General features: G+C 44.8%; 3 protein-coding genes across 7 annotated transcripts; 2 read left to right on the forward strand and 1 right to left on the reverse strand.

The window, feature by feature from the left end:
- Window positions 1-807: 807 nt before the first annotated feature.
- METAP1D (methionyl aminopeptidase type 1D, mitochondrial) lies at window positions 808-48,518 on the forward strand. Of its 4 annotated transcripts, XM_054070185.1 has the most exons (11): window positions 841-881; window positions 24,631-24,741; window positions 26,723-26,889; window positions 29,511-29,660; window positions 32,895-33,043; window positions 33,715-33,757; window positions 37,546-37,709; window positions 46,186-46,283; window positions 46,674-46,721; window positions 47,572-47,650; window positions 47,775-48,518. In XM_054070185.1, exons 1-11 carry the CDS (start codon window positions 842-844, stop codon window positions 47,851-47,853), a joined length of 1,128 nt encoding a protein of 375 aa, XP_053926160.1. In that variant the 5' UTR covers window position 841; the 3' UTR covers window positions 47,854-48,518. The 4 variants fall into 4 exon arrangements, 3 of the variants coding, with proteins under 3 accessions (XP_053926161.1, XP_053926160.1, XP_053926159.1); XM_054070186.1 differs by lacking the exon at window positions 24,631-24,741 and having other exon boundaries at window positions 808-881; window positions 47,775-48,513; XR_008450436.1 differs by lacking the exon at window positions 841-881 and having other exon boundaries at window positions 20,961-24,741; window positions 47,546-47,650; window positions 47,775-47,843.
- A 2,690-nt stretch (window positions 48,519-51,208) lies between these two features.
- DLX1 (distal-less homeobox 1) lies at window positions 51,209-53,091 on the forward strand. The gene is made up of 3 exons (XM_009555592.2): window positions 51,209-51,721; window positions 52,227-52,426; window positions 52,733-53,091. The coding sequence occupies exons 1-3, from the start codon at window positions 51,409-51,411 to the stop codon at window positions 52,985-52,987; spliced, it is 768 nt and encodes a 255-aa protein (XP_009553887.2). The 5' UTR covers window positions 51,209-51,408; the 3' UTR covers window positions 52,988-53,091.
- Window positions 53,092-59,889: 6,798 nt separating this feature from the next.
- On the reverse strand, window positions 59,890-61,938 carry DLX2 (distal-less homeobox 2). Of its 2 annotated transcripts, none has more exons than XM_054070138.1 (3): window positions 61,474-61,938; window positions 61,136-61,320; window positions 59,890-60,931 (listed from the first exon to the last, which is right to left on the reverse strand). In XM_054070138.1, exons 1-3 carry the CDS (start codon window positions 61,796-61,798, stop codon window positions 60,623-60,625), a joined length of 819 nt encoding a protein of 272 aa, XP_053926113.1. In that variant the 5' UTR covers window positions 61,799-61,938; the 3' UTR covers window positions 59,890-60,622. The 2 variants fall into 2 exon arrangements, with proteins under 2 accessions (XP_053926113.1, XP_053926112.1); XM_054070137.1 differs by having other exon boundaries at window positions 61,136-61,323.
- Window positions 61,939-70,061: the final 8,123 nt, after the last annotated feature.

Here is a 70,061-nt window from a genome sequence, read left to right on the forward strand (position 1 = left end):
CAACCCCTCCGCCATGGGAGGGACACATCCCCCCAGACCAGGCTGCCCAAGGCCCCATCCAACCTGGCCTTGAATACCTCCAGGGATGGGGCAGCCACAGCTCCCCTGGGCAGCCTGTGCCAGTGCCTCACCACTCTCCATGAGAGCTCCAGCCCTCAGGGTACAGCATGATCACAACTGTTCTGAGACTCGAGTCGCAATTTGGGAAGCGCTGTCTCTCTGCCATGTCTCTCTGGTGTAAAGCTGACAAGAATGTGTCATAGAATCACGGAATCATAGAATCTCTAGGTTGGAAAAGACCTTTGAGATCACTAAGTCCAACTCTACCTGTCCACTACTAAACCATATCTCTAAGCATTTCATCGTCTTTTAAACACCTCCAGGGATAGTGACTCGACCACCTGCCTTGCAGATGGTTTAACCCTTTTGATGAAGAAATTCTTCCTAACGTCCAATCTCAACCTCCCCTGGTGCAACTTGAGGCCATTCCTTGTCACTCTAGCACTTGTTACTTGGCAGAAGAGACCAGCACCGAACTCCCTACGGTTGTAGACAGTCTCCTCCATGATGCTTCTCTCCAGGCTTCACAGCTCCAGCTCCCTCAGTTCCTCACAACCCTTGTTTTCCAGCTCCATCGCCCTCCCCCGGACGCGCTGCAGGACCTCAATGTCGCCGCAGCGAGGGCCCCGAACCGAAGGCAGTATGAGCCGCCCGCACCCCTCACACCTCTCCCTCCCAAGCGCCCTGCTCCGCACTGCCCTCATCTCGAACCCCCCCAGGCCCTCGCGGAGCCGCCGCCACGTGACCTCTTCGCCACGTGACCCCGCCCCACGTGGGCAAGATGGCGGCGCCCAGGGCTGCCGGCGTGCTGCGGGGCGGGGGTGAGTGAGCGCCCGGGGGAGGGAGCGAGGTGGGGGGGCGCCGCGGAGCCGAGGCTCGCTTTGATATACAGGAGCAAAATACACCGGGGAGGGGGCGGAGAGGGGCGGTTCCGCCCGCCGGAGTGCCCGGGAGAGGGGGGCCCGCCGGCACGGGCGGCCCCCGCGTGGGTAACGCGTGTCCAAGAACTGAGGAGGCGTTACCGCCGCAGAAATGGAGTATCTGCGATTTCACCCGAAGTCAAGTTTCGTCTGAGTCATTGTGTTCTTTGAAAGTTAGAGCGAATGTCCCTCTCCAGCAGCGTTTCTGCACACACTGTTCGTTCTTCGGAGATGAGAACGTCCCGTGTGCAGCGCGGTCTGTGCTGAGCAGGTGTCTCTCCTATCACTCCCTCTGTTTACAGCCTTTCCCTGTCTCAAAGGCAACGTCAGGCAGAGCTGGAACCAGCTGCAAATCAGCAAGAGCTTTGACTGTTGCGAAGTTCATAATAACATTACAATTAGACCTTGGAAAGTAATAGAATATGCACAAAGATTTCTGAGAAAATTCATAGATATGCCTGTAAGTGGGGAATACATCCTGTCCCAGCTCTTGTCTCGCTGTGTGAGATTGTTGGATTCGCGCCCTCACGTTGCCCAGGCCTGATAAAGGATGCTCGCTTTCTAAAACTCCAGAAGAGTCTTAGAGAGTTTATTTGAGGGCATTTTTGGTTTCTCTCACTGCACGCCTGCAGACCACTGTCAGCATCCACAGCGGTAGGGGTGTTAGGGAGTCCCATGGCATGGGTTGGCGCAGGCATGTCCTGCGCTGGTTTTGCTGTGGTCATTTCAGTGTTTGACAGCAAGTACATGTGTTTCCTCTACCAACCCATTCTGTCACAGAACTTTTCAGGAGCTGGCACTCCAGGGTGCGCAATCGGGTCCCTCTTGCTCTAAGGTCTTCCTAAAAGCACCACCTCTACCTCATCACCTGTCACAGGTGAATCACTCCCATGTGTTTTATTGTCTTGTTGATGCATAAAAACAGTTGTACAAGATGCTGTCCTTTGCTGCAAAACCTATTAATGTTATTTGCGTCAGGTTATTTACCTCTTATTCCTTCCCCTCAGTGTTTCACTGTCTCACGTTAAATAGGATTGGAAGCTCTTGGGGCACACCATTCTGGGAGTCTTTACAGCACCCGCTGGAACATCTTGAATGTGTGAACAGAAGAAAACACCTCACAATGATCTTTATGAAAGACTTGTATGATTAAATTTTTTTTAAGACTGCTAAGTACTCCGTGTAGTAATGGGGGGTAGACTGATCCGGCATTGATTTTAACTTAAACATTGAAGTGAATGCTGTGTGCTTTCAGCTAAAGCATAACATTGCAGTGCTGTACAGCTGGCATAATAAGATTTCAATCCCTTTTCTTGTGTTATTGATCCTGATCTTCAGCAGTACTCTTGTTTTTCATTCTATCCAACATTCTTGAAAAACACCGGAAAATGTAAAGGCCTTTTCTTCAGAGTTAATTCTGAATTTTGCAGTACAGAAATGCCACATTTTTTTTATATTATGAAGGCTCATATCCATAAGGAAATTTGAGTTTGACTGAACTCTTTGAATCTGAGCATCAGTTGAACTCTGGGAAGAGCTGCAACATTTGGTCTTCAGAGTGTCTTATTTGTTTTATTCCTGCCAGCTATCAAAACCTTCACTCTTTCATATGCGTGGGATCGTGTGGAAGGGAATCACAGCATTTAGTATATAATACCATGCAAACAATAGCGGGTTTTGTTTGACTCTCAAATGAATTGAAATTTAGTGTGCAGCCTCATACTGCTCTTCATTATTTAATTCATCAGTTCCGTGCCTGCCACCTTTTTGCTCTGGACATTGTTTTGGTCGTGTGTCCATGCCCTACTGCTGCCTCCAGCCCCCTTCACAGCCAGGAACCTGATGTCTGTCATCCAGCTAAGAGAGCCAAACCATGTAAATTTGTTAAGCCTTTATACCCTCCAGGCATCAAATGTTGTTCAGCTTCCCTGGTGGATATGCATTCCCAGAAGTTGCAAAAGCAGAACTGTCATAGTTCAGACAAGACTGATTAAACTAAATCCAATTTTCTCTGAATTGGACAGTTCAGTATAATTTAATTTGCAAATGCTGGAAGACAGAAGTAATTTAAATTAGATTTCTGTTCACCTGAGGGAACCTATTCTACCTAAATAGAATGAAAATCACTTTTTATAGCTTCTTTTGTGATATTTTTTTCATATTTCTGATGTTATGTTTTTATAAACGATGAAAGGAAAATTTTGTTTATTATGAAACCTTTTCTAGCTAAGTGCGTTTGAACAGCAGAGATCTTGGAAGTTTGTGTACTGGTTAAATATGTCCTCCAGCTATTAGAAGGACTTCAGCTAGCCTAAAAAATCTTTATTATAATTGAAAAAAGAAAATAAGTTGGATGAAACATTGTAGGAAGTTAAAAAGACAGCTTGTGCGTTTTCAGTAGGCATATTGGGAAATCATTTCAGTAGTCTCTCCTTGCTAGTGTCAGAATTGCAGCACTGTCAGCCGAAGGTGAAGGGACAGAACTTTCTAAGAGCAAGTGGCTTGCACTAAGCTTTGTGAAATTCTGCATGCTCAAACACTGCATTTCAGAGTGGCCTTGCAGTGGGCTGAGCTGCATTTTGGCTGCCACCCTTACTTGAAGAGTATTTGAAAAGGATTTTGCAGGTGATGCACTGAAGTATGCATTGCATCTACCATTTTGTACAATAAAACATCCAGAACACAGACATATCAAATCAGTGTGTCATGTCACAGTTTGTACTTACAAATAGTACAGATTATGTGGTGATTCATTGTCTTGTAAATGTAGATTGTGACAGTTTCAGCTATTACAGTAATTGCACCTGTAATACTTCATTGGTAATAAAATAAAGTAGAAGACATGAAAGAACTGCATGTCTACAAATAAAACTTAGATGGTTTAAGGCATCGTAGTCTCTTACTGATTTATGCATTTAGGTGAGTAAATTACTGTGGAGTAGAAGCCCCTCATTTCTTGTAATGAAGTTTCAGGACTTTAAGCCACAGGAAAATAAGAGTTGAAAGGACTTCCCTTGTAAACTGAGATATTTACTGTGTTAAATACCAATGCAACTGATTTCTGATCTTGCTTCCCTAATTCTAACTATGAATGAGTATTCTGTAATAATCTATCTGGCATACTACTGTCCAGAGTTTTAAAGTTAAGTCACTGTAAAATGATACTGTGCGATACATCTCTTAGATGTGTAGTCTGTGTTCCCAGACTGTCTGTTTGCTTGTACGGCACCTTGTTAAGTCCCTTGCAGAGCTGGGAATTCATATGCAGGCTTCTAAACAGGTTCTGATAAACCAGGAAACTGCTCTCAGGTAAAAGCTATCGCTATTTCGAATACCACTGTATATGAGATGTTGTGAGATATTTTTCTTCTGCATATGCAGAGCCTCTTAGAAGTTATTGTTTTCAGAATTTTTCTGCGAATGTTACTCTTTTCCCCTTCATTAGTAAAATGGAGAGGAGAAGCACAAATGTATTTTTAAACCTTTTAAAAAAAAATGTCAGGGGCATAGCTGGAGTTCCATTCTGTTGCAAACAGAAAAACCTCATACTTCCAAGTTTGCCTGTAAGTGCCGAGTCTCATTAGAAATCAGATTTTTCTCTTTATGTTTCTTTTTTTGCTGGTTGTTTTGGTTTGATTTTTTGGATTTTTTTTTAATATTGCAGAGCATTCTTATTTGGACCATAGAGATCACAAGTTTGGTTCCTAGGTCTTGTCAGTAATGTGTGATTGAGTATTATCTATACTTTATAGTATGTCCTGGCAAAATGGCTTATTTCAAAGGAAAAACAAACTGTTGTCCTGCAGGGTATTTATATGAAAATCATCAAACTATTCTGAAGCATTACAGAAGCTCAAAATATCAGTTTGGACCCTGCAGAGAGTGGACAAATAGTAGAAGATATAGCAAGTGACTGAGGCGATATGAAGTGATTTGGTTTACATCTTAAGATAAAATGCATATGTATAATTTTACATAGAGTTTTGCTTTGTGAACAGACATGGATTTACCATTTAGGATGGTAAAACTGGTACACTCTTTTGAGTTACCGTTTTACATTGAACTCTGCATGTTAGTTAGAAGGGTGCTATGGAGTCTCCAGCTGATAGGAGGTTAAATAAACAAATTAAGTGCCTAAATCAATAAATAAAGTTGCCTGCTGTATATCTCTTCAAATCTCTGTTTCCACGGTGTTTTGATTTCCAGGAACACGGTCAAGGTCAAAATGGTTCCCTTGCTGAACAATATCTATACAAAACCATTGCGGTTTCTACCACCTGCAAGGGGAGAGGACTACCTTCACTCTTGCGGCAGTTTCTCTGGTATCCTATTGCCATTGCCAACCCACTTCTTCTGTAGGCAGGAACCTGGGCTTGTCAGCATGTCACCTTCTCACCCACACAGCCCACACAGGAACTGAAGTTGGCATAAAACGTGACCATACTTTAGAAACTGAGTAATTTTGCGTTAGAAGATGGAGCAGTAATGACTGTCTAATACAAAACTCTTGTCTCTTGAGTTATCCATGAAAGCTTTACTGAATCTTTTACTAAGCAATATTTCTGATGCACACGGTCCATATCATTTGTTACTCTGCAGCCCTTAATAATGCTTATGATCTCATGAATTGCAAATTTTCAATATTTTTAAGAGGAAGCGAAAGAAGAATTCAAAATAAGGTAATTTTCTTTTTTTTTTTCTGAAATCGAAGCATGCATACCAGATTTTTTAACTGCCGTATGCTACCAAATCAATCTGTTTCCATCTTTTTGATGATACTTTTTGAAATAGGAGTTACATTTCTTTTTTAAAAAAAAAATATAGCTTGCCCTTTGGTAGATGTATTTAACCATAAACTTTAATTTACATGAAATTTTTCTCATGCTGAGAATTAATCATAAAAATCTTAGCACTATTAATATTCAAATGCTAAAAGTATCTCTTCACCCACATCTTCATCACTGCTATAAAGAAACTGAAAAATTTACAACTTAGAATAATTAATCCTCACTTGTGGTAACTTTTGATACTTTTAAGCTAATGCTATTTAAAAAAAAGTAACCTTAGCATATACAGAGAACAGTTTTGGAGAGACTTGTTTACACATTTCCTGGTATCTCAGAATGATAATGAACTATGTGTCCTGTAATTCTGATTTATTTTTTTTTTGGCTAATGAGAAAAAGTGATTGAAAACTTTCACAAGAGTTTTCAATATCAAATGACGCTTGGCTGCACTGTGCAATATGTGAGCTGGGCAATTAGCTAGAAGAAAATATTAATTCACATTTTCCATTAGTTTGTAGACAGACTTATGTCTCCAGAATTTAACATTAGCATTATCAGCTGTAGATGATGCCGGTGGAAGTTCAAACCGTTTGATTGTAGTACACTTTTAACATTTTTCAATTGATCCTAAGGTAGTTTCATCCCTGTCTTGAAAATAATCGGGCAGACAAGGAATTATTTCCATTTCAACAGTGCAGCAATGAGTAACTCTGGAGGAGACATGCACTTTCACGGTTTGAGGCACAAGAGAAAAAATATTCCCCTTTCAATAAAGTGTTTAATTGTTTTCTTCTTTCAGTTGAGAGGTAATGTATTGCTGGCAGCACACAGCCCCTTTGTTCTGACAAGATCTATCACTTCTGGCTGTGGGTGGATTTGAAGGGTGTGGTTTCTCAGGGACCTGAGGTTTCCCAATCAGCATTAGCTAAAATTGCCTTTAAACAAAGGAAAATCTTTTGCAGATATCCAGCTGCGGCATGAGTTGGATCAGCTTGTTGATCAGTAAGATCAACAGCCACCATGAAAGGCAGCCACCGTGGTAGAGGCTGTGTTCAGTTTGGCAGCTCCGCAATCCAGTTTGATGCAGGAAGGAGAGCAGCTTATAAACACACAACAACCCTATGCAGTGGTACAGACTAGGAGAAGTCTGGCTAGAAAGCTGCCTAGAGGAGAAGGACCTGGGAGTGTTGGTTGACAGCCGACTGAACGTGAGCCAGCAGTGTGCCCAGGTGGCCAAGAAGGCCAATAGCATCTTGGCTTGTATCAGAAACAGCGTGACCAGCAGGTCCAGGGAGGTTATTCTCCCTCTATGCTTGGCACTGGTGAGACCGCACCTTGAGTACTGTGTTCAGTTCTGGGCCCTCACCTCAAGAAGGATGTTGAAGCTCTGGAGCATGTCCAGAGAAGAGCAACAAAGCTGGTGAGGGGGCTGGAGAACAAGTCTTATGAGGAGCGGCTGAGGGACCTGGGGTTGTTTAGCCTGGAGAAGAGGAGGCTGAGGGGAGACCTTATTGCTCTCTACAACTACCTGAAAGGAGGTTGTGGAAAGGAGGGGTCTGGCCTCTTCTCCCAAGTGACAGGGGTCAGTACAAGGGGGAATGGCCTCAAACTCCGCCAGGGGAGGTTCAGGCTAGATATCAGGAAAAAATTTTTCACAGAAAGGGTCATTGGGCACTGGCAGAGGTTGCCCAGGGAGGGGGTGGAGTCACCTTCCCTGGAGGTGTTTAAGGGACGGGTGGACGAGGTCCTGAGGGGCTGGTTTAGGGAGTGTTAGGAATGGTTGGACTCGATGATCCAGTGAGTCCTTTCCAACCTAATGATTCTATGATTCTAAAGCAGCAGTGTTTCCATGTGCAGTTGCATTTAAGGGATCTCTGTAAGCGATGTTAGGCATCTTTAGTTGGCGGATAGCTGCTAAAGCTCCAACCTGCTGCCACATCAACAGCTCTGCTGACCCATGTCTAGTCATGTAGCCATTCATTTCCATACAGAAGAAGTAATTTCTTCTTTATGGGAAGATGCCGATTGGTGTGGTACTGGTCAGCAAATCAATGAAATAAAAGATACCACTTTCCAATCTTTAGGGATTGAATTAAAGAAAAGAATGATACAGGCTCTTAAAATCTATATCAGAAGATGACCCTGCCAAGCCTATGTACAGGATCAAACTGCAAGTAAATTCTCTGATTTGTTGGTTCTTGCATGTCCCGTTACTTTAAAATGTCAGGAGTAGTGGTAGAGTGTATCACAGGTCTCTGGTGGTCTCTAGGCTTGTTTATTGTAGTATGTAGCATTTGAAGAGAAAGAATGAGTGACTGAATCACCCCTAAAGAATTTCTGGACCTCAAATTATGAATTATATTTTAGAGCAGATAGCTCCTCTAACCAAGAGCACAGTATCAGTTGCCGTATGAGCATGGAGTATAACATTTTTGCCTCCGAGAGCTCGCAGCACAGGTAGCTACAGCAGACAAAAGGAACTGAAATCATAAGCACTAGCTGATGGATGGAGAAACTGTATCACTGAGGCAGTAATTTGTGGAGGGTCTCGTGGCAGTGCAGCATTGACAGAATGAAATGAGGCCTAGAGGCTGCTCCTACGCTACCAGGCTAACACACAGTTTAACAGTGGGCATAGGTGTAGTGGCTTCCTACATTTAGATAACATGACATACAATGTTATTGTGAAGTTTGGACCCTGTGTGTTGTGGGTGTTCTCCAGTGCTGGAGGGGAAACTGAACCCATCTGGTCTGACATGCTGCACCTCATATCTTGTGTGGTTTTCTCTGTCGTTAGGGGGAGAGTGTGAGGTTGTGGTCTGTTACAAACTATAGGATTTCAAAGTGGTGCTTGTTCGCATGTGCAGTCTGTTAAAGGCCTTCTCTGTGCTAACAGTACCTGTAGGACCCCTAGTTACAGTGATCTTCTTGGCTTGGAATTGTATAATTTTCCCTCTTTTATTCATTCCTTCTTCCATCTCCCCCAATGCCAAACAAGCACATTCCTATAGCACTTGGAAATGCACCTCTGTCAAGACAGACAACGCTGCTTCTTCTTCTCTTTGACAGTTTGACATAATGATGTGCCAACCCTGGATAGCTTGCAGTGTTTCTAGACACCACATCCAGCTGCTGTCAATCTAGCAACATTTATTAGCATTAAAATTTAATTTGGAAATGTTTTGAAGTAATGAAGTAGGAGGGGGAGCAGGTTATAGGGCAGTTGCTCTTTTTTATATTTTGGCATTGTGCCTGATCAAGCTGTGTGTATTTGTCGCAGTGATTTCTTTCCTGGATATTTTTATTTAAAATCAGTGTTTGTTAAAATATACTTGTGTGCCTGATGTAACTTTTGTATTACATACGTGAAAAAACAAGAGAAAGTATGAATGGAGAAGTCCTTATGATGTACGCTCTCTGCCTTACAGTTATTGCATCCTGTAGAAAGAGGCTATTCGTCTAGAGCAGTGTTTTAATTTCATTTTTCAGTTTTTAGTTACACATTTCTGGAGTCTTCCTGACCACTACTGTTACCTGATGGCGCCTATATTTCATCAAGTTTAGACAAGCAGTCTACCTGGACTTAGGCCCAGAGGAGCTGCTGTGACTGATGAACATGATCCCCTCTGTGTGGGAATCCAAAACTTGTAGTACTACAATTCCCAAGGGAATTGAAAGAAAACTGTTCAAGCCTTGCCTTGCCTCCTACTTTTATTATTTTTCTTTGTTTGTTTTACGTAGTATTGACTTGTACCGATGAGAGGTGTACCTCACTGCGAGTAAAATCTGGTTTTCTTTTGTTGGTAATTAGGAAAAAAGATTCTTTTTAGACTTAGACTGAAACAGAAGCAGGGAAGAGCAAGAGCACAGGCGGCAAAAGAAGTTACTCTGACATCTCTTGGTTGCTGCTTACCGATAAAGTGACGAGTTGTTAAACAAAATAAGAAAAAATGTTGTACCACTAGTGTTATCATGTTGGGGGTTTTTGTACTACAGTATCGTTTTTATGCTTCCAGATTTTAGTGGATACAGTTGCATATTTTAATTTTGTTCTTGTATGCTTCTCTTTAATCTGTTTACTTATGTTAGAATAGCTGCATTATATAAACATTGTATATCATTTTATCTACAGAATACTCTCATGGTGATTTTTTTTATTTGGAAAATGTTTTTAGAATTTTATGATGACTGCAGAGTGAGTGTGAGTGTTCAATCTAATTAAATTTAATTACATTTCCTATATGTTTTATTTTTAGTTTGCTCTTATATGCTTTATTTTCGTCAGGAGTTGTAGATTTTACTTTGACATATTTTTTTTAAAAAACATGGACTTGGCAGTCAGGCATGAACCCACTTTAAAATAAATGAAATCATTATCTTAAAATTCTTCTAAATGTGGGAAATGTGGTTACCACTTAATGATCAGGAGTTGTTCCTTCATGTTGCTTAGGGTTTTGTGATCTTGTTAGGTTTTTTTTTCTATTGTGAGTGTAAAAAAAGTAAGATGGGGAAGAGTAATTAGAAGCTGCTTCTTTCCTCCTATTCTAGCTTTTATGTCCAGCTGGACTGGACCGGCAGGCAGAACATGTTAATTACTTTTTTAGCTACATACAGCTTTGCCATTGTTCATTTATTTTTTACTGCTTGTTTACCTCAGTAATGTGTTATACCGCTACTTGTAGAGAGAGACTTTTTTTCCCTGATATCTTAAGAAAAAGTGTGGAAAAAATTGCCATCAACTATTTTTTGCTTTTCTGTTATTTTAAGAGTTTATCTGACTAACCTGCTTTTTCTGAACACAAGCTGTTTACCCTGGAAGTAACTACAATGGCTGGAGAACATATAAACCGCTGTGTTTGCAATGTGAAGACTAATCAAATAAAGATTCTCAAATTTAATTATTTAAATCTAACAAACATCTGAAATGAAGATATCATTACTGAAAATTTATAATTCTTAATCTCTGTGTAAGGGAATAAAAGGTCTGCTGCATCACAGTACAGCTATTGTATTACAGTTCACGTCTTCCCAGCTTCTTCTCTGCTCCAGGTTTGACACTTCTGAGGTTTAAAAAAAAAAAAAAAAAAAAAAAAGCCATAAAAAAAATTCATATCAGATCTTTTTAAACGTCAAAAAATGTGAATTTTTGGTATCATCACATTAAGATTTTTTTTCCAGTCACCAGCAAGGGAGCAAGTTACTATTCTTGCTAGACAGAGTTCACTCTGAACTTTTGATAGAGAACACCTGAGAAGTGAAGCTGAAGTTGTTTTCTTGTATTGTGGCCACACTCCAAGGCCACAGCCTTCAGTTTTCTGTTGTCAGGATTGTAGGAGTCTCCTGCCCCGGAGACTGTGCAGCAGTTTGCAGAATAAATAGCTGGGAGAGGCAGAGGGTTTTACCAGCGCAAAGGCTTCCTCAGCTCACTCTTTGGTGGTGAATCAGTGTGAAAACCTATCTTGTGAGTGTTTTGTGGACATCTTGCTTCCTGAGGTCGGTGGTCCTGGTGAGAGCTAGCAGTTCTTGGGAGCTCACCTGCTTCAGAAAAGCAAGGCTCTCCGGCTAGTCTGCTGCCGTTCTTGCGATAAGACAAGTTCTCCTGCAGCCACGTGGCTGAAGAGAAGGCATGATCTCAACACAGAGCGGGGCTCAGATCCCTTGTGGGACTAGGAGCCAGGAATTAGGGATTTTGAGGCTGGTGGTGTGCATGGTCTTGCATAAGCCACTGAACTTTCTGTGTCTTTCTACACCTACAATGCAGATATTTATCTACCTTGCAGGTGCCTTGGTTGAAATTAATGAGTTGTTTGTAAAGCACTTCGAAGATGAAAAGCACTATAAAAATGCTAAGTATTATTATGTATGAGCTCTTGAATGCATAATGGCTGTTTGCCTGCCAGTATTTAAAGCAATTTGTTACACACTAAATATGAAAGGCACTGTATGAAATCAAGTTCTAGCTTTCATTTAAGAAAAGTCACTACTATGTTGTGTTCAGCAGTTCAGATCACATCATTGGTCTTTTTGTGTTATCTAGAGTGAAAACAGACTCTAGAGTATTTTTTAAGAGGAACCATTTCTTAACTTTCAAAATCAGGCTATTAAATAGTAAGGGTTTCTTCTCAATCTGTCATTTCTTACCCTCTCTATATGTCTTGGGTTTTGTTTGCCAGATTCCCAGATCTTCTAACTTCTCCTGTTTTGCCAAATGCTTCTTCTGTCTATTCCTATGTTTCTGTCTGAACTGCGGTAACTTTTCTTTGCCTGACCTTTCCATTAGTCTGCACAATTGTCACCAAAGCTCCTGTTCTTTGCGCTGCTTCTGCCTAGCAGCCCTTGCCCTTGCCATGTTGCACAAGTTTCATCAGCCCTTTGTCTACCCATCCCTCATTTTGGTCATTCCTGCACCCAGGCTTCTCCTGCACTATATAAATAGTGGATAATAAAGTACTTCGACCCTGATCTTCGTTTACTGAAGAGTATCACGTTAGAGATGTGAAAGAAACAAATGCCTGTCTTAAAAAGATTCACAATTGCTTAAGTGTAGTCCCTTCACTTTATGAGGTGTGACACATAACCATAGTAGTGCATGTTTTAATTGTAGGAGTAAAATATGAGAGAGTAAGCATGAAAAATCATCTATCACAGATTAAGATCTGGTAGTTGATTGGATGCAATTCAGGCAGGAAAATATATATGGGGCTATGTTTATTATGATAGCAAGTATCAGAATTCTCTATTTTGTCTTAGTAATTGCATTATCTTGCTATATTTTTTAAAGAATTTAGGAAGAAATCATTTAAGGTAGTATTTATAAGCTAAACTGTTCATTGGCAAGGGGCTTTAACCATATGATTACTGGCTCTTCCCTGGAGGTCGTTACTACAGATGTTCCTGCATAGGGGAAGCCTGAATTATTAATTTTTTATTTTACTTCCTTTAAGTTAGTTCGTATTTAAAATGTTATTTGTTTGGAAAACAGTCTGGAAATGTTTTATGACATGGAAACAAAATATAGAAAGTTTGTTTGTTTATCTTGTTAAATGACCAATTCCCTGGGGAGCTCTCCTTTCAGAGGCATCGTCCTTTCCAAATCTGTAGATATCTTTCCCTTCTTAATTTCTGAACAAAGAGGAAAGTGTTGGAAACCAAGTGTTCAACAAACTGCCTTGCTGCATGGAAGCCTTAGAAAAGAGGAATAAAGGGCTCTTCAGAGCTCCTCAGAGGGCTTTTGGCAGGCGTACTCTGTAGTGTGCAGCCTGAGAAAACTTTCGTTAGTGTTCTTGACAGTCACACTGTTCTCTTTCGAGTTTAGATGATAAATAACCAGCCACTCTAACTAGCTGTATAAAGTCCCTAACTTTCATGTTTCAAGACTGTTTACTTTCAGTTATTTATGGTTAAAATACCTGTTTAAAACTGTTTCAATTTAAGATCAAACTTATTTTGAACCATAAAGGACTACTGCAGTAATGAACAGCATCTAAATTTATACATTAATACTGATGGCATATCAAGTGTTCTCTAAAGGGATGTGTGCAGTTCTCAGATTATCTATTTCATGTTTAGTTTAATATAAACCTATTAGGTCCTGCCCTACATGTTTTTAAAATTATGAAGGTCAACAGACATGGTATAACATTGAAAGAAAATGGCAAAGAAATTGTTTGTTTCTCACATAAATTCCAGCTGTTCAGTCTCAGATTTTCTGATAGACACAGATGAAGATGGAGTTGGAAAAAAGAAACGGTGAGCTTCTAACCTCCTTCCACGAGTCATAAAAATGAGGTGGTTTATGTAATAGATGGTGTGGTCACTGCAGATCTGCTTCGATGTTGCTTGGATGCATAGCTTTTGAATGTGCTTGTAAACTTGTCTAGAGTTGTTGAGTTGAGGTCCTTCTCTGCTGGACAAAGTGGATAGTCATCTTGCAAAGATGTCCTGGTTTGACACTGGAATGAGTTGTTTCCCACAGTGGTTTGTGCAGGTCTGGGAATCGATTCACACTCTTGCATTGTGGATGAAATGGGAGACAGTGATGAGTCTTAATTTCATTGATATGTGCTTTTTTAACTAATCCTGGTGTGGTGACGAGACGGATCTCACTTCTCAAACCAACAACTATTGCTGGTTGTTCTGCACTGACGATTATAACATACTTGAAAGAAATGAATGTTTTTTAAAGAAATAAATAAAATGGTGGGACTTGCTGTGTTTAAAAAGATTTGTTCATGCTCTGGCAGACTCTACTAATTCAGCAGAAGATCAGCTCAGGAGAATAGTTCTCTCCTGGGAATGCTTAAATTAGTTCCTCTAAAAGATCAAGCTGTACCAGCAAGAATTACTTTGCTGGTATGGTTTTGTCCCAGTGGTTTTATGAGTGGTATTGTCACATTGTCAGCCGGTTTGGGTTGTAGAGTACTCTCCTTAGCTAATACATGTCTGGTGGCAAAACTTTTAATTGCAGTGCAATCCAAAGACTGCGGGAAAAGTGGCTGTTTCCAACACGTGCTTGATAAACACAGTCCAGCTTTTGGTCATTTGGAGTCTATTTTGTCCAGGTAACCCTCTTGTAAAAACTGTTTCACAAAAACAGGTATGGATTAAGGTAGCTGGTAGACAAACTTTGGCAGCGACCTACCTGGATGTTGCAGAGGGGTTGGTGGGAGGTTGCCAGCTGGAAGTTCACCCAGCTAGAAATAATCTGCTGGAGTGGCTGGGGTAAAGGCACCAATTCTCTCGTGTCCCCTCTGGTGTGACAAGTGGTGATGATGGACGGCCAACCACTGCACTGTGAGCAGGCATGGCAGAGGCACAGGCACATTGCTTCTGCTGACTGTGCCATGGCAGCATCAGCAGCCAAGTCGGAGTCAACTTTGCTGTAGCCGTGTGCACAGTGAATGTGAATCAGAAGCTCTGACATTTATAGAGTCATGGCCAGGGTCTTCAAATTCACAGGTACGTCAGTTTACAGTAGGCCATGCGGGTGGAGTTAAGTGGACTTCACAATTTCCATTATTAAAATAGGCAACAGGATTCTTAGTGCATAATTGACTGAATTTGCTCATTTGGGAATGACATTAGGGTCAAAAGGAGTTGATACGCCCTCTGGCATATGTCTCAGCTACAATTTTGTAACATACACCTTCTGTTATCACATCTTTCATATATTTTAGTGGCAAAGCTGCTCAGTTAGAATTTATCCAGGTGATGGACCAAAGTCTTCAAGAGACAGACCAAAGATATGAAGTCAAATGCAGAAAGTGCCTGATTCTGTGGCTGGCCTTCTGCAGAAAGTTGTGGGAGCACCACCAATACTCACTCCAGAGCTGAAGGGTTTATACTTTCTCTGTCCAGCTCTACTTTGTAATCCTCAGAATAATTTACAGTGCATCATGAATCACATCTGTATAGACCTTTAATGAACAACTTCACTGATCTGACTTTTTAAGTAGAAAAGTAGTGCCTTTGCAGCTGAAATCACCAGAAAAATAGAGACATCTATGCAGATACACAGGGTTAGTAAAGCATTGTCAAGATGGGTCTGCACTATCAGATTTACCAGGGGCTGCCAGGATCACTGGGCTTTCTTAATAGCATCAATGTGTGCTTCTTGACAGATGCATGGCTTTACTACTAGCCCATTTTTATTTGTTTTTTCAGTCTTCCCCATGAGGAATGCAAGATGTGCCTGTGTCTCGCATGACACACAAGCAGCTGTGCAGCCTTCTCTTCCAGTCATGTTAAATTTTACTTAGAAGTAAAAGTGCCCTGTTTTTGTGTCAAGTTCAATGGGAAGCCTTTGCAAAAATTGTTCTTTTTATGCAATTAATATCTTTACAGATTTTGTCTCTTGTGTCAGTTCTGCCTCTGGAGCTTTATCTATCTAACCAAAGTTCCAGCTGTGTTCTGGCTGAAACTTATCCTCACTTGAAAGCAACTGGCTCCTGTCAGAGCAACTGGGAGATCCAGCTGAGGCTTAGGTTGCCCCTGCGCTGGTCTGTCTCTCCAGTGAGCAATACTGTTGCAAATCTGTAGTTTAAACTTGCCACAACAACAAGAAAAAAAGAGCTGAGGTGGATGTTTGACGTCATGTAAGACAATCTAAAAATTCTGAGTTCAGTTTGCAAATTAGTAATTGTTTAAGTGAGATGAAGAATTTATCCCCATGAAGAATTTAATGGATTGCTGCCCAGCCTTGCAGACAAAGCAGCCAAGTCTGCTCTGAAGAAATGCCTGTCGTATTTGGCTGGCAAGTGAGGTCATCTCCGTGTTGTGGAAAGCAAAACATTTATTGCTTCTTACAGATTTTCTCTCTGTGCAGAGAAAAGCTGAAATGAAGTCTTGTGAGGTCTGAATAGTTGGAAACCTCCTACTTTACTGTATGTCAATTAGATTAATTTAAAAGCTGAAGCTCAGTTCATACTGTCCTTCATTTACATCTGTGGATTGGAAAAGGGGGCATAGTGAAGGCTGTCCGAAAAAGCCGGTGGCCAGTGCTCAAGCCATGTTACTGGTTTTCATATCTCAAAATCAGAAATTTAGATTGTAGCAAGTGAGTGGCCAGTATAGATTCTGGAAAAGAGGTGTTGCGTGCTGTATCACTGACACCTATTTAGCAAATAACAGCTACTTCCAAGAGAAGCCAAAGCCAAAATGTTAAGGTTTAAAATTTGTTACTAGAAAATAAATGGAAACATCAATGGCTGTGCTGATATCAGTGCCTGTAAATAACGATGGATGCAAAGAGTGGTCGCTGGTAAAGCTACTGTCCAGCAGCAGTAAGGGAGGAGGTAAGGAGTCCTGCTGCCCGCCTGTCCGTGGCCTTGCAGCTCGTGCATCCTTTCTCTGCGAAGGCTGGACCTTCCCTGTGTTGTCCAGCAGGACCTGCCCTGTGGTATGAACAGTGAGGGGTTCCTCAGGCAAGCTCTGCCAGCCCTGTTGCACTGTGTTATCTCTGCCTTTACAGAGATTTTGTACCGCAGCACTACTTCCATGTTTGAGGGAATCCTGGTCACCTTCTTTTTTTCAGTCCAAGTTTTACATTCATTGAATAAATGAGTCTGAATACTTGGCACCTCAACTTCCGGTTACTTTCTGCCTGTTTTGTACTTATGTTCTTTCCCTTTGGTGTTTATCAGAGCAGCTTCCCTTTCCACAGAAGCACTGTTATTTATAAATTACCATTTTATTTGCGATATGCTGTATATTAAATGGGCTGTAGATGATGGTTATGTGGCTTGAGAATAGAGCCCTTAATTTTAATGTGTTTTATAAATAATTGGCCTGATCCAGTGTCCTTTGACTTCAGTGGGAGTTATCCAACAAGCGTATTTACGCAGGAGCAGCCCAGCTGCCAGCGCGGCGTCAGCAGGCAGCACGCCTTTGCATTCAGCACAGTTGCATGTCCGTCTGCCAAGAACGAATTTTGCCGATTCAAATTTGCTCAGTTTGTCAACACACAGCTCCCATTGAACTTTGTGGGACAAGAATCATTCTTGGCACGGGGCCGCGGGCAGCCCGAGGAGCAGTGTCCGCTGCCGGCCCCGGCTGTGGTGGGAGCTGTGCAGCAGCCACAGCAGCAGCGCCCAGCCTTGGCTCCCCGCTTTGCCAGGCTCCAGCTCCTGCAGCATGGGATTGCTGTTGTTTGACTGATGGGAAGAGTCAGTGATAAAAAGAGATTTCCTAGGTTAGTTTTCAAGGCTTTTTCTTTGGTTTTTTTCGTGGCTGTCTGGATGATTAATGTGAATAGGAAAATACTGTTGACCCATTTAAATCATGTTAGACGACATCCATGGCTCATCTGCATAATGAAATACACACTGAACATTACAGCCTAAGTATAAGAGCCAATGAACTACAAAAATACTATTTTACTCATTTAGATTATGAAGTAAAATATAGGACATTAGTACTAATCATAGTATTAAATTTTAAGCCATGCAAATTGTAATTGTCAGTGAAAAAGAACTATAAGTTGAAAAGGCTATTAGCATTTCAGCTTTAACTGTTAATTTGAGTAATTTTTTTTTTGTTAGTGTGCAGCTTGGAAAAGTCTATATGCAAAATGTTTAACAGTAAGTACGGGAGTGTTTGGTTTATATCATTACTTAATTTCAGTCATTAAAGAAATGTTAGAAATATTGATTTGTAGCATTAAAATGCGTTAACATTTTATATTATGAAGAGTAAACTGTAATCTTTACTTGGATAAAATCAAATCTAAAAGTAATCAAGACATGAAATAAATTTTAAGCGTTTATTTAAGTACCAAAGCATAAACTGAAGCCTTTAAAAATATGGATTTTGTCAAATAGGAACATAATTTTCAGCATTTTAAACTAAATACAAATTTTAAAGTACTGAATTTAGGCTGTCAGGTTTCTATGGTTACCTGCCTTTCCAGCAGTTTGGTGAGATGTGTAAATAGGCCTATGAGTCACTTGTAATTATTTGGGTTTTGTTTGTTATAGTTGTAATTCTGTGTTCAGTTTGAACCTAATATAGTTCACACCACATGCTTTGGTTTATGTATATTTTAGTGCATGTGATTGGCAGTGATTGAGAATTTCTTACGGAGTGCTTGTTTTTTTTGTCATAAGTGATGTATGTTGGTACTTCTGAAAATGTAAACAACTTCTTCCTGTATCACTGTTTGATAAACAGGGACTTTAATAATAAGAAAGAGGTCTTTGTAAAAGTTAAGCAAGGAGATAAGCAAAAGGTATTTAAAAAAACCCACAATATTACACCGGCTCCCAAACATTGTACCATACTCTTCCAAATTTGATCCATAATCCTGTCATTATAATTTGTTCAGTGACCCAAATGTCACATATTTATGAATAAGCTTCCAAGTTACGCATTAATAGCGCATGCTAATGACTGACAGGTTTAAAAAGAAATGTTATAATAAGGATGCTACAAGTTATCCGCAGCAAGCCCTTGACTGCAGCATCTTCCTTGTGCAGATCATCTTCCTGAAAAAAAAGTAAGACCTTGTTTCCACCACCACCACAATATCTTAGTAGAAACAGCTGTAGTCTCTAACACTTATCTGCTCATATATTTTGGAGTCTGGGTTATAGGACATAACTCTTCAGTCTTGCAGTATTCACTCTAGCAGGACATGTATGTGTTTTCTCAGTAAAGACTCACTGTCCTAATTTAACTTGTGTTTTCATCTGAAAACAGGACAATATAAGTAATTAACATTTAATACAAGGCAAGAAGCACTGCTAGCTGTAATTTTTACCAAGTGAGTAGTAATGTAATCTTACTTTATTAAAGTATTCATCCCCAAATTGCTAGCAGTGTACACTTTTTTTTTCAATTTTGAGATAAGACTGGCTTACCGTTTGGGAATCACCTTGTATCCTTAGAGATTTGGCTGCAGGTGTATTGAAAGTCATTATTGCAACGGGTCTTATATTTTGTGGGGGGAAAAAGACTCCTTACTGCCCATGCTCTTCCTGTGTCTCAAGCTACAACGTTCAGGAGCACTCTTAAATTTTCTATGCAGAGATTACTCTTATTTCAGCAGCCTAGCTCACCCACTGATAGGGTTTCTGTGGGAAATGTTTTTTTGTGGTGATTCAGGCATATTTTTTCCATTTCAGGTGGAAATTTAAAAGGTTAAAGTAGGATTTATTTTTAACATTTAATACTGTATCAGGCGTGTATATAGGACATAACCATGCCAGTTGAAAAACAGTTTGTTTCACAGAGCACCTGAAATAAAGATTTTATCCCAGTAGGATTCAATGAATGTTAAAGCTGTGGGTGGGTGCATATTAACAACAAGATTCGGTATTGTGTGCGTGTGTAAGGACTATTTGAATAGCTTATTATTTCGATCTGAAACAACTGCTTTTTTCTAAACCAAGTAACTTGTTCCAACAGTTGTTACTTCCCTACGAAACCAAAATAGTGAATACAATAACCAGTCTTTCAAGCAAAAGTAATTCTTCTCTGATCTTTTAAAAAAATTAGAAGTAGATAGTGATTGAAAGTGTATTTAAATATGCAAGCCTGTGGAGATATGTTTCTCATTCTATTTTATTCACTTTATGATAAATTAATTTACTCAATACAGGAATGCAGTAACGTAAGAGGAGTGTTTCTCTTGCTAGTTGTAGAAGTTGAAACTTGCCAGATGCTGTGATCTGGAGCCTAAATTCCCCTGATATTAACTGTGTGTGAAACTCTTAATATTGCTTTGTCCAGTACCTACTTTATTTCATTTTGCTGTGGTACTGCTTTAGGCAACACTTTCTTTTTATTTTCTACCTGTGTTAGTTTTTCGGAGAGAGAAAATGTAGTAGGAATAACAGTAGGATGGAAGGTTCTATTAGAGAACTACAGTGCGAGAACTACAGTGCGCTGTTCCCAAAGTTAAACCTGTATAGCTCAGTTCCGTTTTCTGTAATAGACAATTAATTCCCTTTGTTTGTGAATGAATATAATTCAGATATTGTTAAGTTGTATGCTATATTTTTTAAATCCTAGGATAAAATGTGAAAGAGAATTTTACTCAGTTTGTGAATTTATTTCTTATACTGGCTTGGTATGCATCTGTGTGTTTATGTGTATATGACTGCTCGATTGGTCAAAGGGGTTTTTAAGTATATAAAATTAATTTTTCCTTCTTTTCTTGTTTGTTAAAGTTGCGCTGTCGGTTGCTGCTGATAAAAGGTGGCACCGAGCCAGCTTCCTGCAGGAGCTATGGGGAGGGTCATGGCTTGTCATGACCTGGGCACCATTACTTGAATGTTGTTATTATTGGGATGAAGTACCCTTAGGCTGTCATCCTTCCTGTAAATAGAAGAGGTTCTGATTCTCTGTGGTTGCCCAGTTTACCAACTTGTAGAACAGCTATTTTGTTGGCCCTAAGTTTGACTGAATAATGAATTAAAAGAACAGCACTATACCAGAAGGCACTGATTCATTGTTTTACTGTGCTAGTCTAGACTAAGTCATAATAAGTAAAGCTGAACAAGAACATGTTTTTATATAGTTTATAGATTTACACACGCTTATAAACGTCATTTTTATTAGCATATAGCAAACAAATTCCTGCATTTTCCACTCTCCATTTTGCCCAAGTAAGGGTAAAATTTTAATTAGCAGGGAGCATAACTGGTCCTGAGAGCCAGACTGGACTTTTCTTCAGTGTTGTTGAGGAGTCGCAGTGGTCAGCAGAGGGGCTGACTCCGCTCCTTTGGAGTCGGTTGGCATTTGGTCATTGCCTTGCTGTATTGGCTCATATGAGAGTAACAATAACAGCAATTGTGTTAATGCCTTTATTAACAAAACAACTTCTGTTGCTAATTTCCAGTTAGTTTCAATAATTAAATAAAACAATGCCAATTAGAATACGCTGTTTGCAAGATACTGGTCTGTGTTTGGGTTTATCCAGGTACAGTCATCGGCATGCTGTTGTTGAGGTTTTCACCAATGTGTTGCTGCTGTAACTGAAGTCACATCTATCTTGACGAATATTTCATTTCCCCAATCATGCTATTAAAATCAGAGTGTTTTTACCCTTTCATTCCTATTTTCTCTTTTCCAGTACCATCATGACAGCTGTGGCTACGTCCTGTTTACAAATTGCTCATAGTTGCATTTTCAGTAGTCCTCGTGGGTTTTGCTTTCCCCTAATATGGGCAATTAGGAGGAAATATTTCTCACGAGCATGGATATGCTCTTCTTGTAATGACAGAGTCCTGCAATGCAGGAAACAGAGCTGCATGGTGTCCATGTCCATGATTTCCTGATGTGGGAAAAAAGTGTGGAAAGCATCTGGAGAGGAGAACCCCTTTACCAGCTTGTTTCCTGTAAGCGAAATTGGAAGACCTTGTCTGTGCAAATAGATTTCAAAATAGAGTCTGCCCTTTGACTGTCTCCATAATTACACAGCTCTCTCTGTATTTTATTTGGCTGCCAGAGCAGTTAACCCCTGGAAGTAAGGGGCTGATGATGGCGTGACCAGCACGGGTATGCAGACATGACCATCTGAATACACTCTTGTTTGAAGAAGTCTGTTGTTAAGACCTCGTTACAATATACTTTTACCAAATTCAAAAATTATTATGTGTTGGGTTTTGTTGATTAAGATATGTTACATCCTTAACCTACAGGAAATGCAGAGGTATTAGTTGCAAAAAAAGGAAAAGAAAGAAACAGAAAAAAAGTTTTTTTGTGGCTTTGATGTAATCAACATCTGTCAACAGAATGAATTTGCTTTTGTTTAATTTCAAGGGCTCTTGTCCCTCTACTTTGCCCAATCAGTTTCAACTTCTGCCTCAGGCATTTCCCTATGTTGTTCTTTTTTTTTCCCTTTTTTTTGAGCAAATGCACAGGTTATTGCCTGTGAAATGTGAGCTGTTCTTCTGCTACACAGGTTACACAGAGTTGGAGAGAACCTTTAATCTTTCCCATCTTATTTTTGAAGCTGTAATGCTTAAAGGGATTACAAAGTCGGTGTTTTATTAGGCAGAATTGCAATTACAAGTACATGTCTTTTAAACCACAGCCATGACTTTGGATTGAAAAATGGGAACATTTGTTAAATAATAAATAACATAGTGAAAAGCTATGTATTCTTACCTGGTCACATTGGTTGGATTCCACATATTATTATTCATAATGATTTTTAGTACCTCACATTAAACTTTATTCCTCTGAAGTTTCAGCAAAATGAATATTTGCTTTAAGAAGCAAACTTGTGATATAATATTAAAATTACCTGACAAGACAAATTACAGATCTCTAGTGTTTTACCCCTAATGCATATATACTGAGAAAATTTTCATGGTCGTTCTCTTTTCAAGTAAAAAAAAATTAAATTAGGTGTTTTAATATTAGTTCTCTGAACAATGCTTTTGTCTTTAATTGTTCATATATATTAAGTAAAATTTACTTTATCAAGAGCAAGTTGATTTTATTTCCTACATCAGTTGGTTGTTAATTCTTGTAACCCTAAATAATTTTAGTACTGTGCTTCTGTTTATACTATGACTAAATTACTTTAAAGTATATTAATTTTATTTCTTGGCTCTTTTTAAGGTATACTCTTGTATTTATTGTGTCAGAGAACTGTCATGAATTTTTTGCTTTGGTAGCGTTTGCTAATTGCTTGGAAATTAGAAAACTTTCTTAAATGAATACCAAAAGAAAAGGTTGCTGACAATTACATTTGATGAATCATGTGGCTGAGCATTTTTTTTACATGGCCACCCCACGCTTCATTCATTGAAAACATAGCTGATAAATTGTTGTAACTGTTAAACAAGGAGCATTAGGAAATGGCTTATGTGAGAGTTCATTTGCAGTATCTCCCTTTAAAAATACTTCTTGACCAGAGGAAAATCACGTCTAAATGACTAAAATCAACTTAATTAAGGGTCATTAATAGAGATACACATGAAAAACTCTCTGCTCTGTTAGTGAAATGGGAGCATTCCATTATATGGTGTAGCATGCATGAACAGATAACAATTAAAATAGACCTAGAGTAAAAGGCTAATAAATATAGGGCACATTGTGCTGCAAAGTCAGTCACTTAAAATGCTCCCACCCATCATCATACTTGAATTCTGTTTTCAGCCGCTTTGGCTGAGTCTTTTAAAAGAAAAAGAAAATGTAACTTCCACACAAGATAAATTCATCTGGTAATTCACAAAAGCTCACAGTGCATATTTATGTTATTATTACAAATGAAGGTCTGGAAGCTGTGCTGAGGAATCCAGCGGCTCTGGCAGGACATGCGTACATACGGATTGCACAGTGTGATTCACTGTCGAGTCAGAGGAGCAGCTGACTGTAATTTTCTGTGCTCAGCACATCGTATCTGCTGATGTGATTTGAGTAACGCTGGTAATAATTCTCCTTATGGCAGCTGATAGTCAATATTCTGTTACTCGTGGCGAGTGACGTAGCCTTACTGTTGGGAGAGAAGCAGCGTGTAAAGGGTCAGCTTTGCATCCTGGCTGTGCTGCTGTGCTACCAGCTGCCCGGCTTCAAACTCTGGGCTCGCTCCGATGGCTGCAGTTTCCACCGGGAGCTGCACAAATCCCACACTTATGAACTATGTTATAGTAATGAATATATGCAGAAAGCTTAACAAAAAGCATGTGCTTGAGTGCCAGTGTTGCAGCAGTCAATAAGGCACTGAGAAAAGCTTTGATAGGTGTAAGAGATGGGAAGGAGGGAATATCAGAGCCAGACTTGTTCCTGTCTCCAGTGATTGATGATGTCGCTATATCAAATTAGCAGTGAATATAGGAGCTTAAAAAATAAAAGGAGCTGTAGCAACATTAGGAAGGCCTTCTTAAGCAAGGAAGTGTGTGGATGCAGTCCAGATTTTCATTATAAAACAGTAAACTCATATTTTAATGTAACTTTATTTTATTTTATTTTTACTTTGTAGGAGAATGTTTTCTGTTGTGATTTTTTAGATTTCAAATAAAGGTTTAGTTATCCTGTGTTTATAATTCTTGCGATGTATTTTAGGACGCATATTATAGTATGGTGATATTTATTTGGTTGTCGTATTTCACCTGTTCAAGAAGTAGATATTTTCGTATGTGTCTGGTTTATAATGAGTAGTTAGTAGAATAACAACAGACTACGGTACCTTATTATCCTGTTATCTTGTGACAACACTTACAGTGTGTCTTTGGGAGAGCAGAGGTAAAAATTTTATTCAAAATAAAAAGATGTCCTTTCTGAATGTGGGATAGTCAATAGGTGTGCACCCATGAAGGTAAACTGGTTTAATGTATTTAAGGGCATATATTTGGGACATTTGGAGTTTTTTTGCTCAATAATTGACAAGCACACTTGCACCTTTCCTTCGCCAGTTGACTTTTACACAGTAGACTTGGTACCTGGGCAGCGTGCCGTGCATCAAAGAGCATTTGAAATACACGTTCATGTATTGCCGTCCACATGGACTTCAGCTGAGCGCATGAGTGAGTGTTGGTTTTCAATATATTTATAATACCTTCAGCTGCACTTAGAGCAAGATACTTCCACCACACTCTGTGAGAGCTACCTTAACTTATACTGGCAGGCTGATTGCTACTTCTGATGGCCCAATTGTTGCTGCCTGGGCAGATTTTGTGCTACCAGAAATGTGTGCAAACTAGACAGGGAGTTTGTAGGATGGGCTCTTTGGACACACTTACAGGTTATGCAGGTTAGGTGGCCCAGATTTTTTTTTTTAACTGGGCAATGATTTTTTCTTGTGAAGGAAACCCTAGGGAAGCAGTAGATTATGAGGTTGTTGATTAAGTGATAATTAAAACATCACCAAACCAATCCACTCTCTGTTAATTTGGCAACTCCACTTCTGTGGAGTCACCTGAAAGAGGCAACTTCCATTGGGGTTATATTGAGAGCTAATTTGAGCCTCAGTCTGCAACTCTGCCTCATTACTTATAAACAATTTCAAAAACAATAAAAAATTGCTTGCATTGAGTAAGTCTCTACAACTTTTCAGGTGTTATACAAATTCAGATACAGGTCACTAAACATAGCACTGATCAGTGTGCAAAGAGACAGTCAAGAACACTTCTAAAGCAAACCCCCTGCAACCGTTTCATTCATTCAGGGGCTTGAGGCTCAAAAAACAGTGTGTAACTTGAATCTCCTGTATATTGTGGAATGCTGTAAAAGGGCTGTCTATTGTGTGCATGTGGAAGGATAATTTCTGCATCTGGACGTACTAAATGAATCTGAAGGAAGGTACAATACAAAAATACAAGTATAGAAGAAACTCTTCTTTTAAAAAAAAAAATTACCTAGTTACAAAATATGCAGTAGATTAAGTCCTTAATTCTGTGATATAAAAATGTTTAGTTCTGTTTAAATGAAAATCTTTTTAATAAAAAGTAGTTATTTATAGGGATTATTTGCCACAAAAGACTGCTCTTGTGTTTGTGTACATATGACATTTTTCAGAAGCAGATTCACTATTGTGTGAAAGTTATGTTTCAAAAAATCCCTCTGTTGAGATTGTAGAATGTTTGAATCATGGAAGTATAGACCACATGTAGTTGCACTTTAATTAGGCAGTGTCAATGATCCTTTTGAATTTAGTACGTTTCCTGATTTTGATGCTAGCATTGTCTTTTATCATGCATTTTTTTGGGTCTGTTGTCTCTGAAAACCTTTGGACGTCCATGCCCTTTTTTGCCCTTTTTTCTTAAGGGAGGCAAAATGTGTTGTTGCCCAACAACTGAGTTTGAGCAATGAGTACTCTGATGAACCGTTGTCCCAAATTCCCATGTGAATTGAATGGAAATCTGATTAGAATATTCCAAGTGAATTACAGATTTTAATCCCCTCAGTTGCCTTTGGCGAAGATTAAAAATAGCTCTTGAAGTTTGTTCTGTTGCCTTGCCAGGCAGGACAAATTGAACCCCTTTCCTTGTGTCTTGGTACAAATGATGAGAGTAACATTAACTTGATTATGCTCAAATCTGTGACCAGTTCAGCAAAAATGCAGGTGAAAATATTGCCTGAAATAAAAATCAAATCATTTTTCTCTCCTCTTTTCTTGGTGTTGTCCCTTTTTTACCGTTTCCCATTGCCTTGAACAGTGGAGCTTCTAGCCGTGTAAATTGCTACAAGCAGGGACCAGTTGGAGCGTCGCTCCTGCTGTAAGCCTTGAAGAATTTACCCATGCCACTTTTTAATGCATCAAAGAAAAATAGACCTGGTATTTTATAAAGCTTCGATATATTGTTTGGGGAGGTTTTTTGTTCTCGTTGCTTCTCAGTGTTAATGCTCTTTGTTTAATGGTGCAAGATTTGAACAATTTGAACTACCCTTGCCTACTGCATGAGTTCTTTTTGTTGTACACAATGCCCTTCTTTTTCCATACTTTGCATTTTGTGATGTGGTAGTAGAAAAAAAAACATTAACCATTTTTAACTTGTCTGTTAACAGGTCTTGTGACTGGCTACCATGTAATCTTTTCTTGGTGCAATCCTATCCACCTGCACAGGCAGTCAAGCAATCAACAGCGAAGATCCTTATTTTTTCAGGGACAAAGAAATGCTGCTTATAGTATAGTTTGGCCAGCCATGGTTTCTCCAGCACACCCAGTTCCTAAGGTACTGCGATTTCTATTATCTAATCTGTTCTTCAGTCAATATAGAGTTTGACTGCAGGTATGATCAAGTGTATTCATTGTCCAACAGCTGGGGTTTGGATGACTGTCCTGCAGCTTGCTCTGGTGTTTAAAATAGGAGCACTGGTGAGGGCATTTTTCAGCTACCTACCATGTTAAAAACTGTCAGTATGAAGTTATTAGGGAGTTTAAACCTGGGGCTTGTTCAGTTCTAATTATATAAACATGGAATATTGTAATCATCTGTCAGCACTTAACACTTCTAGGTCCAGATTCTTGTTTTGGACAATTACAGACAGTCCTACTAGAAGTCAGTAGGAATCATTTGTGATCATCTGAGTAATTTTCTGTATAAGTCTTAAGCTTTCTAATTATAACAATATTTATATTTTACTGAAAGATATGTTAATTGGTTATGTCCGATTCAGGAAAAAAGCCTGCAACACCTGCTGTTAGCTGCCCTGTAACTCCACTGCACATTCTAAACTCGTCTTTATTGTTCCTGAGTAGCTTTTGCCTTGCAACATATACCTTTGGTTTTATTTACTTTAGAGCCAAAAGGACTTTTTCATGCAATTTTAACACGTGTTCCATTTCTGTTTTCCTTTTTTCCCCCCTTTCTCTTTCCCGTTTTCCTTTTGTTTTATTTTATCTTTTTTTTTCTTTTTTTTTTTTTTCTGTTTAATTACAGCCTACATATTAACAGTTTATCATTTTCCCTTTACCCAAAAGAAAACCAAGGTACCCTTTCTAAACAGTGCTTTTCAGGATACGTATAAGTACATTTTGCATTATTTTTTTTTGCCTTTGATTATATGAATCAATAATATATTGATTATAGATTATAATTTTAAAAAATTATAGATTCCTTATGCAAAACATAGAGTATTTCCGTGGGTCAGAAATACTAAAAAGCTGGTAGGCAGGAAAGCAGATCAAGATGCTGGATGTAGGGTTCTTACACATAAGAGGCTGTGGAAGCTCTGTGCAGGGAGAACATAGGGTTACATGCTTTATGTATTTTCAAAGGTGTGAAAACTGTAGAATTTGGAAACTTTTTTCGGTATTTAGATGCTTCTTTTAGGATAAAAAGGAAGAAACGTATTGTCATACTGAAAAGTTGTCTTCACAGGTCTCAGAGTTCTCGAGCTGTCTAAAAATCAGTCTGATTTTTCAACTCTGAAAACTTGAGGGCAAAGTTATTACTTTATACAGAATATTTAAAAAATCCCATTGAAATAGCACTAGTCTTTTTTCAAGATGTTGTTGTGAAAACATGCATAGACTTGTATGTTCGCTGCTTTGGGCTTCCGCCTTAACAGATCTTACAGGTCAGCAGGGTCAGGTCTCAGCACTTACTAGATAAGTGCCCTCCAAGGGGAAAGCAGGGGTGCTGCAGTGTATGGAGTTGCTAATATAGCAGAAGTAATTTCTTTTCTTCTAAATTAAGTCTCAAAGTACTGTAATAGAATGTTATTAGGGTTGATATGCCATTAATTTGAACAAAATGTAAATCTGAAATTCTGTTGACTTGAATCTGCTCAAGGTAGTTTCACTTTTTTATCAGACTAGAAATGAAATACCTGTAGGAGTAACAATAGTTTTCTTATTTAAAGCCCCACTGGAGTCAATCGGTTGTGCTGCTCTTCTTTACTCCTCGCTGTGATGTTGTATGGTCTTGTTGTGTACAACCCAAGTGCCAACTTTGGTTTTTTGCCTGCTGGTTGCTTCTGTATTTTTTGAAGTTAGTGCAAAACTTGCCCTGTGGCTGCCATGGCAAAGAATCAACCTTGCTGTAGTGGGGGAACGCTTCCTTTCCCAGTGAAAAAGCCCATGGCCCTCCAAGAGAAAGTGCATTTCTATCTATGTGCAAGATGTTACCAGTATTAGTAGTTTGTTATGCTCATGCACTTGTCAATAAATTATTGTGATTTTAAAAAAATCAGAAGTGAAATTTTACCTCTATTTGAGGGCTAAGGACTTTCTGTGGGAAAAAAAAGAAAGTTTAATACACTTTCCTTGACACAGCAAATTGAGATGCCCTTGCATAGTATTGTAGGTAGGCAGCACATGAACCGGATTAATAAGTAAAAATTCTAAGTTAAAAAAAATTAAATTCTACAGTTCTTAGTCAAAAATCAATCTCATGGAAATTAACAGAGTTTTGTCTGAGCAAGAAACTAAGGATTTGATCAGTTTTATATTTGTGCCTAATTCAATATGTTTGTCTCATCAGTTCCAGTGTTTAGATGCCTTTTGTAGAAAACGTGCCTTTTTGCAAAACAAAATAAAGAGGTTTTAAGTCTCTTTCTTACTGTTTTAAAACTTGTGACTGTCTGTGCTAGAAGTCGGTTGCAGTATCTGGGGTTTCAGCACTGGAAGGTTAACAGACTGTATAAGTCAGTAGGAACAGGCAATGTTAAGTTCAAAAGGGCAGTGGAAGAAATACTGAGGCAGCCTTGAGGGTTTGCCCTGATGGCTTAGGAAGGTCGATACTACGACAGAAAGGGCAAGCTGCCATGAAGCAGGAGGCAGTATCTGAGAAAATGATCCCATTGTCATGCTCAGTTTTCTGATCTTCATTTTCAATCCTTTTTCTCCAAGCACATAAAGAAGCCAGACTATGTGACGACAGGCATTGTACCAGACTGGGGAGACGACATAGAAATTAAGAATGAAGATCAGATTCAAGGACTTCGTCAAGCTTGTCAGTTGGCCCGTCATGTCCTGCTTCTGACTGGAAAGGCCTTAAAGGTAACAATTACAGAAATCCTATAACAGCTTGGAAGAATTTATGCTTTCACTTATTTGGGGTTTTTTTTGACTTTTTTTGTTTGTTTTTTTTTAACTTTCCCTTAATGTGCATCCAAGTTTAAGTTAGATTCTGAAAAAAAGAAGGATTTACTAACGTTTATTCAGTCCATGATACACCTGTTAAATTATTTCTGTATTTTGAACCTGTGTGAGTTGCTGCCTCTGGCGTAACCTGTCTCGTGTCTGTAATCTCCCTCTGTTCAGACTGTGCCAAATCACATGAGTTTCTCATAAGGCCCACACTACATTTTTTTCCTTTCATTTCATGGCCCATCTTCATAGTATGTCCTGCTTTCTGGCTCTGCATGTGTGCAAGTCTGAAGGACTGGGCTGCCTCCTCCATTCCTGTCCATCATTCAGCCCCGCATTGTCCCGTGGGGTCTGGCTCAACACAAGTCATAGAGCTACTGGTGGAAAAAACAGCTGCCAAATTCCACACAATTTTCCAGAGTGCATTGATAATGAAGCCTCATGGTTTCCAGTGATGTTTCTACAGTATGCTTTTGGGATACCTCCCAAGTATGAGTGCACAGGGAGGAGCCTGATACAAGGTTTTGCAGATGAAGGAGTGCTTTTTTAGCCTTGGATTGGTATTTCATGTAATAGCACACTGGATAGTGTAAAATGGGTTGAGTGGCTGTGAGATGCAGAGATGGATGGAGACTGTAGGTCAATGACATTGACTTAGAAGGGGAAAAAATTATCAGTTTACCATGCATTTTTCTTTCAGCTATCATCACACTTTCCCAGATGTTTAATTCTGGAGGTGGCGTGGCCGATAACAGAACTGCCTGAAGCTTTAATCTGACATACGCTTGTGCATGTTTAACTTCTTTATGTGCAATTATTTTCTAGTACAATAAAACTTACTCATATAAATTTGAGGGCATATACATGTTTAAAACTTACTCATATAAATTTGAGGGCATATACATGTTTCTAAAGAATCAGAATGCAATGTGGGTTATGAATGAGGGCAGTTTTTCATTAATATTCTTTGGTTGCTGTCATGTATAAAATACATATGTATGCAGCACGGTGTAGCTTATGATGCAGTTCACAGTACGCACCGAATCATACATAATAGCAAACTGCTACATACACGTAATGAACATTTTTGACCAATAAGTGTATGAGGTAAGAATTACGTGACCAGGAGCTGTGGACTTGGGAGGGAGGCAGCCCTTACAGTTGCAGTGCCAAGAACGCTGTCCAGGTCAGTCACAGGCAAGGAGTGAGCTCCATTTTGCACCAGTAAGTGTTTAGTTAAGACTCCCCTAACTGGGAGGATGCTCCAAACTCCTCCCTCATTGATAGGGAGCATCTTCTGGTTTCTAGCCTGGTGCTGCTGTGTGTAGCCAGTTTATACCTATTTGCTCTTGTGCCAACACCGCTTTTTAATTTAAACAGCTTCCTGCCTTTTCTTGAGTCTGTCCCCTTCATTCAGTAATAGAGCTATTACAGCTTTCAGTGCACCAGACTAAACAAACCAAGCTCTTTTAGGCTGTTCTGGTAAAGTAAACTCTGCATTCCTATTTTCTCTGAAGAGGCCCATCCCTCCACCTGTTCCTGTTGTCTTGCTGCGCCTGCCTTGCTTGCAGCCCTCCGAACCAGCTCTCGCCTGTGCTTTACATAATGGCAGTAACATCCCAAATAAGGGATGAGGTTCACAGTAGGTCCCTCTTGAACATTGCTGACAGCAAAATCTCCATGAAAAGTAAATCAGGTACTGTTAAAAATAGAACTTTTCACAGCGTATAAGCCTCCCGTGCAGCACAGATCTGTCTGCTTAGTGTCCAAAAGCCACGTCAAATTCCTTGAGAAAAGCAGTGGCAGACAGCACCCCATCTGTAGGCTGAAGATGATAGATGGATGAGTATAGGCAGGAGCAACAAACCTGCATTTATCCAGAACCAGTGGCTGCAGTATCCGGTACAGACAGCACGCCAGGACTGCAGCTACCATCCCAGCACAGAGGCTGGAACAGCTACTGCACAGTAGGGGGGTTGCACAGTAACCCCAAATCCTGGTCTTGAGTGGATTCATCACTCTTCATCTGCTCAGCCACGTTTTCATGCTGAACAATGTGCAAGCTGAGAAAATAGTCCTGGTTTTCTCCTCAGCAGAGTACACAAGCGCACTGTGTTGTATTCACCGTGCGTGATATTTCAATATATGAATATTTCAATATATGGACAAGTATGCCTCCTGCACAACAGCCTACCTATATTCCACGTGTTACTAAAAAGTCCTCCAAAATCACAGCCGCTGTAGCATGTGTATACGAAGTATCATTCTCAGAGGCTCAAAACTCATTCAAATCAAAATCAATTTGCACAGGAAGCCTCAAAGGCACTTCTTCTCAATGAGGGAGGTTTCCCTACCAAATTTCAACTCTAACCATTCCAGAGACAAAGTCAATCCAAAGGAGAAGTGAGGAGAATATTATTTTAAGCATGTGTGTTTTCCACTTCATGGATACTCAGAAAATGGCTGAATGGTTTATAAGAGGATTTTTTTTTAATATGTAGAATTGTGAGAAAAAGATGAATCTAGAAAATGGCAAGCATAAAAATTAAGATTTCTAAAAATGATGGGTAAGCATTTTCAGATTCACTGTGATCACCCAGGCTATGGCAACTCTAAGTAAAATATGAAACCAAATATTTAAGTTATTAAACTAAAGAATATTTGGAAAACAATTTCATAAAATACACAAGTACATCATGGTACATACTGGACGGCTACAAGAATTAAGATCCTTTCTTTTACAAATAAAAAGGGAAAATAATGTTGTGTGAAAAAAAAAAGAGTGAAAGCATTGAAACCAGACATTTCTACAACAGCCACTTAAACAAGATGCCATGGAAAACTGGTGTCTTTGAGAAAGCAAATGTGGAAAAAAGAACAGCAAGGAAGTAGACAGTATTTTAGGTTTTCTAGGAACCTTTGAGTGCTTGTTTCTACTGCATGCTTTATTTTAAAAGCTTTTTCTCTTTAAAAAAAAAAAATCCAATATATCAATAGAGTATGTCAGACAGTTTAGTGTTTTGTATCAAAGCAGTGTATTTGAAACATCCAGGATTTCATTGAAACTCCTGGCTGCAATCACGTTCAGTAAATAGGAGAAACTATCTTTGCTTTTTTAACTGGATGTTATGTTTGATATTTTAGGTTGGCATGACAACTGAAGAAATAGATTCCATTGTTCATCATGAAATAATCAGACAGAATGCCTATCCGTCACCTCTGGGCTATGGAGGTTTTCCAAAATCTGTTTGTACTTCTGTAAACAACGTGGTATGTCATGGTATTCCTGACAGGTATTTCCCCAGTAATATACATTTTGCCACCAGAAATGAAAACGTCAAACTGAAATTAATGAATTGTTTAGTATTGAACATACTTCAGCTTGACTAAATGTCATATGTAAACCTATTGCAGATGCATGCCATGTTAGCAAACTGTGCTGATAGATGTTACAAAAATGTATGTGAAGTAGAAAAAAAATTATTATACTGTTTGTCCAGATACTTAAAAAAAAAAAAATAGCACAATGCCTTTAGAGTTTAGTGTATGGAAAATAACCCAGTACAAGCTGATATTTTTTTCCTCCAGCAAAGTAAGTATAGAGTAAGGAATAAATAGATTTGAATTTATGTGGGGTTTTTGTATTTGCAATACATTCAGCTGCTCACAAAGTAAAATACGAACCCTAGTGAGAGAAAAAGAATAAATATAATGGTAGATTTTTCAGGTGTTGATATGTTTTTCTGGTAGTTGTTTCTCATTATTTTATATTCAGCTACACTTATTCTCCAAGTAGTGAGAGCTGAACATTAAAAATGGTTATTCTGTTTGCCTCTGCCTTCCTCCATCAAAATATATCTACCCTCTGAATTTTTATGTATGTGTCATTAGGTGTTTATTCTTATATTTCCTTTGTTGGGAACTGTCTGTCTCCATTTTTTTGTTGTTGTTGCTTATGTTTCAGTCGACCTCTTCAGGATGGAGATATTATCAACATTGATGTCACGGTGAGTAATTCATATAAAAAAATAGTCTTTGATCAACTTTAGAATCACTAGTAGCAACAGGAAGAATAGTGGATTGGAGATGGGGGATGCACAGATGGATGTGCTGTTTACTTCTGAGCCAAGGCACAAGCAGCTGGTTTCTTTTTTTGTTTTTAACTGTGTGTTTATTCCAGCTAGACCCAGGCCTGACTTGAATTTAGGACTGGAATCAGATGCACTGAGATCAATGTTGGCCTAAGTGAAATGTCAACCCAATCCTGCTATGTGTCATGTTTTTGAGAAGGTGTAATTGTTATTGATCCACTGTGTAGTTAATGCAGAGCACCACAGTACTGGGCAGCAGCTGAAGATAGATATGTATGAGATGAGCTAACATGAAGAAAGCCAGCATTTTTCCTTCACTCTGCCAAGATTGATCTTCCTCTTCCTGCTGATTTTGAGTGGGGCCTGTCATTATCTTACTCTGTCATTAGAGGCTACATTGGCCTGTGTATGTCAGTCTATTTGGACAGCAACTCTTTTGCTAGCAGTGTTCCCTACATTTATTAAAATCCCCAAAGGTAGTGTTGTGTTCCATTTCTGGTATAAAAGCCCTGAACCTTTTGCGCAGAAACAGAAATAGTGTGATATAACCGTGACTTCATATTTCCAGAGAATGGTCAATTATAGCTATTTAAATAAATACTGGCTGGATTTTCTTAGGAGCAATAAAGTATGGAAACTGGAAACCTAATTCTTGTTTCATTTAAAAAAAAAAAAAATATTTGTCTCTTGCAGCAGCTTTTTTCTTCCTACTGTGCATGTTTTTTATTTTCCAAAAGTGAAGTTTATTTCTAATATGAACACAGACGTCTTTTGAATCCGAGCATTATTTTGCAGTAGCATGTCACATACAAGGGAGTAACATCTCATAAGGAAAAGCTTTTTTAGTCATTAAAGAAACCCTTCGTAACTTGATACTGTTTTCCATGGGCCTGAATTTCATAGTGGCAGAAGTGAAGAAATCTGCAGCAGACCTACCTCTGCGCAGGAGGTTCAAGCTTTCTAAAATATTTTTTCTATTTAAATGAGGGTCAGTGACCTTTTTCCCATGGTATACTTGTGTGTGATCCAGAACTGAGTCTGTTGGGGCTTTTTAAATCTTACTGAACTCTTCCCCATCTCCATACTTTCCAATTGTAGAAATCATGTTTACACAGTGAGATGTGTCATTTTTCAAGTATATTTTTGGCTTAAATTTTTACTTTGGTGAACTGGTGTAGCTTTTCTCATTTTATTAGACTAAATCCATTTGCAACAGTGTAAATTTTAATGCTTGGTTTCTTTGTATTTTTCATTTGAGGTTTTTTGTTTCATCTGTCAGGATAATAATGTCTCCTTAGATTTAAAAAAATGTAATGAAATGTTCATATCACAGATACTTTCGATGATAAACTAACACAAACATATTTATATTGATGTGGTGTGTGTATTTTGTCCAGTCTGCTTTACAAATAATGTCTGACTAAATGTTAATGGTCTTTTTGTACATATATTTTTATTTGTTTTCTGTTTACCCTCAAAATAAAATAGATGTTGATGGTTTTGTAAATGTGGAGGTTCCTAAAAGGGCAGGAATTGCTGCTTATCTTTGTAAAGATTTTTTTTATCGTTTAAAACTAAACTGTGCTGTGTGATAATTGCTCGGTTCCGAAATATCTGAGGAAAGGATAATACTTTGCAGTGTTGCTAATTATATTTTAGCTTATCTTTAATGAGCAAAACCAGGATATTTCACTGGTGGACAAAGTAAAAATTGAACTAAGTATTTCACAACAAATTGTTCGTAATTAAGTACACATCCTATAAAATTGCTAAATAATAATCCAGTTATTAAGTGTAAACACTTCACACTGTAAAAATTATTTGAAGAAAAAATCCATCTTTGCACAATTAAGGTGGTAGAATTTCATAGATGAAATACAAATTTTATTGGCTTGAATCATGTAGCCTTTAAAATTTATTTCAGCGTAGAAACAAAAGCATTATCTGTCCTCAGCATAGTGCAATTTTCAGCCTGCCATTACCGGGTTAACATTTCTTACAACTTGGTTCTTTCATTGACTTTTAAAGAATTAGTGTGTTAACAGTTGCTGTGTTTGTAGCTTATTAGCATCAAAAATATGTAACTGCAGTTGATGGGCTGCAGTAAATATTTTTTATTATTATTATTATTATTATTATTATTATTATTATTATTATGCTCTCCTATGTTTTAAATCTATGTTTGCATTTCCAGGATTATGTTTAATGCTGCGGTTTTCTGTGTTGTATTTGCTAGAGCTAAAAAGAATCTAGTTCAGTTTAAATATGAACTAGCTAGATTAAAAGCTGTCTAATGGGCATTGAATTTAAAAAAAAAAAAAAAAGAAAAGAGATTTATTGGCAGTGTGGAATGGCAGAGGAAGGTGTAGAGTAGGAGATTGCAGCCGCTCTCTGCTGGAGCAGTGGCAATGCAGTTGGGCCCTTGCTGGCACTCACTGTTCTTTAAAATATCCCTCGCTCCAGACTGCCTGTGTTTTCTTCACATCTCGGCCTGAACAAACCTGGCCTTGGGATAAACTGTTTGTAGCTGATATTTTTTTTTTTAGTTTTGAATCGAACAAGAAGAATGTGAGTCTGTCTTTCACAAATAGTTCACCAGTGGCGAAAGTTCAGTGTTTCAAGCTTGGTGAGTTATTAGTCAGAGAAGGATAGTTGCCCACTGTTTAGGAAAGAAAAAATGTTTTAGAAGATCAAAACTGTGCACCATTTTAATTTGTCTTTTTGTAGGGAAATTTGGCTTGGTCTTACAGTTATGTTTCTGCCTGCCTGCCTGCAAACTTCATTTTAATGTCTCATTGCAGAGCTCCATAGTGCATAGCCAGGATTCCCTGTGCCTGGCAGAGGATTTCTGGAGACCTGAGAGCTAAAACCTATGAAATGTTAAAAGTAAAAAAAAAAATCTCAATACATAATTAATTCAACAGGGTGCTATGTTTTTGGAACATGAAACGTTTCAGTGCCAGAACAGCACGTTTATTCTCTTTCAAAATTCATCACTAGAAATCGGAAGTAGAATCCAGTGTTAATGCCACATTGTAATTTTAAAATGAGGTTAAAGAAAATGGGCAGTAGCTGGCAGTGGATTTGGCCTCTGCTTTCCGTGCAGCTCCCTCTGGATGCTGGTGGCAGGGTATACCTCTCAACCAGCCGTGCAAAGCGTCACCTCAAAACCACACCAGGGCGTGCTGGCTGCGGAGGAACAGGGCTCCCTGCCTGCTGCCGATGGGTCTCGCAGCACCCATGGCCAACAGCGGGGCTCGATGCCCCAACCCTGCAGGGTGCGGGGCAGGTCCCCGGCCCCAGGGTGGGCAGCTGAGGCTGATGGGCACCCAGCGGCCCCACAGCCCCCTTCAGCCCATGCACAGCTCTCACACATCTTCTCAAATACAGCCCCATTAGCTTTATGTCTTGTGGTTGAGGAATCCTATCATCCAGTGCACCGCTGGGCAGAGGTGCACAACTTCTGCATTTCTTGAAATTTTCATTGTCAGCCCTTGTGCACCTTGCAGTCTTTCATGCCTTTTTTTTTTTTTTTTTTAAGATTTATTTTGCTTTTCTGGTCTGGTTTGCACAAATACAGCTTAGCTGTGGTCTATCTGTTGCAGTATATAGCTGGATCTTACAAAGAATGGATTTAATTAAGGAGACAGTCTGTTTCTGGATGCAAAACAAGAAAATGTCTTTACATTTCTGCATATGTTTAGGTATATTACAATGGCTACCATGGTGACACTTCTGAAACCTTTTTGGTGGGCAATGTGGATAAATCTGGTCAAAAGTTAGTGGAGGTTGCCAGGAAATGTAGAGATGAAGCAATTGCAGCTTGCAGACCAGGGGCTCCCTTCTCTGTAATTGGAAACACAATCAGGTAAGCCTTATATTGACAAGTAAAGGGAGGGCTGGCAAGTGGGACAAAGGTTATTGGTGGTTTGGTATAAAGCTGATGACATGTTTTATGATTCAAAACCATCATTTCAGTCTGATATCAGTATGTGAACTGCCGAGCTATAATGTTGTTCCTTGGGTAAGGGAGATTTTTTTTTTTAAAGTGAGTTACGCTAGGGTCAGCCAAGATAACTGTAGAAAGAGTCAAAGATATTCATAAGGTGGATTTAAATTAACAGATGTAATTTGTGCTCGGTTTTTGTTTATTTCTTATTTGTATGTGAAACTACACCACACCTGGCAAATGATGTAAGAAGGTTAGAAACCATTGTTTTCATTGTATACCAATAACAGATGCTACAAAGGAATTAGTCAATATAAATAAGTCCCTTTGTTTAAAAAGTACAAAAAAAATTATCTTGAGAGCTTCTGATCTTACAAAGAGCAGTTCATGCTAACGTCACAGGGAAAAAAGAGCTCACGTTCAGATATTTTTCCCTATTTTGCATGCCTTCTAGCCTTCACATAAACGCAGTCATGACTCTTCTTCTGCTGGCAGTTTTGAATAAAAATACGGCTTAGATTTTGAAGGTACCTATGGATTATTTTAAAATGTTTGCCAAAAAAATAGACATATATCGTATACATTTCATTAAGCGATACTTCACTGAGCTATTAATGGTCCCACCTTGCTATTGAATACATTCTGATTACTTAAAAGCTGCAAGGCTTAGTCACCTTGAAAGGATGCTGCTTTTTTTTTCTTTGTAAACCTTCAAATACTTTAAGGAAAAAAAAGAGAACGGCAAAATATCAGTTAAATGTATTTATAGCTTTAAAAATATTGTAACAGAGTCTGAATCAAACTTTAGTAAAACCTCTTTGGGTTATATCTGAGAAGCTTTTATTGAAGACTTTGTATAAAATTGTGTTTTTGACAGTTTTAAATTATAGGCTAACTAGCCTGGAGAAAAAGGATAGTGTCTTTCTGTTCTTTCATAGGAAATGTTGAATCAGACCCCTACTGGGAAAAGAAATTTAATGCATATCTCGCTATCTTACTGTCCATGAATATAATAGAAGTGAATTCAAAATGTAGTTTTATTTTTGCAAATGGGATGAGTCGATAGATGCACCTCATATTTTTGAACACCTAGGGTTCAACAAATTTACTGGTGGTGCTCTTGCATTTTAACAAAATTTATTCTTGAGTAGAAGGGGGCACAGAACACTGGATTCTTATTCAAGCATTCTATCGAGCTCTGCATTCATGGCTGTGTCTAAAGGGCATGTCAGCCTTTGATTCTCTCTGAGAGGTAATTATCCTTTTCCTGTCACGGAACAACAAATGATAGCTAACTACAGAGGCACATTTGCAGTAGTCACATTCATCAACTGCAGAAAAAAAATTCAATTTAATTGTGCAACACAGCTGCACATAGGCTTTTTGAGCATTTCTGTTGTTCTCCCTGTCTTGCTATTCCTCCCTCCAGATCTATTTTTTAAACTTTTTTTCTGGTTATTTTTTTCCCCCTTTTTGTCTCTTCTTCCATTTTTACTCTCTGTACTTTCTTGTTAAAGTAATTTTCCTTTGTGGCTCTCATTCTTTTTTCCCCATTGAAGGCTATGAATGTAGAAAATTATCACAATTACTCATATAATTGAGCCTCTTTGTAGCAAGTGCAACTCCAGTAGCCTTTCTCCATCATGAAAATGGTTTCATTATAGGGTTTTTCATATTCTCTGACACCATCTACACAGAGGAACAGGCGTGCAGATGAGATGTACTAGGAACAGGGTAGATCAGTAAGGTCACAGTAGGAATAATTAGCTCTGCTATGGAAAGAGCATCTAGGCCTTTTACTGCTACATAAATGTACTGTCCGTGGCTTTTAGTCACAAAAAAACTTACTAACAAATGGAGCTCCCGCCTACTACTTTGAAAAAAAGATTTGTATCAACACTACAATTTTCCATCATTAAGACTAATAACACAGAGCCTAGTATACATCAAGGGGAATAAAAAGAAAAATCTCACATTCAAGTGGCGGCTGGGTGCTGACCTTTGTTCCCTTTTTTTGTGTTCAACTTAACTCTTTACAAAAAAGAGCCACACGCCACACCAACATGCAGGTGAACTCCAGCTAGTGCTAGGAAAGCATGGCATTCAATTGGAAAATTTGATAAATCTCCATGCAGGATAATGCATTTCATTACAGATTCACTACATTAATTCTAGCTGTATTAAAAAAAAAAAAAAAAAAAAAAAAGAAGGAGGGATGAAGAGGAAAAAGAACGGAATTGAATGAATGTGACATTGGATTTTTGCTGTGTTGCTATAGCAGTCAGTTTACTTGCAAAGTGTAAATATATAGTCAGCACCCCCTTTGAAAAGCAGATTAATCAGAGCTAGTGGGTGTTCAAAACTACATATGAAACAGCAGGTCGTTAACTTTATTTCTCAAGATTTTATCGTGTCAATGATTTAAATGTGCTGATTTGTTTAGAACTACTTTAACACTGCCTCTGCTGAAAGATTGCCATGGCTTGGTGAAACTGTGTTTCTGGTTATTCATCATTCAACATTTGCATGCAGACAGACATATATAATACACACATACGTGAAAATCTTTAGTTTCAGGAGAGTTAGATGTCATAAATATCTGAGAACAAGAACCTACAAGCTGAAAACCTTTAGGCACATGAGAATGGAAATACGTCTAGGTTTCTTTCATCAGTGTTCCTATAAAGGTGATATGCTGAACATATCTTAGGCGCAAATAATCTGAATATTTCTTTTCTACAGTAGGTTTAGGAATAATTATATTGCAGAGGTAAGTTTGCGTTCAGTGTTCTAACATAGTCTTTGTTATGGAAGCTCGATAGCTGACAGTGAGTATTTCATGGATAGCAGTTCCTTCTCCCATCAGCTACAAGTTGCAAATAAAAAATTGCATGGATTTGTGAGTTACTTTGCTTAGAAAGATTATAATCTTTGCCACCTGTTCTTATTGAAGGCGGTGGCAAAACCGTCGGTCAGCTCCATTGGAAACAGGATTGGGCCCTATGTTCCATTTTCTTCTGCCATTTCTGACACTTTTCTTTCATACAGAAACGAATCTAGCTTGAAAACTACTTTTTAGACAGTGAGTTTAGGGACATGGAAGTGTTGTGAGTATAGAAAGCTGAAAAACATAAATGTGATATGGTTAAATAAACCAATTTCCAACTCCTAGGAAAAAATAGTAGTGATGAAAGTATTAATAAATGGTTTAAAATGTTTAACTCATAAGTATATGTTTTGATATTAATTTAGAACAATATAAAGCAGATTTTTAAAAAAATCTGTTTCTATCAGATTATGCACATTTAAACAATAAGTGGCTCAGGCAAAATAAGTCATTTTAATGTCATCTGTGATAGATTTTCCTTGACAGCTACTGTAAATTACAATTACACTGCTTCTCTCTGCACTTGAAAGTAAGCATTGCAATAAATTATCTTTTATTTCAATCCATCATGTCTGCTTTCAGAAACAGAGAACCTCAAATAAAAGTTCAGCGCTATTGTAAGAAAAATACAGTAATTTGTGTTCCAGTTTGAAACTAAAATGTACCTTTCTTTCAAAAAACAATTGTTGGCTTTCAAAAATATTACTAATTATACCTCAACATTTATTGTCATTATAGGGAATCCCGGAATTTGTGCATTCCCTCAGTCTAGGATTTCTGTTTAAGAGAAAAATACTTTAATATTTCCCCAGTAGAATTTTGTAATTTCTCAAATTAGATAATGTGGTACTATTCAAAACAGAGATTTTTATCATGAGCAAATCTTGTTTGGACTGATGCTGTTTTCAAGAATTTTTTGAAAAATGCAAATATGCTTTCATTTTGCTTATGAAAAGGAAAAAAAAAAGATGCATTCATATGGATCCCTAAGTGAGAAAAGAGTTATCACAGGTCCATTATTGCTTTCAGTGTTTCCCAAGCATGTTCACTGCCCAGAAATAGAAGACAGGTTTCTTTAGCCACTTCAGCCATTCATGTCATGCTGCTCTGCAAGACTGTTGTTGAGGAAGTTTCATCCCTGGGGAGAGAAGCTGGTACTGCGAGGGAAGCATCCCTAGCTGGGAATCAGCTCACCAGGATCTTCAGTGTGGGTAGTGAGTGGTCTGTGCCGTCTTGTCTTTCCTTGTGCCACCAAGAGAGGCAATTGCTATCAGTGCTGAAAATGGGATTTGTTTCACTTCGTTTCAGTGAGGGCTTAGAATACCAGACCAGACCTGCCTTGAGGAAAAAGTAACAAAATTTGGTAAAAAGAAAGTGAAATTCAGGGTTTGAGGTGGGAGTTCTTCCCCCTCAGAAAATGGGAGTTCCAATCCAAAGACTGAATGGATGGCTTTTCCTTTGGAGCTGGGATGCCTCTTATCCTGTTGACACTCCTATAGGCTATCTGCACAGGGCCAGGCCCCCAAAGAAATTCTTTTCAGCTTCTTTGTGGCAGGGATTTATCCCATTCATTCAAAAACTCCTTTCAGGGAGGCTCCAGAGTATCAGGAAGAGCTTTGGAGAGAGTTGGTCCTGCCAGTTGCTCCTTTGTGGTATTTTCCCTGTTGAGCTGCTGACAGGATGGCAGTGCGTGTCTCCACACATCCCTCCTTTAGGAGAATTAGCTGTTGTCTGGCAATACAGGAAGAGGATGCTCAGGGAGGAACTGACACCCAGGTCTCCTGTCTCTACTCACTCCCAGATGCCGTTCTATGAGAGGCTCTACACGTGGCTGTAGGTGGACAGCCTAGCCCTCAGTGATGTTCCTTTACTAGCTGGGCTGGTCCATCCTGACACCAGACACTTTGCTTGGCTTTGTCATCAGCCAAAGAGGAGCAGCACTGCAGGTACTTGACTCTGCAGCCACTGGGCTGGAACATATGGCAGCAAAACATAAAATCAAGTACTGGGCTCATTAAATGATTATGCTTTTAATCCTGCCCAATTCACCTCTGCCCAAGCATGCAACATGGCTCAGAGAATAAAATGTGTGAGGATAAATGTTGTCAATGGATATTTTTAACACTGATTATTATGAAGAATCTTTTTTTCCCTTCTTGATGCTGTCAGTGCAGCATAGCTCTGCTACCCCAGCCTTTGCTCTGAAAGTGTAAGATTTGGCAAGGGTAAGCTCCGTGGCCAAGGGGAACTGGCAGACTGGCACATCCACGCGTGCAGCTCTCCTTTCCCATGGCAGATGCCAGGCAGTCCGGCTCAGCCGTGCTGACTCCAGCCTCATGCCATCACTGTTTCCCTTCTTGCATTTAGGAATCCTCCAGCTGCTTATCTTACACTGCCTGTCCACAAGGAGCAGCGCATGGAGCTGGGACTGTGATCTTGCCTTCCAGGAAAGGCTGGAAAGAAAGGCCACTGCTGACAGATCCTGAGCTGGGCAATGAGACAGCGAGACCAAACGCTGAGCCGTTGTCAGCGGCAAATGGCAAACTTGGGCAAAAAATGCCCTGCTCAATGACATCCGGAGTGTTTTGCCAGATTCCACAGTCGGAGAGTCCTGGTGTCTAGACAGGCTGACCAAGTTCCATTCCCTCTTCCCAAGCTGTTTCAAAGTCCTTCCAGTGAGCATTTAGAGCCAATGTGTACATGTACAGGATTACCTTTGCAAGTTTTAGGTGGTGTTAGTAGCTTTGTTTTTTATGAAAGCTGAGCATTTTACTGTAACTCCACAAGGATGTAAGAGTCCACTGGTATATTTTAAGTACTCCAAAGTAAAGACAGTAGTTGTGGAGTGAACACAAGCACCCCATAAGGTGCTTCTGAAGCACATGCAAATAGTAAACACAGATTGAACGTGGCTGTGTTTTATATTTGCAGCTTATTTTCTCTGCAGGTTTTCTCTGTGTCACTTCAGGTTCATTGGCCACATTACATTTTATGTAAAGAATACTCAAGCTCTGTCTGTAGACATTAGGGGGAGGAGGGGAAGAGACACAGGCGTCTGTCAGTGCAGATGTCAAAGCCCTGTGAGCTCCGAGATCCCCTATTTTGATCGCAGACGGTAACCACTGATGTACTCAATGCCAACAGAGTTGTTTTCAAGCTGTTTGGCAAGAAAGTCGCAGAATTCACTGTTGAAATTCTTTCACCCCATGAGGATGGGATACTGTCTCAACACTGCCTTCTGTGTGCCCTGGCACTCCTTCACCCTGTGCCCAGCGCGCAGCTGCTGCTGCCACCCATGTCGGTGCCAGCTGAGTGCTGGGGTGAGAGGAGAGCGTCCCCTGCCCACAGGAGAGGATGTAGCTGTGGCGCTCAAAGAACAGCTTTCCATCTTGCTACCGAAGCTGGAGGTCTGGGGGGGAACCTGTAATAATACAAATCATCTCAAAAAATTACTGTGCTCTTTCAGTGGGCAGGGGTACCGTGTCAGGAGATCAGCAGAGCTGAGTGGGGTTGTTCATGCCTTTGCAAAAGAGTTGCAGAAGAAGGTGCAGGAAAAACTTATCATATGTTGCATAGATGGCTTCTCCTATCTCTCTTCAGAGAATTGCCTCACCCATGTGGGAGTCATTATCTGCATCGCTCTGGGCTTGTCACAAGAGATCTTCCATTTCATTTTGTGTATGTTTCTAGGTAATACAGCTTTCTAACTCCTCAGCATTCCTCTTCCTTCTTCCTTGGCCTTCAGCTTCATCATACCCACGGTGCCAGGTCTCTGACACAGAGTGGGTGATATGTTAGAAAGGCAGTAAAGAAAGTCTTTTTCATCGCTAGTAGGACTTATTGCTGCATAAACCTTCATGATTTTTTTCCCACATAAATGATGTATAAAGTAAAACTCTGGACTTTGAATACAACCAAGTGAAGCCCAACTTCTAGCCTTATCAGTTATCTTTTTTTGCTATTGCTAAGGAGTTTGGAGACAGCCAAACTTGAAAGTTCAATTCTTCTCTAGAGTTAATGAAAGAAATGTGATTAATTTTTCTATCAGGGCAATGGGTAGGTAAAAGCTAATACACAAATCCTGTTAAAATGTGCTCTTAATGTCTGAACACTGCAGAATTATTAACTGTTGACCTGACTCTTCTCTCTTGTCACCGTTTTGCCATGGTGGAGCACCATGTCCCTCAATTGCAGTGGCATTAAATTCTGGGATAGTGACCCACAAGCCCTGGAGCCAGCACTGCAGGGTCTGTGAAGCTTGATGTGTAAAGGGATTACATCAAGCTGAGGCTTCTTTACACCTGAATAAGGGCCTCCCCATGGGGTTTCACGTGCTTTAATTTCTGTGAGAGCTTACACATCTGAGTTTCTCAACTTTCCCACTTTTCTGCCGGCAGTCCAACTCTGAGAAGGCATTTGTTAAGGCAACGTGAAGTTTATAAGTGTCTTCCTCGATGAAAACAAACAAATGAAGCTGAAAGGTGAAATCTTTCAGGCTAAGTTCCTTTCTATCTCGCTCCTGTTTGCTTTTAGAATTAGTGCGGGGATGATACACAGGGATGGGGGCAGCTTCCTTGTCATTTCTAATCCATCTCCAGGTGCCCCCAAATCTCCACACATTTCTCTTGTGGATGTGGCCAGCCCTCCTGGCTGAGCTGCCTCAGGTCACTCGTGCCACCACTGTTTGAGGGAGGACAGAGACTAAGAGTGAGTGAAGCCTGCAGGTATGGAGTGGCCCAGCAGCCAAAGGAAGCTCCAGTTATCTCCAGGTCTTTCAGTTTTTAGGGACTGAGATAGGACTTTGCTTTCCTGACATGGGTGAGGGTCGGTGCTGGGCTGTGTTCCTGCAAGCAGCTGTTGGAGTCACCCTGAAGCAGATCACAAAGAACAGGACAGGTCTCCCAAGCAGAACTGAAATGCAATAACTGTTAGGATTTGGTTTCACTATGTGTTGTGATGGGTTCATTAGAAATACACTGTTAATTGGCATGACCAGATTTGCTGGAATTACAATATATTTTGGTATGGAATGTTTGCAGTATTTTGGAAGGGAACAAGTAAGGCTCTTAACTATCCTTTTCAGCAGCAGGACCCTTTTCTCCTGCAGAAAGCCCAGAGCAGGCAGTGATCTGGTAGGGCCTCAGCTCCACAACTTGGCTGTCATTTAGCTGTCCCATGTCAAAATGAGTTCCCAGTGAGCTCATGGAGAGGTTACCAAACAGGGAGGTAACATGTTTATAGAGCAGGGCTGTCACAGGAGCTACTAGCCTCTGCTGGCAGGCCTGTTAACTCTGAAACCTAACAATGGCTCACTGGTGCTTGCTCTGACAGTTGCTGTCTTTTGGAGTGGGCACAAAGTCGTGAACCAGCACTGGGGTGGGGGGCGAGCACTTGCAGGATCCAAGTGATGCCGCTGACAGTACCAATGCGGTGGGGGCCGGGCCGGGGCTGGCTAGCGGAGGTCGTGGTCGGGACGTGCTCCCTCACCGTGTCCTTTTTGCCCCGCAGCTCCGTGGCGCAGCAGGGAGGCTTCCAGGTCTGCCCCTTCTTCGTCGGCCACGGCATTGGCTCGTACTTCCACGGGCACCCCGAGGTGTGGCACCACGGTAAGCGGCCCTCGCTGGCCGGGCCCGCGCCCCACGCAGCTGCTGCGCCCCACGGGGGCGACTCCCACGCTGGGGAGCCGGGGGGAGCCCCGGCCTCGTCCTCCGAGAGCCGCGCGGGTTATTTTTCTGGATAAATCGGTGGTTTAAGGGAGCCGTCGGGGCAGCACCTGCCCTGCACCCCCGCAGCCCGCATCCTGCTCCGACACCGAGCTCCTCACGGGTCGAAATGCTCGGGGCCCCGGAGCCGGCGTGGCAGGAGCCGCCGTCGGGGCGGTGGAAGCGCGGCGGCACCTGCGAGCGCACGGGGGTTCAACCGAGCGCTGCTCGCCTTTACCGGGGAAGGAAAAAAAGCCCCTACAGCCATAAACGCGTTTTTCTTTTCTTTTGTAGCCAATGACAGTGATTTGTTAATGGAAGAGGGAATGGCGTTCACGATAGGTGAGTGGGTTTGCTGTGAGGAAGCGCGCACGGAGCAGCCCAGACCCGCTCGGGCTCGTTACCGGGGGCAGAAGCGCCCGGGCAGGCGGGGGGTGGCGGTGACACTGACCGCTTCGCAAGCAGATTAAAATACCGTTTGTAAAAGAAAGGAACCAATTGGATCGAATCGCTTCCAAACGATAAGATTTAGAAAACGAAAGGTTTATTATCAATCGTACTAAATGACCGATTTGGCGCGTGTTTCTGGCGCGGCGCAGCCTCCGCCGCCTCGCTCGGGCTGCGGAGGAGGAGGCTGCGGCCGCGTCCCCGCAGCCGTGGCTCGGCACCCGGCTGCCTGGCGGCTCTGCTGTCGCTTGCTGCCTGCCAGCGCGGCTCGGGCCGCCGGACCCCGGCATAGCCTCGCCCCGCAGCCCCGTCGGGCTGAGTACAGCCGTGGGGTGCGGGGGGAAAAGCCCTCTTCCGCACTGTGTGCGGCAATTAGAGGGGCGTAAGGAAATGGTTGTTTTGCTGAATTAATGAACGTTTTAAACCTGTTTTAAAAAAAATCAAATATTTAAAACTATCTGCTGTTTTTAAGTGTGGTTGGTGCTTTGGTTGTTATCCACGGAGTCCTAATTAAAGCTTGATTAAAATTCCCCGGTTTTACAAAAGAAGAATGGGCAACTTCCTACCTTGATACCCTATTTTTGTCTTCAGTTCATCTTTTAGTGCTGTAAGAGGGTTCCGGCCCAGGGAGGACTGTGCAGAGGGGGAGCTACCTGCTGGGACCGCCACCCCTTGCTTGCTTCCCTCGCAGTCTCCACAGCAGTGCTAACTAATTTTAGGCAACGTTTTGTTTCTCTTGTTGCAGAGCCAATAATAATGGAGGGATCTCCCGAATTTAAGATTCTGAAGGATAAATGGACTGCAATTTCTGTAGACAATAAAAGGTGCCTGATTTTATTTTTCAGTCTTTCCTGATCACTGACAGTGGGGGAAAAAAAACGGGTGAGTTTTACGGGCATGGTGGCTGCGTTTACCCCCTAATAACTAACTGCTAAATGTGCATTTCAGATCAGCACAGTTTGAACATACCGTTGTGATTACCTCAGAGGGAGCAGAAATCCTCTCTAAAGTGGTGGAAGAAGGCTAAAGATTGAGCAAGGTGGAGAGACTCGCTCTGCTTCTGGGATTTCCAGTTTCACTTGGGACAGAAAGGAAGTTTCTGTAATTTCTGTGGGGAATGGGTGCTGTGTAAGCCACTTCAGGGGACAGAAAAAGCAGATTGGGAGGTCAGCTGTGGATATAGTCCTTTCTGTGTGTTGCCTGGTGAGTATTTAATAAAAGTTCCTTGGCTTGATTGTGACCCTGGAAATCGCCATGTACCGTCTGCAAGTGCAAAGGGTTTGGGTTATTTGGGGTGAGGGTCAGAGAGCCCCTCTCTTCCAAATCCTGTGTGGGACAAACATGTATTGGATGACACAGTGCAGCTGGGAGGACAGAGGAACATAGTATTTTCCCTTTATAGCTGAGGTATGGAGTCAATTTGTCTTCACTGCATTTAGCACAGTGCTGTTTCCCAGGCTGTAACTTCTACTAAGATGGTAAAAAGTTTCTGGAGGGTGGCAGGCAGAGACTGCAGACTCTTCCCTGCAGCCATCCCATCTCTCCCTCTTCCTGCCTCGGCTAATTTTTCTTTACACAGCACAAAAAGTGATAAAAATTAGATGCGAAGTGTGCTTCTCTAGAGATCAATAATTGCCCTGCTTGAAGAATTAGCCGGTTTGGGGTAATCACTGCTCTGCGGTACCCACGTTAGTGAAGGGAGAGGCACTCTGCAATTTAAGTGTTTAACAGAGAGAGAGGAGTTTGCGGTCTGGAAGATGAGCCCCAACTCCTGCCCGGAGTCCGGAGCTGATGATCCTCATGACCTGCGGGTTCCTGCTCGCTGCGCTCCTGTCCCGGGCCTGCCAGGGGCAAAGGCTTTGGGTTGGAATTAGCTGCTCGCTGACCGTCCCGTCGAGCCTGCCTTGTCTGGCCTTGGTACTTGGAAGTTACCGGAGCAGGACCTGGTCCTGTGAAATCCGGGGTAGCCTTGAAGATAAAAGGAGTAACATGCAGAAATGGCTCAGCCCCGCGGCAGCGGCGGTGCGGGTTTGGCAGCAGTAACGCCCCGAATGGCGGGCGGATGCTGTTCCGTGCCGAGCGCCGGCCGGGGCTGCTCAGCACCGGCTCCCTCAGAGGTCCAAGGCAGGAGTAAGCCGCTTTCTTACAGCTTTACTGTGCTGTTTGTTTTCATTCGAGTACAGCGAGCTGTCAGCTCCTAATAGTTTCTAACAGCATCGTTTAAAAAGCCAGGACACCCCTCCAGAACACGGCTAACCCCGCCGGGCAGCCGCCCAGCTCCGTCCTCCCCGAGGGGAGCTTGGAAGGCCTTAAAACCTGCAAAACCAATCGGCGCAGCCAACAAGTTTACAAGCAGACGGAGGTGAAGCGGCGCGGAAAGCGAGGGACGCGCAGCAGCGCCCGGGGGAGCATCGCTTCCGAACGCCTCCCGGGGAAGCTCCGGGGGAGGTGGCGCCGGGAGCCGCGGGATGGCACCCCCGTCCCCTGCCCCTCCGCCTCCCGTCCCGTGCTTACCGCGGCGTGGGGCGAGGCGGAGCGGGGCAGGGGAGCAGGCCCCACCCCAGCCCCGGGTCCGCGGGCTGCCGGCAGCTCCTCTCCGTCGCTCTGGAGTCCCCCTGTGACTCTGACGGGACCGCGGGGTCTACCGGCCGCTGCCACCGACGGCGCGCGTTTGTAATCCTACTTATGAGAGAGCCTAAAGAGACGCCTCGGCCGCCGGGGCCGGCCAGCGCCTCCCGCAAGCCCTTCACGCAGGAGGTGCCGCCGGGCGAGCGCAATCGGAGCCCCGACGGGGCGATCGCTCCTCTACGGAGGGGCGGCGGGGATGGGCTCCGGGGGCGCGGGGGCTGCGGTGGGGCCCCGGCACTGCGGTTCGCTCCGGGACCGGAGCAGCCTCCCCTCCCCGCAGCCGCTGGGCTGAAGGGCGGCGAAGGCACTGGAGCTGCCGGGCGCCCCGTCCCCTCTTCGGGCCGCCGCTTCCATCGCCGGGAGGGCAGAGCCGGAGAGGTTGGTGTGGGGACACTGCCCGTTCCCGCCCCGAGCCTCGCCGAGGGCGTGAAAATGAACTTTGCGCATCGCGAGCGAAACAAACGAAAAAAAAAAAAAAAAAAAAAAGGAGGGGGAGGAAGTAAAAGAGGCGTTAGGAAATGGGCAATTAAAACCGACAGAGCCACTAATGAGGAAAAAAAAAAAAAAGAGTCCAGGAGCAGAGGGACTCGGTCTCGCCAGCTTTGTTCGGTCATTAGCCGGATGCTCCAGGGGCCTCCGCTGCCCGGCGGAGCGGAGCCTGAGCCCCGCAGCCTGGGATGCCCCATTGCCGGGGGTGCCCCATCCCGCAGCCCCATTGCCGGGGGTGCCGCAGCCAGGGGTGCCCGCCCGCGGCGTCGAGGGAAGACAAACCGGCGGTGATACCGCTCACGACATCAGCGCCGGGGTTTGTTTTGAATGTTCACTTTTATTGGTGTTCTCCCTTTGCCAAAATGTGCTCGATTACATCGATGTGGTGCCGTGATAACTGCGCACCCTAGACAGCCTAGGTGTAACCGGGAAAGTTCAGCCCAGGCCAGATCAAATCCCAGGCTGTTTAATGCTGGAAGGCTGCATGTTGCTATTAGTGTTAAATATATGGCTAATTATGCGTATGAAAATTAAACATCAGTGTTATGCTAATGGGGCCGCCTTCAGCTGTGGATCAGAGCACTTGAGACTAGCATTTAATCAAATGAATCAGTAACTAATACATCTGCACGTGTGAACTTTCACAAGATCATTTTCCTGTTACAGCCACACCGCTGAATTATGAAAGAAATAATTATCAACACTTTCTAATTATCTAACAAAGTAATTTGGGATTCATCGCGGGCTTTCTGGGGAGGATCTCCCGAGTCCCACCTCATTTACCGCTCACGCACGCGGAAGTTTTCATTTTGAGCTCAACAGTGCCGTTTGGGGCGATTTTTGTTTCATTGGATTCCACACACACACACACCCCCCCACACCCCTTTGGAGAACAGAACCGGGACCCTCGGTGGGAGCGGACAGCCCCTGCATGCCCTCGCCCCGGGGCCGCCCGCTCTTCCTCGGGGCCGCCGCCGCTTGCGGGGCTCGGAGCGGGGCCGGCGCGGCGGGCAGCCCCCGCACAGCCCTCCCGGGCCGGGGAGCGCGGCCGCGGGCCCGTCCGCCACGAGGGGCGGCGGAGCGGAGGCCGCGGCCGGTGCCGTCGGGGCGTGCGGCCGGCGCTCGGGGAGGCGCTGCCAGCCCGGCTCTCCGCGCTCACCGGGGTCCGGGCGAGCCGCAAGCGCCTCGGACCAATCCAAAGCGATTATGCAAGACGGCGGACCAATCAGCTCCGCCAGCTCATGAATATTCATAGACTTGGCTGAGTCAAAGCTTTTAGGCGAGTTTGTGTAGATCTACAGCATCATGCTTAGACTTTTCAAAGAGACAAACTCCATTTTCTTATGAATGGAAAGTGAAAAACCCTGTTCCGCTTAAATTGGGTTCTTTCCTGTCCTGAGAAACACAACAGACCCCAAAAAGGCAAGCTGAAGAGAGAACACACACACAGACCAAGCGACAAGAAATGACCATGACTACCATGCCAGAGAGTCTAAATAGCCCCGTCTCAGGGAAGGCTGTCTTTATGGAGTTTGGGCCGCCCAGCCAGCAAATGTCTCCTTCTCCCATGTCCCACGGACACTATTCCATGCACTGTTTACACTCCGCGGGCCACTCTCAGCCTGACAGCTCGTACAGCACAGCTTCGTCCTTCTCCCGACCGCTGGGCTACCCCTATGTGAACTCGGTCAGCAGCCACTCGACCAACCCCTACATCAGTTCAGTGCAGTCCTACCCCAACAGCTCCAGCCTGACTCAGACCCGGTTAGAGGAGACAGGTAGGTGCACTCGGCTTTGGGGAGGGGGAGGGAGGGGGGAGGGAAGGCGAGGAGGGAGGGAGGGTGCTTGTGTCAAAAAAAAAAAATCTATCGGGGGAAAAAATTAAATTAAATTGCAAAATATTAGTCAGGAGAGGCTGAGGATCACAGGGGAACAGTACACAGAGCACACAATGCCCGGCTGGAAAAGAAATCAACCCAGATGTGCACGTATTAGTCTTCGTAATTATTTATTGCGTAGCGCTATAAACAATGTATGCAATTAAGGGTAATTAAACCTAAACTGCAGTCTGTAAAAATAGCAAACTTTCTCTGGGAAGAAGCCTGGGCTGCCATAATCGCCCGGAGCCTTTGTTAGCGTTACTCAAGCTTCACTTTTCTTGCTCGTCATTATTGTTATTGTTGATGTTGCTGCTGTTATTGTTACTATTGCTGCTGTTACTGCTATTATTGCTGTCGCTGCTATTATTATTATTATTTATTCTGCATCGTTTGTGGTTTGTAGGGGCCGAATCGGAGAAAAGCACTGTGGTAGAAGGAGGGGAAGTTCGCTTTAATGGGAAAGGGAAAAAAATCCGCAAACCCAGGACTATTTATTCCAGTTTGCAGCTGCAGGCTTTGAACAGGAGGTTCCAGCAAACTCAGTACCTGGCTCTCCCCGAAAGAGCCGAACTCGCAGCATCTCTGGGACTCACCCAGACCCAGGTAGGGCTCTCAGTGAGCCAGACCCTCTCCCGTGTCCTGTCCTTGTCCCCACCGCCGGCGTGGGAGACCCCAAGCGAGATGCAGACGGCTCAGAGCCGCGGACAACAGGGCCCGTCGCGACGGGGCGGGCGGGGGGTGGTGGTGGGGGCTCTTACCGGGGGGGTTGGAAACGGGCACGGCAGCCTCTGGGGGAGATAGGGGGAGAAGCTGGCGGGGGCCGCCAAGTGCGGGGTCGGTCGGACCCCGAGGTGGAGGATGCGGGGCCGGGCCGAGGGATGCTGAACCCTTTGCCGTTCCCGTTTTCAGGTGAAGATTTGGTTTCAGAACAAGCGCTCCAAATTCAAGAAGCTGATGAAGCAAGGAGGGGCCGCCCTGGAGAGCAGCGCCTTGAGCAACGGCAGGGCTCTCTCGGGCAGCTCGCCACCCGTGCCCCCGGTGTGGAACACCACCTCCGCCTCCGGTAAGGCCTCCTCGGGGACCCCGGGCACCTACATCCCCAGCTACACGTCGTGGTATCCTTCAGCCCACCAAGAAGCTATGCAGCAGCCACAGCTGATGTGATGATAAACCCGTTTTCCCCCACCGCAAGCACTAACGGTTCCGAAAAGTATTAAAATTATTACGAGGGAAAAAAAAAAAAAAAAAGAAAAAAAAAAGGAAGAAATTAAGTAAAATAAAAGGAAAGTGAAAAAAAAAAAAGAAAAAAAAACGAAGGGGGAAGAGAGAGGAAAAACACAAAAGAAACTCTAACAAACAAACAAACAGGAGGTCTCTTGCCCATTCAGCCATTAGGACTCTGCACCGTAGCTCGGTGCAGGCGAGGACAGATGTGATGCGGGCCGGTTCCCACCGCCGACAGCTGCCGGAGCGGCCCCGAGCACCGCACAACAGCCTGGGAGCAGAGCGAGCGCCGGCCGCGGCTTGTGGGACAATCAGAGAAAGATGTCTGGGGGGGCGAAAGCCTTCTCTGTCCTGTCTGTCTGTCTGTGTCTGTTGAAATGTAGGTCATTTATTTGCTACCCCGATCTGACGGTCTCTTCAATTGCAGGGGGGAAGGAAGCTTTACGGTTTCCAGAGCTTCTTTCCCTCGACATTTTCTGTACCTTTCGCTATCCATCTGTATATTTTTTTTGTTGTTGTTAAAAGGGGAAGACAGGGGTTTTATTTATTGACTTAAATTACCACTACGAGAGTGCTAGAAACAAACGGACAATCCGGTTCGCAGGGTGCGCGGCTCGGAGGCGCAGCTCCCTTCGAACGAACCCAAACCCGCTCGTCCCCGTCCCGTCCCCCCAATAAATCACCACCAGAGAAGGATGTCGTTTTTAGCTTTTACAATAACTTTTATACCGTGCGGAGCGGTTTGGTCCGAACGATTCGCATTTCTCGCCTATTTAACAAAAGAAATAAACGCACATCGCTCGGCGCTCTCAAGTGGGACCGCGGCAGCTGCAGAGCGCTTTGCTGAGGCGGAGAACGGAACGGGAGCCCCGGGGGGGGAACGGGACCCGCGAGGCTTCCCCCGCCGAGAGCCGGCCCGAGGGCGAAATGCACAAACCCGACGTGCAGGAGCTACTCGCTGTACATAATTTATTCTTTATTATTATTATTACTGTTCTGTAAACATGTTGCACAAATTTAGCTTTTTTTTTGTTTAATTATTATTATTATTTCCGTTCTGTTTCGTGTGGCTGTAAAACATGATGCTTTGTGTACTGAGATCTTGACATTTTACTTGTGAAACTCGAAAGATGTGATAAACTGAACTCGGCTGTGTTTAGTGTTCTATATGTCAAAGTTTAGTTTTATATTGAGAATGTTAACTTATTGCTTTGTATCTGGGGAAAGAAAGGAAAAAAAAAACCCACACACAAATCTTTGTACATAAGTTATAAAGTTTCTTTGAGACAGTAAAATTATGGTTTGGAAAAAGAGACACGCGTGCTCCCTGCCTCGCAGCGCGGCTCGGGACGGGGGGACCCAGGAGGAGCTCCTGCCCCGGGAAGGAGAGCCCTGGCCCGCACCCCCAGCCAGGCCTCGGCGGCGGAGCCACCCCGGGGCACCGGCTCGTCCCGGCGGCGGAGCTATCCCGGTGCCCGGGCTCATCCCGGCGGCGGAGCCATCCCGGCGCCCCGGCTCATTCCGGCTCAGCCGTGCCCGCTGCCCAGCCCGCAGCCACCAGCGCGGCTCCCGCGGGGGGAGCCGGGGCTCGGCTCCGCGGGTGTGCCGCCCCCCGCGCCGAGACACCGAGATGCGCCAAGACGCCAAGATGCGCGACTCCGTGCGCTCCGCGGTGCTCGGGGCCGGCGCGCAGCATCCGCGCGGGCGCGCACCCGCGGCGGCCCCCGGGGGTGCCGCACCCGGCACGACGAATCCTCCCCAGCTCTGTATTTCCCCGCCCGAAGCCGCGGGAGGAGCGGGAGCCGAGAGAGCCCGAGCGGCCCCGCAGCCCCCAAGAGCCGCGCAGCCCCCGCGGCGGCGGCGCGGGCACCAAACGCCCTTGGCCGGACAGGAACGGGGACGCTCGGAGCGCTTTAAAGATATATTGGCTTCTCCTAATTCAATAACGTCTTGCTAACAGTTCAAATAGAGAAATTATTAGTTTTCTCTCAGTGAGGCGGTCTTGAGTTAGAGTCTATTATAATTGTACATTTTTAAATGTTAATCTCAATACAGGCCTAATTAATTCTGCCTTGTTGCTGACAAGTAGTTCATCAAATATCTGATTCGAAGATTTTCATAATGAGGATATTAATTAAACTATGAGTAATCCAAAGGTGCTTATATTGAAACAATACCTCATTACAATGATTAAGTCCTGATTTCGAATATAATACCTTTAACAATTGTCACCCCGCAAACACAACCTTATGGATGAGCCTGTAAATGGCAAAATGTAATTTTGGGATATATTTTTTCCTTGTTGGGAAAAAAGAGAAAGTGCCCCTCATTTTCAAACACTTCTGAAATAGGTTACACACAGCTTAATGATGATCAAAATGACTCTTTTCTGCAAAAAAAGACCCCAAAGTGCGCGTACAGCTGCAAACCCAAGAGGGTCAGCATCATTTCACTGTATTCTCTTCTTGATTACAAGCCGAGCCCATCAAACACAACATAATTACAGTAATTTCAGGTTTATTTATTCTAATGCAGTTTCCCCATCTCTCTGGTAATTATGAGCAATTTTTTCGCCCAGGGAATCTTTTTGCATTAACAAAAGAGATAACGCACTGAAAGCCAAATTTGCTGTGCATTGAGAAAAGCGAAGAAAAAAAAAAATAAAATAGGTGCGAGCTGCCATCTCTGCAATTCTCCTATATTGGAGCTCTGCAAATTGCTTGCAGGTGTATGGAGCAGAGCTGTCAATAGGAAGGGGCTTCCAAATTAGCAAATGCACAATGTTGAAGTAATGAAGACAGACTTAGCAAAATTGCCAAACAACAGATACCTCTTTAATATCTTCCACACAAAAAGAAAAAGGGAAAAAAAAAATCCCTTTGGAGTGTCCCTGCGAACCCCTTTGAATGGCTGGGGATGTTGTACATGTGTCAATCTAATTGCAGAGCACAGAGCGGCCCCTGAAACTGGAAAAAAATCAAATATCAGAGCCCGAGCCCGTTTGCATCGGGAATTTTCTCCCTTCCTTTGACAGAGGGGGATCGGCCATCCCGGCCGGAGTCCGCTCTGCTCTCCCTGCCGCCTGTCACCAAGTGCCGTGTCCCCCCCCCGAGCCCTCCCCTCGCGGCTCCCGGCCGGGAACCGGCCAGCACCGCTCCCTTTGGCACCGACAACCGCGCACCGCGACACCAGCCCCGCGCCCGAGCGCTCCCGGCAGCCCCGGCCCGCGGGGGGGCCCGGCTCCGCTGGCCCCTGCGCCGCTGCCCCCGCTCCCTTCCCTCGCCCCGCCACCGCCGGGGAACTTTAGCGGCGAGATGGGGCGGCGGAGCCGCGGCCGGTGCCCCCCCCCCCGTCCAGCCCCGCCGCGCCCCGTGCACTCACCTACCCCCGCGAGAAAGGAGCCTGTGCCGCCGCCCTTACCTTCGCCTCTCCCCGGGGCTCCGGACACAGCTCTTTGCTTTACAATAAAACCAATGGACAGAACGCGGCTTTTTGCTACGAAAGTTACAGGAGCGAGAGAGCGAGAGGGACAGGGAGAGGATCGGGGAGGGAGAAAGAAAGGGGGGGAAAAAAAAAAAAAAAAAAAAAAAGCCGAGCACAATAATAATATCCTGAGAGTGCAAATGTGGATTGAGATCCCCCAGAGATGCACATGCCTCTGAGCGCGGCAGCCTTTTTGCAGCTCTGCTCTTGCAGAATATGACTGAAATTTTCTGCTATATAGCCTCTGTCTTTATAGCTGATGAAAAAAATTGCAGATTATTAGCATAAATGTTTACTCTTCATTACGCTGATGACATTGTGCACTCGAGATCTTGGTAATCTTTGGGAAAATTATGAGTAATTTTTAAAAATTTTAAAGCAGCAGCAGTTACCATGCAATTCAGGCTAATTCTGCGTAGGCTCCGAACGGATATAATTATCGAGGAGTCAAGATGTTATGCTAAAAACTATGCATTGATATTCCCATTTATTATGTACATACAACTTTGACAATGTTGATGCTTGAAATAGCAGGAAATTGTCTTGCGCAAAAATTACAGTCCATATTAGGACATGTGAAATTGCGAAGAATTATATAGTAATTGCAGGCTTTCAGATGGGAGAGCCAGAATGCTCAAACTAGTGCAAATGTGGATAAAATTACAGATCAGAGCAAAAATTAGGGAAAAAGGGGGTCTGGGATTTTTCAAGTTGGCTATAGGATTCCGGAAGTGTCTAATGCCACATGATTGCTGCAGCTTTAGGGGAGACATTCATGCCTCAAATAACTCCTTTTGCCAGAGCCGCTTTAATTGAATTTCTCGTGCTTTTTCTTTTCACCGGGGCAAATGAGTAAATTGCCTCCCCACGGCACAAGCCCGCGGCCCCGCCCGTGCGCCACGGAGGCAGAGGGTGCCCCTCGCCCTGGCCGCCCTCCCGGGGGGGCGAGGGGGGGACCGGCCCCGGGACTGAATCGCCACCTCCCCCCCTCCCCCCCCCAGCCCTTCCCGGAGCGCCGGAGGGCGCAGGGGCAGTTCTGCGCTGCTCCCCACGGCTCTGCCCGGCCCCGGGCTGCCGAGCCCCGCGTAGCTGCCGCCTTGTGCGGGGGGCACACGGTTCGCAGCGGTGCCTGCCCCGTCCTGCCGGACGGGAAAAGAACGAGGGAAAGCGGATTGGAAGCACGCACACATCTCCACGAGTGCAGCTGCGGTGCAGCGCGCCCCTGCATCTGCCCGTCCCCGGCGCGGTGGGAGCCGCATCCCGAGCCCGTGCGAGCAGCGGGAGAAACGCGGAGTCTGGAAAAGCTCCGGGAGCTGCAAAGAAATCGCAGGGGGGGAAGCACGATCACCCCCGCGCACACACCAGGTGCGGGCAGCCCAGGGAGAGCTGCTCCTAGCAAAGAAATACAATTAAATAACGAAATAGGAGGAGGAAAGCGCTGAGGGTGACGGGGCGGCCCGCGATGTCCCCATCCCGGGCGGGATGCTCTGCTCCCCAGCCCCTCCGGGCGCCTTAGGGCTGAGCAGGGCCCCTCCCCGGGGAACCCCACGCAGCTCTCGTTGTCCTGTCCGACCCCACGGGGCCGAGCCGTGCCCCGCACCGCCCCACGGCCCCGAGGGACGGTGGGGAGGGGACCGGAGGACGAGGTGGGCAGGTGTTCGAGGGGAACGTTATTTAGGAGCGAGAAGCGCCCGTAAAAACGACGAGGCGTGTGCGCGTGAGCTGTTCCCGTCCCGTGTCCCGTGCGCACGGTTTCCTCTTGCGTCCCGAAGAAAAGGTTTAGCAAAACTTGTCCCCTGGCAGAGGGGGGTCCCATCGCTCCCCGCCGCAGAGACACGGGGAGCACAGCCCCTGCCAGACCGCGGGGGCAGGGGGCTGCTGGCCGCCAGTGCCCCCGTCTCTGGAGGCGGCCCCGCTGCCTTTCCCCGCCCGCCCCGCTCCCTGCCGGTCGCCCCAGCCCTTCCCCCGGCCCCGAGCGGGCGGCCAGGGCTGATGCCGCCGGGTGTCCCCGCGGCCGGCCGAGCGGGTGGCGGAGGGAGAGGCGCTGAGGAACCGGCCCCACTGTTCGCCGGGGCGGCTCTGCGCTCCCCTCCCTGTCCACGCCGCCGGGCAGCTGCCGCGTCCCCCTTTGTCTCTCCACTCCTTCCTCTTGCTTTCTTCGCAGCCGCCTCTCTCGGCCTCATCGCCCCCTCCCCCCTTCTTCTCTTTTCCTTATCCCTCCTTCGCCCCTGACCCACTTCTCCTCTCCCCCAAGCTTTCCCCGAGCTTTCCGGAGCCATCCGCTCTGCTGCCCCCCCGCTCTGGCGTGCCCGTGTGGGGCCGACCCTCCCCCCGCACCTTCCCCCGTTCCCCTCGGGCTCCTTATGCCGAGGTCTGCGCAGGGAGTCCCGGCAGGGCCGCACATTCCCTGCCCCGGGGGAGCTGGGCTGAGCCTCTTCATCATCTCATCTGCAGCGAGTTCCTCTGCACTGGTCCCTCTCCTACCGCACTCTCCTAGGCCGGCGGGGCCCCCGGGGCAACAAGGGGCACACACACCTTCCCTCACTTCCCTTTGCTTCTTCCTGCCATCAGGACCTCCCGGGGTGCAGAGGGGTACAGTCCTCAGGGTTACAGCTTGGAAGACGGCAGGCGGGAGGGGTACGTCCCGAGGGAGCTCAGCTCGGAGGGGTGCCGGGACGGTACGGAGCCTCCCAGAGAGCCACATCCCGGAGGGGTCCAGCCCGCGAGGGACACACCTCAGAGGTGCGGCTCGGTGGGGGTGCAGCCTGGAAGCGGGGTCGGCCTGGAGGGATCCAGCCCTCGCGGGGTACATCCCAGAGGGGTCCCGCAGAGGTCCGGCCGCTGCCTCCAGCCTTCGAGGCAGCTCGGGGTCAGCCACCGGCTCCAGCCCTAGCAAAGCTCCCACGCAGGCTACCGGCCTGGGTGCCACCGACGGAGCCGGGGTGGAGGTGACATTTGTCCGTGGAAGGGCTACGCCTGGGGACAAGCCGCAGGCGTACGCCGGTCCCCGGACACGGCTCTGCCCCAAAGCCCTCTGGCCCGTCTCGGAGGCTGGGAGACGGCCGGAGCCAGTCCCGGGTGAAATGTCGCTGGCGCCAGCAGGCGGGGGGGAAGGGGGGCGGCTCTGGGCTGCTGCCGGCAGCGCTGAGTGATTCATGGCCTCGCCGAGGAGACGGGCAGGGCGAGATTTTATTGTGGATGGGAAAAGGATGGGGGGGGAAGAAGGAGCGAAGTTGCCGGCTTGCGCCAACACTTGCAATGGATGGGACGCAGCTCCCCACCCCAGCGAACGCCTGGATCCGGATCGACACCCCCAATCTCTTCTATCCCCAGAGAAACTCAGCGGCCACCATGGAAACAATAATTTATTTAAATAATCTCTGCTTATTGTAAAAGAAACATTAAAGAGTGTTTACGTTTTTCATAATAAATAACCAAAAATACCCTTTTTTTTTGTTTTGTTTTGTTTTCTCTCACGACTCTGAACACCAAACGGCGCAGGAGCAGGAGCGGTGGCTGTCCCGCCGGCAGAGGGGCGCGGGCGGCGGGGCTCGCCGCGGGGAGACCCCGTCGGGGCACGGAACCCGCCCGGAGGCACCGGGACCCCATCGTAGGGGGAGGCAGAGCCGCGCCGGCTCCGCTGCTTGCAACATGGCCCCCTCGCCCGACGGCTGCGATCACGGCTAAAATGGATAATTTAGCACGGGAGGATCTCGTTTTAAATCTACATATAAAAATTATTTATCTTTTTTTTTTAACGTTTTATTTTTGTAGTCCCCAACATCAAAGTGAGGTCATCCGCAAAGGCACCTATCAATTTTAAAAAAATAAAAAATAAAATTAACCAAAGTTCGGCACCCGTGAATTGATGAAAAAGATGAGGAAGAGGGACGGAGGGAGGGGAGGCGGGTGCCTGTTCCGCAGCGTAGTTATGTCGGCGGCGGGAGGGCGCACCCGACGGGACCGAGGCCGCACCGGAGCCGTCGCCGCGAAAGGACGGGACGCGCAGCGGTTCCTCTCCGCCGGAGGCAGGGTTGGCCAAAACACCGGTGCCGCGCCTCGGTGCGCCGCGGGCTCAAGTCTCTGCGGCGCCTAGAAGATGCCGCCGCCGCCGTGGTGGTGCGGAGGCTGCGCCGGCTGCGGGAGAGGCGCGGCCGCCGGCAGGTGCGCGGGGCCGCCGGGCGCCGGCGGGTACCACGAGTAGCTACCAAGAAAAGCGGCGGCGGGGCTGGGGCTGGCGGTACCGCCCGCCGTGCGCGGGTGCGGAGCGAAGTCCCAGGCGGGGGGCGAGGCGGGGGGTGGCGGCGAGGCGCTGCGGCGCGGGGGCGGCTCCGCCGGGATCTCGCCGCTCTTCCACATTTTCTTGAACTTGGAGCGGCGATTCTGAAACCAGATCTTCACCTGCGGGGAGAGAAGCGTCAGGCGGGCGCAGCCTGCGGCGGGGCAGAGACGAGCAGCCTTCCCGGACCCCGGCTGCTTCGCCTGCCTTCCACCTCGCGGCCGGGCCCCTTCCCACGCCCCGCACCTGACCCCGCGGCCCCACGACGGGCGAGCGACCCCGACGGGGCGGGCCGTGCCCGGGGCCCCGCGGGGGAAGAGCCCTACCTGTGTCTGGGTGAGACCGAGCGAGGCCGCCAGCTCCGCTCTCTCGGGCAGGGCGAGGTACTGGGTTTTCTGGAAGCGCCGCTGCAGAGCGGCCAGCTGGAAACTGGAGTAGATGGTCCGGGGCTTCCGCACTTTCTTCGGCTTCCCGTTCACGATCCTGATCTCCGGCTCGCAGTCTTCCTTCTCTGCTGCGGCAGAAACGGCAGCCCCGGTGAGAAGAGGCGCCCTCGCCGCCCCGCCCGCCCCGTCGGGGACGAGAGCCCTCCCGGCCCGCCCCGAGCGTTGTCCTCGCCGGGCCCGAAGGGGACGCCCGGCTTCCCCGAGCCACTCGGACGTACCGGAATCGTTGTTGGCCGGAGAGGCCCTGCTGCCGTAGGGCCCGTAGGAGCCGTAGGCGCCCGCGTAGCCCAGGTCGTAGCCGGCCTTGGCGGAGTAGGGGGCGGCGCTGCCGCCCGCGTAGGGGTAGGAGCCCACCGGGCCGTAGGGCGGCCCGCCCGCCGCGCCGTGCTGCTGGTTGGTGTAGTAGCTGCTGTCGGTGGCCGTGGAGACGGGCAGCGTGGGGGACTCCTGCGGCTTGTGCAGGGCGCCGTGCTGGTGGTAGCTGCCGGCGGAGATCTGGCTGGCGTGCATGTCCGGCACCAGGCTCTCCAGCACCCCGGTCATCCCGCGCCCCCGCCCGACGGGGCACGGGCCGCCCCCCGCCCCGCGGCCGTCCCCCCCGGGGAGAGGCGCTCAGGGCCGCGCCAGCATGCTCGCCGCTCCGCGCCCGCGGGGCCGGGCAGCCGCGCTCCCGCCGCCGCCAGCGGGACGGGCTCTGCGCGCCGCGCGCCGCCGGGGCGGCATTTAACAGCGGTCACGTGGCGCGGCGCACGTCACCTAGCAACGGCCAATGGGGCGCCCGGGCGCACCGCATCCCGCGGGCTTGCGCGGTGCGGGACGGGAGCGGCGCCGCGCGCGGGCACGAGCGGCTGCGGGGGCGCGCCCCGACACCGGTACCGAGCTTCGCCCGGGCCCGTCGTGCGGCTCCCCCGCCGCCTCGCTCCCCCGCCGCCCGACGGGGCGGTCTGACCCCGCGAGGGGTGCCCCGCCCTGGCCGTCGTGAGGCTCCGCCCGGCGGAACCCCGGGGAAAGTCCGCACCCTCGGGAGCGGCATCCCCGAGCGGCAGGACGACGAACGGCGTGCGGAGCCGGGGGGACCGCACTCGGGACAGCCTCCGGGCTGTCCCGTCCCCGGGGAGCGGCGCATGAGTGGAAGGGCTTTCCCGAGGAAGCTCCGTGGCGCTGGGAGCGGGGCGGCGGCTCCCTCGGCTCTGTCTGTTTTACGCGGCGGTCGCTGAGGGCACCCGCGGGACAGCCCGGAACAGCGCGGGGGGGGCGGCCCCGGCACCATCGCGGGAACGGCCGCCGCCACCCTGTCCCCGTCCCCGCCGGCTGCACCGGGCGGACACGGCACTGCTCTCGGCGTGGCGAGCGGGGGCTCCGCGGCGAGGGAAAAGGGCTGCAGGACTTGGTTTTATTTGACTCCTTTATCGCTCGCCGGTCCCGCTGCGGATCGGGGCCGCTCGTCGGCAGTCGCTTTTCTCTCGCAGCCGGGCGTTAGAACGGGGAGGGGCCCCGCGCCGTCCGGGGCTGCGAGGGGTGTGGGGCTGCGAGAGGTGCGGGGGATGCGGGGCTGCCGTCCTGCGCGGCGGGAGGGCGGGAATCGCACGGGCGCTCCCCGTGGATCCCCGTGGAGAGGACAGGGAGGGATGTGGCACCGGTGTCAGAGCGGCTGCAAATGGGATGAAAAGGGGCGGGGGAAGCGATCGGCCGCCGGGGCTCTTATCCCAGCGCGCCCCCCGGCGTACAGGTCCGACCCCTCGGGGCTTCTCCGGCGCTCGGTCCCGCGCGGGAGGGGCTGTTTTCTGGTGGTGCCGGCGGCTCCGCAGGGCGCCCCCGCCACGGGACAGCCTCGCCTCGGCCCCGCTGCGGTCGCTTTGAAGCGGGGCGCGTCTGGAGCCGGTGCGTCTGTGCCCGGCGGGGCGGGCGGAGGCGAGCGGGGCCGGTGTCGGGGAGCGACGCGCCGGGAGCCCGGGGGGACACCGGCCGCGCCTGGCGCCCCGCCGTCCGAGCGGAGCGGGGAGCAGCGGGGGGCACGGCCCCTGCTCCAGGGGGTCACGCACCGGTGTCTTTCTCTCAAACGCAGTATGCAATGCAGAAACAGCATTTATAACATCGCGGGGTGAAGTTGCCGCCGTCCCCCGTCCCGACCGCTCTGTCCGTGCCGGAACAGCCGCTGCCGCTGAGCGGAGAGCCGGACGAGCAGCTCTAAAAACCCCAAACCTACAGAGGAGAAAGGATACGCCACCTTATATTATCCCATTCTTAGGGCTTTCTTGTCTTATTGGGCAATTTTTTTTTGTTGTTGTTAAATTAGAATAAATATTGAGTGCTGTAGAGCCCCGTGCGTGTCCGTGGTGATTTACACAGCGAGTAAAGGGCGTGGTTTTGTTTACTCCAGCTTATATGAACAGTCGTTGTCACACAAGTTGTTCCTCATAAATTAGTGGAGGGTTCGCAAGTGTTAAGTGGATGGTCACACAGTAGCTGCTCAGGAGTTTTATGGCTTTGATCCTGCAATTTTTTTGCCTGTGCGGAGGCGCGGCCTGCACTGCAATGACTTATGCATACATTCACACAGCCTGTCTTGTAAATTTTACAAGCCTGATTTTAGCATTTCTCATGTACCCGGACTTTGCTTATGACTAAGGTGGTTGTTTTAAGTACCAACTTCTTAAAAAGGATGATAAAGATGACGTTGGGAACTACTGACCTGTCAGCCTCACCTCTGTGCCGGGGAAGATCATGGAACAGATCCTCCTAGAAACTATGCTAAGGCACATGGAGGACGGAGAGGTGATTCAAGACAACCAGCATGGCTTCACCAGGGCACATCCTGCCTGGCTAACCTACCCGCTTTCTATGATGGGGTAACCACAATAGTGGACATGGGAAAAGCAATGGATGTGATCTACCTGTACTTCTGTAAAGCCTTTGACACGGTCCCCCCCAACATCCTTCTCCCTAAAGAGATCTCTTGTCTTGATGGGTGGACTGTTTGTTGGGTAAGGAATTGGTTGGATGGTTGCACCCTGAGAGTAGTGGTTAGGTGCTTGATGTCCAGACGGAGATCTGTGACAGGTGGTGTTCCTCAGGGGTCCATCCTGAGACCAGTGCTGTTTAGTATTTTCATTTATGAGATAGACAGCGAGATCAAATACACCCTTAGCAAGTTTGCAGATGACACCAAACCGTGTGGTGCAGTTTTCATGCCAGAAGAATGTTTTGTCATCCAGAGGGACCTGGAGGGGCTGGAGAAGTGCACCTGTGTTAACTTCATGAGGTTCATCAAAGCCAAATGTAAGTTCCTACACCTGTGTCAGGGCAACCCACAGTTTCAATAAAGGCTGGGTGACGATGTAATTGAGAGCAGCCTTCCAGAGAAGGGCTTGGGGGTGCTGGTTGATGAGAAGTTCAATGTGTGCTTGCAGCCCAGGTCAACCATATCCTGGGCTGCATCAAAAGAAGTGTGGCCAGTGGATCCAGGTAGGTGATTCGGCCCCTCCACTCCATTCTCATGACACCCTATTTGGAGTACTGTTCTGGAAAGCCCAATATAAGAAGAGTATGGAACTGTTGGAACAGATCCAGTGGAGGACCGTGAAGATGATCAGAGGGCTGGAGTGCCTCTGCTATGAGGAAAGACTGAGACAGTTGGGGTTGTTCAGCCTGGAGAAAAGAAGGCTCCGGGGTGACCTTATAGCCACCTTCCAGTACCTGAAGGGGGCTGCAAGAAAACTGAGGAATAACTTTTTACAAGGCCATGTAGCAATAGGAGGAAGGGTAATGGCTTTAAATTGGAAGGGGGGACATTGATATTGGACATTAATAAGAAATTCTTCATGATGAGGGTGGTGAGGCACTGGCACAGGCTGCCCAGGGAAGAGCTGGATGCCCCACCCCTGGAGGTGTTCAAGGCAGGTTGGATGGACCTTGGTCAGCCTGATCTGGTGGGAGGTGTCCCTGCCCACAGAGGGGGTTTGGAACTGGATGATCTTTAAGATCCCTTCCAATCCAACCCATCCGATGTTTCTGTGATTCTAACTTGTTTAAATAAGGGCATGACTCTGTGCTGTGAAGATGAACAGGTTATGATGAAGGGAGGGAAGACACCAGGAAGCCGGAAGAAAGGGTTGTACTAGGTAAGAGAAAACTCAGCTACTGTAAGTGTTTTAAAACACTCCTCTAAATCAGTCTTACTATGTGAAAAGTTTAAAAAAAATCGTGGCATTAGGCTGACCCATATTTATGTGGTTTTGTGTTCTCCTGTCAAGTTCATAATTTTAATTTACTTTTTGTTTTGTTTCTGCTTTGGAAATTTGTGAATGTTATCCAGATGGATAATTAGAAAAGACTCAGGGAGACTAAGGCATGAACTACAACTCAGAGGAGAGGAGTGTTTTGTGTACCTACTATCACTGCTCGGTGGTCTTGCTTGGTTTTGGTATAATAGATCATGTGCTATTATTTATGTCCTGCAAATGTTTGGATGATCCTAAGTATATATCTTATGGACATTAGTCATTCAGTTGCACATGGGTGAAAGGTGCTTACCTCCTTATTGCAGAGGAGTTCAGTGTTCAGAAGTTTTGATTGTGAGGTTCATGTAAATGAACAGCACTTATTGCCGGAGGCTGCAAAACAATTGAGCTGGCTTTGTTGTTTCTGACTTCTTTGTTTTAAATGCATCCTCATGCTGCTAGGACTGTGGACGTATTTTGTTTACCAAATATACTAAACCCAGTGTGGAGAAACACAAGAAAGGACCTTCAGTCTTCAAAAATCATCATCTCTCCATCCGATCAATTTGTATTCATTTTTTTTTTTTATTTTTTTTTATCAGGCTAGTTGTATATGACTCATAGAAATGGCTACAGTAACTCCTGCCTGGTATGTTGTTTTATTTTTTATTAACTATTATTTCTGTAATTCTTTTCCTAAAACAGACTTCACCTGAGAAAAATGTGAAAGCACTTAAAGGCTGGCAGCCTCAGTCTTTATATATGGTGTACGTTTAACCTAGGGATCAACAGAGCATGTTGTTCTGTGACGTTTTATCTCAAGTTTGACTTGAAGAGAATCACATTCAGCATTAACGGATTTTTTTCTTTTAACCTGCTATAGCTGTTAATATTATTTTATCTATTATGATCCACATCTTCCTCAACCATTTTGCTTATTTCAGTGGGAATGTGGCGAATCTTGGGAAATAGGTCTGTTATTTCTGGTAATGTTACAAAGAAGTAATCAAAATGCAGTCTCGACTGCAGTGGCATGTTAACAACTAGGGGTTTCTTTTCGTGGCTGTGGGAAATGCTTTCCAGTGGATTTATGGTGATACAATGTGTGTGAGGTCCCGAGCGTTTGTCTTCATAACAGAAGGATCATTTAAATAGTATTCCATATGAAGCCATGAGGAGGGTTTGTTTGCATTGTACCTATGAGATCTGGTATCACACTCTGGAGTAATGGTAACAGTTAAATCTTCCTTTTCTGAGGGATTAAGCATATCAGCTTTTAGGAAATTGTATGAGTCTTTTCAACACCCACCCGGAAGCTTCCTACCTGCTGTGCTTAGTTTCAGAATCCACTGTTATCGTTTTCCTCTCTAAAAACTGTTTATTGTCTCATCCATCTGTGCATCAGACTACCTCATTCCAAAAATCAAAAAACTCTTCTGGGAAGAATATGCCCCCTTGCGTGGCTCCCTGAGGCTTCCTTTCTTAGCCCCTTATTGTAAACAGCTTATACAAGCATGATAGGAGACATGCACTCTGTAAAATCCTTTCAGAGTTGTTTATTAAGCTGTCTTGGACTCAGATTATCTTTCTTCATGAAGATTCACTGGCAGCTCAGCACCTTTCTTCACTAGAAACCTTTTCAGGCTAGAGTGCAAACTATGACTTTTAATAGTGGATTAGTCTGGTGTTATTTCGTATAGGTGTTTCTTGTGTGTTTCCCTGTAGTATATTGAGGAAATCCACAGCCTGATGCACTGGGGTGAGTGTCTAATATCAGCACATTCTTGGATCTAATTATTGCTACAGATATCAGGGTGGGGGGAAAGGAAGGTCTGTATGCAGAGTGTGAAGGCAGTAGAGAAACAATCCTTTGTGTAGCATATGGGTTTTAGGAATAAAGCGAAGCACACCCAAGGAGTCGCCCTTGCCTCTTTTATGCCTGTGAAATGCTGTTCTGCCCACCTCTTGTGTTTCCAAATTGTTTTTTTTCTTTACCAGCTGGTTCATAGGTGATGGCACTGACAAAAGCGATATGCTTTTTTTTCCGTAGAAGGGGACTTGTAGAACAGCTAGAGAGTAATCTTTTTAATAGCGTTATATTGGAATGCTAACCAGGCACAGTCTGGGCAACCGTGGCTGCAGGTACATGTACACTTTGGAGCAGGTGGTTCTGAGCCCACTTTATAGTGGATTTGAGCAACCTCAGGTAAATCTTTGTTGAAAGTGTTTTGTATATGAATACTAGCTGGAAAAAATCTTTAGTAAGAGCATGCAGGAAAAATACTTTCAGCATGAATCATTACATAATTTCTAATATTGCTGTAGATGACAAGTGTTAGAGAAGCTGAGAGGCGTATTTTGTGGGAGCAGATTTAGACTCGTGATAATTTGTGTCACTATGAACTCATTTTGCACAGGTAGCGGTGAACAGCTTTTTTTTGCCTTGATTGTAACATCTGTACAACCTTTACCTGTGTGGTCTACATAGAGTTTAAGCAAACTGTTTGACACAGCGAAAAACCTAGACTGCTTTGGGTTTAGTTTAAGTGTGATTATTTTAAGGGTTCAGTTTAATGGACGAGAGTATCTGGAGCTGAGAAATGCTGTATCACCTCAGTGTGCTTGGATGAGTTTTGATTTGTAGTGCCAGTGACGTAGAGTGCAGTTTTGCCTGCAGCGTGTTGCATGAGCTGACACTTCCTCTGACTGGCAAATAACAGGGTCTGTTTCCACTGGAAAACATGAATGTCTTGCTTAGAAGGATGGGATGTTTGTTTTGCTTTAAAGATGATATGCTCAAGAAAAGACCTCCTAAGTGGATTATCCAGCTGCAGCACACTTGGGGTAAGTCCTAGATGGCTGCATTTCCATCTGGAATGCCGCACCAAATGGACTCAAATTATGGGCTATGCAAACTGCAGAGCCTTTTCACAGGAACAGTTGGACGTGAGCTCTGGGATCTGGCACTGGCTATCCTCAGCTTTCGTAGGCATCTTAAGTAGAGGTGGTGAATTGCTTGAAGGTTTACGTTTAAGAGAAAGTATACTTCCCTGTATTGACAAAATATGCACATACACTAAAAAGAATTGCCTTTGAAGTTAATTTGCTCTTTGTTTTTAAAAGCGATGAAATCAAGATAGCCAGAAGTGAGTGAGTTGAGGTGATCTTGGTCTTGTGAAGCCACAGTTGTGGCTTCATGAATTGGCTGGGGGTCCTATTCCTCAAGCTGTATAGCTGAAGTCTGATGTGTAAGTATGAAAACAGAGGGAATTTTGGATAGTGAGTTGCCCACGAGGAGTATTCAACCTCAGAGTCTGCACACAGATTTATCCTGGAATTGTTCCTGCCTTGGAGGGAAGGGGATGAAAGGAACTGTGTTCAGATTCTGAGCAGTTAACGGTCTTTCATTTTCTTGTGGTTGCTTAGCTTACAATATTGGCAGGTGCTTTACACATGTATTTCATCCGATAGTATTTTTCTTGTTGGCAGAATGCCTAGATCTGAGAATTACATGCCATTTATGACCACTGCTGTAAATCTAAATAAATTAAATTTGAATGTCACTTGTACACATGGTTGTCAGGGGTTGTTGTTGCCACCTAGACCAGCTCAGACTCCTTGTTCTTTCTCTAATGTTCTTTGGGTTTTGTTTTTTGACTTGGAAACTATATAACCCAGAAGAAGAGAATATATTGAAGACTGTAGTAGAGCACGGCAACTGCTAAGAAGGGATTACATAAAGTGGTAGGTGGGAAGTTAGCTAAGCAAATTCTATTGCCTTCAGGCCTTCTTACATTGTGACTTAGCATTTAATTTGCAGAAGTGGTTGAACAAATGGATTAAAAATAATAATGGGAACGTTTCAGTGTAAGGAATAAAGTGGCCACAGGATGTCCCCACTGTTCCACACTGATGCATCCAGGTAGGCCATTTATCCTACATACAAAGCGTGTCAGATAAGATAATCTGATAAGTGTGATGCCTCATATGTTGGAGGAATAGCACTCATTTTCATATTCCAAATGCTTATTAATTGACAGGGCAACCAATTAATATCTTGTCTAATGGAGGGAGAAGGGAAAGTTGGGAATGCTTTGCTTGACTTGCTTGCTTTATGTGGTTTTTTAAGTTCCAAAGCTGGGGAACAGACAGGACTTAATTTTTTTTTTTGAAGTGAATTCCCATGTGGATGCAATTTGGTCGCTCAAATTAGAATGAGAATTTATTCAAAAAGGTAATTTTCTGAATGTATACAGAGGGGAAGCATTCTGCAAAATAAATGTATCCGCACAGGAAGCTGGTACAGCAAATAGCTGCAATGATAAAACATACGCCCCAGCTTCTGAATATAAGGTACCTGTCTCAAGAGTCTGTATGCACCATATGTGATGGACCAGGCTGTGGCTGGTGCTGCACAAGGATATATGCAGGGAAAAGTATAAAGCATAAGGAACTCTGTCTTAAGGCCGAGACTGTGTGAAAACAGGCACCTGAATCCATGAGCGAGCTGTTATATGTAGGCTAAGGAAGAGAAGTTTTCCTTAGGAATTCTTTATAGCTACAGCAACTATTTCCAGTTGCTTCTT

This window comes from Cuculus canorus, chromosome 6 (assembly GCF_017976375.1).
Source record: "Cuculus canorus isolate bCucCan1 chromosome 6, bCucCan1.pri, whole genome shotgun sequence".
Taxonomy (NCBI): Eukaryota; Metazoa; Chordata; class Aves; order Cuculiformes; family Cuculidae; genus Cuculus; species Cuculus canorus.

Excerpts from the sequence above, each read along its gene's own strand:
- METAP1D (XM_054070184.1), top strand. The coding sequence starts at position 24,528 with ATGAAGGTAAACTGGTTTAATGTATTTAAGGGCATATATTTGGGACAT. Across the intron at positions 33,758-37,545 it reads TTATCAACATTGATGTCACG|GTATATTACAATGGCTACCA; the intron begins GTGAGTAATTCA and ends GCATATGTTTAG. Across the intron at positions 46,284-46,673 it reads CCCCGAGGTGTGGCACCACG|CCAATGACAGTGATTTGTTA; the intron begins GTAAGCGGCCCT and ends TTTCTTTTGTAG.
- DLX1 (XM_009555592.2), top strand. The coding sequence starts at position 51,409 with ATGACCATGACTACCATGCCAGAGAGTCTAAATAGCCCCGTCTCAGGG. Across the intron at positions 51,722-52,226 it reads GACCCGGTTAGAGGAGACAG|GGGCCGAATCGGAGAAAAGC; the intron begins GTAGGTGCACTC and ends TGTGGTTTGTAG. Across the intron at positions 52,427-52,732 it reads TGGGACTCACCCAGACCCAG|GTGAAGATTTGGTTTCAGAA; the intron begins GTAGGGCTCTCA and ends TCCCGTTTTCAG.
- DLX2 (XM_054070137.1), bottom strand. The coding sequence starts at position 61,798 with ATGACCGGGGTGCTGGAGAGCCTGGTGCCGGACATGCACGCCAGCCAG. Across the intron at positions 61,324-61,473 it reads TCCGGCCAACAACGATTCCG|CAGAGAAGGAAGACTGCGAG; the intron begins GTACGTCCGAGT and ends TTTCTGCCGCAG. Across the intron at positions 60,932-61,135 it reads TCGGTCTCACCCAGACACAG|GTGAAGATCTGGTTTCAGAA; the intron begins GTAGGGCTCTTC and ends CTCTCCCCGCAG.